The sequence below is a fragment of the Pinus tabuliformis genome, chromosome 9, assembly GCF_031772625.1.
Source record: "Pinus tabuliformis cultivar Carrire ecotype Pingquan chromosome 9, CPIR1, whole genome shotgun sequence".
NCBI lineage: Eukaryota > Viridiplantae > Streptophyta > Pinopsida > Pinales > Pinaceae > Pinus > Pinus tabuliformis.
This window is the reverse complement of record NC_142307.1, coordinates 1,412,993,713-1,413,065,801: the sequence shown is the minus strand read 5'-3', so window position 1 is coordinate 1,413,065,801 and position 72,089 is coordinate 1,412,993,713. Positions and strand designations below refer to the sequence as shown.

Here is a 72,089-nt window from a genome sequence, read left to right as displayed (position 1 = left end):
CCTTGTGACAGATCCAGAGGAATGACATGTTTATCCCAGTATCTTGCAGCCATGACTACACATGGTTGCATGTAGATATCCAACCTTCCCATGTGTAGATGTCATCAGTTGAATTATTTCACACATTGATGAGAAGACCATGACATTGAGAAATACCAATGGACATAAGCTTGCTACCTTTCATGCATAATATTATTAGCGCATATACCACATTCTCGAGACAATGAAGCTCATGGACTCATTTTTATATGCCACCAATAGCTATGTGAATGCAAGAGATATTTTCAAAGGCTAGGTGAAAGAGCCATCGAAGTTTCGACAGACACCCACCCATTCATATAAGACAAAGTCCCTAAGGAAGGCCTACCAACTCTTGGTTATCTTAGCTTGTGGGATCCATGGTCAGTAGAGCACAAAGACCTTTCTTGAAGGGTCGACAGTGTTATTGAACAAGGTTGTGAATGAGGGGAAATCATTCAATTGGTTAGATTTGTTGGCTCGAAAGTTGAGATCCCATGTAGCATAGGCCCGGATTCCTCCCGAGGGTGAACAAGCAAGGTTTTATATGTCTGCATATTTACTGGATGAAATCTGTGCACAACATCAATTTCCTGGCATGAACTGGACATGGACACCACGAGAAAATGCCATGCATATCTATTTCAAGTTGCTTTCAGATTGCAGTCATCGAGGAGCAATGGAACGACTAACTGACCATATCATCATCCTGCTTTACAATCTTATATTTGAATAAGAACTGCCTTGCATGTCATGAGAAACAATGGAGGTAATAGCAAAGACCGCAAATTGGTATGCCTCATCGGGTAACACCTTCCTTAGAGTGTTTAGTGGAGAGAAGCCGCCACATGTTTTACCAAGGTATGCCACCGACAATCTTGTCATGTAAGAAGTGTCATATCATCTTGCCACATGGTTGTCAATAGATTTTCAAAAGAAGAAGAAAGCACCATGGCCCATTCTTCCTTTGCAAATTAGATTATACGAGATAAAGAACTTGAAAGTTGCAGATACCAAGGGAAAGGAGATAGTGAAGTTTTCATTCGTTACTCGAGACTTTAATTCGTATGATCCCCATAGTATTTGCAAATACCATTGTGTGAAAATTCACTTTCAGTGGCTTAACAAGACTTTTAATTGGCCAGAAGAGGATCCATGGAAGAATTTCTACCATGCCTCCAAAATCCGTGAGACGGTCAGTTTAGCAGGGACTTGACAGGCTACTCCATAGAGGGTAGCAACTCTGGAAGAAACAACATCAGAAGGCAGCAATCCCATGCAGGACAAGGGAAAGAGAAAGACTCTTGACAGTCCAGGGGGAGAACAAAGTTGCAATATGCAAGAAAATCTTATTCTTATGAAAGAAGCTTTAGCAGCTGAAGTGAAGAGGAAGCAGAGGATACAGAGAGAAAAGTAGAGGAAGAGAAAATCAGAGGTTGTAGGGAGAAGAACTGAAATTGCAGGAAGAAGAACATAAATTGAAGGAAGAATGGGAGCAGAGGAGGAAAGAACAAGGAGAGAAGTAGAAGAAGGAAGAAGAAGAAAGGCAAGGCACAAATTAAGGAGAAACAACGCCGATACATGTTGAAGAGATTAAATAAAACCAACCAAAAACTTGTGAAAATTTGGTGATCCTGAATCCTTACTGCAACAACTGATTCAATTTATCCTACTTGTTAATTTTTGAATGAAGTTATTTACAGTAAACATCAAAATAAAATCTATTGCAGCCTTCACAACATAAAATACCATAGAAACAAAATACTGGACAAGAGAGAAATAAACACACACATAATTACATCGTTGTTTTTCGGCAAACGTCCCCAGAAAAATCCAACTTGGGAAAATCGGTGCAGCAGTTGAGGGTTTGATTATTATGTAGTAGTAATCTCAATACAAATCATTGGATGCCCAAACTAGCTATCCGATACAGAGAATAAATTGGCAAAGAGGTAGTGAGAAAATATCTCACACTGTCACTAGAGATCCTACACTGATCCAAGCTTTGGATGAGATTCCCTCCACTATCTCTGTGAAGTCTCTGTGTGGGCTCACGCAACCATTGCATCACATCTCAAGTGATTGTGTCACCCTCTCCTTCTGATCTTCTACCTACTGAAAACTGAACTCCCTGGACTTCCAGACTCATGCCCCGATTTCTAGCTTTGGATCTTGAATGCTCCCCAACAAAATTGCGGACTCCCTCAAAAGCAGTGCGCTGAATCTTTGGACCTCTCTATGCCTTCTCTGTCTTTCACTCACGGGGACTGGAAAAATCCCCTCCAGAGTACTATCCCTACCCCTCACTTCAAGAATATCACTCAATCTCTCTCCGACAACTCATCGCTGCTATTCTTGAGAATTCGATCTCTAGATCTCATTATCTCAGTGTGTTCTCCAAGTGCCCATCAACCTCCTTCTTATAATCTCTTGTTGGAGTCAACGACCAAGATTAAAACATAATCAAAGGCTAAGATTAACTAGGAGTTCATCCTCATCTTTATCTAGAAGATTCACACCATATTTAATTAATACCCTTTAATTAATCACATTTCTAAGTTTAGACTTAGGAATACATTAAAAATGATTAGTTATTTTAATTAAACCATCTCTAGGTGGAATTTTCCCAAATGATTTCCGGGTCTTGGATAATACATATGTCTTAGCCTCTCTACAAAACCTCAAGGCTAGAGCACATCCGATGCTACAAAAATCAACACTCCCTCTTAGAGAGGAATGTGCTCTAGTGCTGCAACCCACTAAAGAATCATTCTGTCTCCGCACCATCTCCTATTGGGTTGTTGATGTTTGGATCTGTTGCCCATCAACTACTACGCAACTCTGATTGCTGCATCCGTGCTATTGCTGTCCCTGTTGAACTGCTACCAAAACTGCATCTACATTACAACCTTCTCCAACAACTATTACTGCTACTGCAACAACTGTAAAGGAAAATCATCCAAAATACTGAACCAACTACAGTCAGTATGATGCATTTGTCACCCGAGTCCTGACTGCTGCTAGACTCTGCACTATCACTGAAGCCTCTACGCTAGTACTAACTCTGTTCTACGCTGCTCAGTCTCTGACCACTACTAGCTATTGCATCTGTCACTTTGGCACCTGACTACACCAATTGCCACTGCTCCGTCACACTACTGCATGCTATGGGGTCTTGTGGCAAGGTATTGATTCATGAGATGGACCTCCTCAAGAATCCTGCCCATCCTGTGGCTCTTTGGGGCTACAAATCCAAATCACCCCACCTCACCCCTGGAGGTAACTTTGTGATCATGGAAAACTCTTCTTCCAATCTGGAGGACAACTTGTTGATCTTTGCGGATGCAACCTGGTAATCCTACTTCTCCTCCTTATCCTTCTTTCTGAGAGGACATTGAGTGCTGTAGTGGCCAAGCTCACCACATGTGAAGCATTTCAATTTGGAAATTTCCTTCTTCCTCCTGCGCTGCTCCTACTTCCCCTTAGATGCAAGGGCCACATCTTCCTCTTCCTTTACTTGCTTCGTCCCACTTCTTATGCTAGCACCATTGATGGTGCTCTTCACCAGATCTCGCCTCATGTCCTCCTATTGCAGATCAACCCACATACTATCCCACTCTGGCAGTTTTTATATGCCCAAGATACCCTCGACAAAAAATTGCCATTCTTCGGAAATGCTATTCAGAGCTAATCACACCAACTCTATAGGCTTGGGAACTGACCCTACTAAAGACAGCTCGTCTCGGACATCCTGAAGTCTAGTAAGGATGGGGTTTGTATGTTCCCCTTTATGCATCCTCGTACATCTCAACTTCTCCTCAAGATACATCTTTCACTTCTCAAAATATCCTTCGTACAACGTATCTAGTGCCTCCCACATCTGTTGGGCAATATCTTTGTCAACTATGTAAGATACCACATGATCTCGAATCCCATCGAGAATCAACCTCTCAGCTTTCACCATGTCCTTCTTATACTTCTTAAGTGGATTTGCATTTGCGGGTAAAACTACCATACTATCGATATAAGTCTTGAGACCATGTTCATCTGGAAGGCATGAAATTCTAGCTTTCCAGATCACATAGTTAAAGGCTCCGTCCAACTGATCTTGATCTCTCAACGCTGCTGATGCCATCTCTCTGAAAATGTCGAACTCCTCCTCTTCTCCCATGTGCAGTTGTTTCCTAGATATTCGCACTCCCTTCTGGAGTGAGAAATCTTACACACAGCTACTGCTACTCTACTAGGAAAATTCGAATTTCTTAGCTAGAATTCCCCTGAGGAAATAATTCCCTCAGTGTGTGCTCTTCCTTCCTCTTGATGCTATTTGCACTAGCAAACTACAAAATCCGTGTCCCAGCTAAAGATATACTCTGCAAGGAAACTGCTGCTGCTCCCTCTGCCTCTCATTAGGGTACTTTTGAGGTCTAAAATGGGCCTCCTAAGGAAATTATAAAATAATAGTGGAAATAATAAAATAACATTAGATTACATCATCAAATTTTAGAGGGAAACAAGGAAAAAACTATTTTTTCAACTCATATTTTTAACTTATCTCCTTATGGGTTTACTCAAATTTCAAGCGACAACACTCATTGGATGAAAAATGTGATTCCTTATCTAAGGACTACCCATGTTGCATACTTTCGATGAACCATACTACACGAAAAAATGTAAAATACCTGAAAAATGTGCAATCACCTTTTTTGATGCATTTCTTATTTTTCATGTAGCAGGGTCCATTGAATGTATGCAACATGGGTACCCCTTGGACGAGGAATCAAATTTTGCATCCAACGAGTATTCTCGCCTGAAATTTGAGTAAAACCTTAGGAAGTTAAGTTGAAAATATGAGTTGAAAAAGTATTTTTATTATTTTTAATCTTTTTACTTTTTTACTCCAAAAATGGTGAATCATCCCCCATAGTTTAAATCATCATCTTTAATCCTATTGGTTCTTATAAAGTTTATTTTGGTTGTACATTTTTCTTAGGAGGCCCATTTTAGACCTCAAAATTCCTCAAATGGGTACTCTTTGATCTGGAAAATTTTATTTTGTCGATTTACTCAGAGAAGTAAAATTTCCACGAAAAACTGACCCTCCTAGCCAAGGAAATACGCTACCCCTGGGGTTTCGAATTGTTTCCTACGCAGAAATTCAACCCTCCTCCCTTATTACTTTGAGCTCTCGGGCTTACGAACTGTGCTCTGATACCATGTGAAAATTCGGTGATACCTTTTGGTGATCAAATCATTTTGATATATGAATAGTTGTGTCATGGAAGGGCTTTAGGCATGCACCATTAACCCAACTAGGTAATAAGACTCCATCCAGTATCACGTGCTTGACAACTCTTGATTCCTTTACTTATGAAACAACAAATGGTACTAACCAATGCATTCTAAACTCTCCAGGATGTTTAAAGAACTTACTGTCGTATAATAGAACCTAATTCCCAACTGCAAAGGATTTATGTTTTATGTGTCGGTCATGTCATGATTTCTGCCTCTCCTTCTTGGCAACTTGGTGGAAATTTGCTAATAATTTTTCTCTATCTAACTCCTAGATCTCTTCCAAACGTTTTGTAACTGATTCATCTTCTATCATGTGCGTAGTCCATGCAATGAAAAGGCTGGGGATGATGAACTCGATGGGTACTATGACTTCCCGTCCATAAACAAGTTGAAAGGGAATATACTTATGCAGGCTCTTGACGATAAGCCCATAATGTGGCTGGCACCTATTCATGCCAGTTGTCCTGGTCAGCAAAACATATCTTGGTGAGGCCCCTCTCTAAGATTTTGTTGAAAGATTCCATAATACCATTTGCTTGAGGGTGGTATGGGTTGCTCTTATGGTGTTGGATCATAAAGTTATGCAACAATGAAGTGGGTCCCTTGGTCACTTGCAAGTATTTGGGGGCACCCAAACCAAGTGATGATATTTTCAAAGATGAACTTGGCGGTAGTGTCTATAGTGCAATATTTAACTTGCGCAGCTTCAACCCATCTGGTAAGGTAATATGTGGCAATGATAATGTACCTGGCATGGGAGTGACACACTTGAGGATTAATGGGTCCCACAAAATTGAATACCCACTTCTGAAAGGCATGCAGTTCCTGTATTGACTATAAGGGAAGCTAATCCCGACACGATGGCTTTCCCACGCATTGACAAACAACACATTTCTTAGCATATTCCTTTGCATCTCAGAAAAGTGTAGGCCACCAGAGTCTTGCCTGCAACACTTTCCTTGTGGTGGCCTTCCCACCCATATGTCCACCCATAACTCTCGAATGGAATTCCCAGACATCATGTTTCTCAAGATCAAGAACACGCCTTCGCAATATTTGGTCGAGGCCTAACTTGTAACATTTCCCTGCAATCAAATGGTAATTCGTAGCTCGAACCACCATGTGCCTCCATTGTGTTGTTGTGTACTCCTCCAAGAATTTAATTGTGGCCAAGAATAATGCAATATCCTCCAAGTAGTCTGGCATGGCTTCAAATCGAAACAAGTCAACATCTGGAAATTGGTCATCTACTAACCCCCCTGCTTTGCCTTATTCTAACCGGGAAAGATGATTAGGTCACATGTTCACCCTCCCTTGCTTAACAATTACTTCGAACGTGAACTTTTGAAACAACAAAATCTATCTACAAATACTTCCTTCAAGTATAGGATTATTCACTAAATACTTCAGGGTTGAATGATAAATAAAGAACTTGAATGGTCCTCCCTGAAGATAATTCCAAAATTTTTGTAGTGAGTACACCATCGCAGATGCTTCGCGCTTAGTAATGGTATAATTCCTTTCTTCCGTTGACAATTTTCTTCTTGCAAAGTAGATCGGGTGATTAAGATTTCCATCCTTGGGTTCAACCAAAACAACTCCCAAGGCGGTTCTTGATGTGTCAATATGGACATGAAATTGCTTGTTCCAATTAGGATAGACTAGGATTTGTGCACTTTTCAGTTTTTCCTTCAGCACATTGAAAGAAGCTTCACATTCATTGGACCACCCAAACCTTTCAGATTTCTTTAATAGCTTTTCTAGTGTTGCGGTGATTGAGGCATAGTTGCGGATGAATCTACGGTAATAGACGGTATGGCCGAGGGTGGATCTCAACTGCTTAACACTCATCGTTGGGGCATATTCAAAATTAGTACCACTTTAGTGAGATCAACATAGATTCCCTCTTTACAGACTATATGGCCTAGAAATGTTTCGAAATGGATGAAATATATGCACTTCTTTAGGTTTAAAGAGATTATCAATTGTCTACAATGATAAAAAATCACTCGTAGCAAAATGGAATGTCATTTTAAGAAAATATAGATGGTCCAATCATCAATGTAAACCTCCAGAAACCTATGAATATAATCCCGGAAGGCATCAATCACAATCCTTAAGAACAATGCTGGTGCATTCTTGAGTCCAAAAGGCATGATGTGGTAAGCATAGAATCCCCATTCATTTGTGGATATGGTTTTCTTCTTATCCTCTTCTACAATACAGACTTGGTGGTAACCATAGAATCCATTTGTAAAAGAGTAAGCTTGATTTTCTACCATATTGTCTAGAACCTCATCGCTAAAAGGGGAGGGGAAAGGGTCATGAACACAGGCATTGTTTGGACTTTGGTAGTCCACAAAGACCTAGATTTCTTCAGTGTATTTTTTGTTCTGTATAACAATTGGACTGACCTCCTCGGCCTCATCAACCAGAAATATAAGCTCGGCTACCAACATTTTTTCTATTTGATTCTTCAACTTTTCTTTGACTCTTGGGTTCAGTCTATATGGTCGATGTTTCACTAGATTTGCATAAGGTTTAAGCACAATATTTATCTACCCTAGCTCCGCCTTAATCCCCTTAAGCTCCACAACAGACAAAGGGAACAAATCTTCATATTCCCTTAGGAGATCGAAGATTTTCTTGGTACTTTTATCATCCCAACAATCTCCAATCGAAGCTAATTTTGGCTTCTCCTCAGTACCGATATTGTGCTTCCACAACTTCAGAGGTAGTAGCTACGGACCAATGGTTATAGGACCATTGTTGACACTCCTCTCCCCTTCATATTCCTCAAATGTCAAATGCCTTAGTTCCTCTAAATCATCCCCATCAGGTTCCAGGTCTATCTTTCCACATGCCACAACTTCATGGAATCTTGACTCGTATATGTGATCCAAGGCGTTCTGATCTAGGTATCCCTTAGTCAGTTGTCCTACCGAGAACAAGACCATTTTGAAAGCTTGCAGAGCAATTTTTATCCTTTCATCCTCATCATTCCATGACTCGTATATGTGATCTAAGGCGTTCTGATCTAGGTATCCCTTAGTCAATTGTCCTACCGAGAACAAGACCATTTTGAAAGCTTGTAGAGCAATTTTTATCCTTTCATCCTCATCGGTGAAGGAAAAATCTATGATAAACTGAGCTCCCATACGGTCCCATTCAATAGTCTATCTTCTTATTTCTTCCTTCATGTACCATGCTTGCAGAAATGTCCCTAGAGTATGGAAAAATATATGCACCCACAAGTTTTCCAGAATTCCTTCTCTAATCCATCTGTCCTTACAGTCTTGTAGTGTTGTTGAGGGTTGGTGCTCCCCCGATACTTAACAAATTCCAATGATTAGTCCTTTGAATACCCAAATCTGTCCTAACCTCCTGCCACTCTCTAAGATGGTTGTGATGAGAGCCCCACCACCTCGCTGGCATCACTTGTAAGGTGACATCCAGTAAGGGTACTTTGTGTACTTTGGAGATGGTTGTGTCAACTTTATTAATAAAATCAGTAACAAAACCCATACCATTAAAAATAGGAAATTATCGTACCTCAGTACCAACCTAGTATATATGGTGGATCGTGGCGCAATGCCTACTGTTGATCTCACATCTGCTCCGTTTCCACTCATCTCATGCAACCTCATATCTGACTTCAGAGCTGTGAACACTTCTACAATTGATCAATCCTCCTACTGTGGGGTTAATATAGTCTTCCCTTCTTCCTGTTGTAAGCCTGTATAATTGGTCTAGAAACTCAAGTTCTTCTCTTTGATTTGTTGGATATATGAACCTCGAACCTTGATATGGATTTATGGGTTGGATCACCCTAAGCCCCTCCAACTCAAATTTCATCATCTCCTTCTTCAGATCAATTACTGCATAATTTTCAAAGGCTCAGTCTATTCCTAGCAATGCTGGATAGGGGTTTTTGTCTCCTATAATATATATTAATGTTAGGTCCCTATAATACTATTGTATTACCTTATTTTTATTGTGAGTGTATCCCCCTTATTGTTATTTTTGTTCCCATGTAGTCCCCATATTGTTATTATTGTGCCACATAGAAGCCCACTATTGTTATTGTTGCGCCCTTGCATTATTATTGTTATGTCGACTCTGATTATATTGTGACCCTTAGATTCCTATATATAGAAATGAGGTTTTTCATTTGAATCATCCAATAATTGTTCATTTATGTAATGTAAATGAGGTTTCTCCATCGAAGAGGATAATTTTTAAGTCATTGATCTATCTATTTGTGAGCTGGTTGCATAACATTTGGTATTAGAGCTTTGGATTGTAGGGTTTTTCTTCTTCAAACAGGTCACCTTGGAATTTTCGCTATAACTTATTTTCTACGAGGATTCAAAAGCTTAATTTTTTACCATGTGGAGCCAAAATCATAGATAACTTCATGTAAAAAATTCAGATCTTGGTTCGCTATATTTTCAGAGATATTCTATGAATAAGTTATGGTTTTTGCGGGCTCCAGAATTCTGTCTCAAACAGGTGACCTAGGAAAAAGATTCATAACGTTTCTTCTACGAGGCTTAATAAGCTTAAATTTTTACCACATGGAGTCGAAATATCAGAGAAATGTGTGTAAAAATTTCAGATCTTGGTTCGCTATATTTTCAGAGATATGATTTGAGGAAGTCAGGGTTATTCCGGGCTCCAAAATTCTATCTCAAAGAGGTGACCTAGGGAAAATTGCCATAACTTTCGTTTCAGGTATCAGATTTGAATTATGTAAAAATTTGATGAAAGTGAATGGAATTTAGTTTTAAGTGTAGCAATGTTAGATCTGAAGATTGAAACAGTGACACATGGCATCCTGTACAACTTCGCACTACTGAACTAGTCTATAATCAGGTCATCGTGGGATATTTGACATAACTCTTTATTACAGAATCCAATCTTGATTAGACTTGTTGGGTTGGAAAAAAGAATCAGAGGAATACCACAACACGAAATTTCAGACCTTGAAGATTTAAAATTACGGAGATACAACAAATTCAATGTCGAGCTCCTACAAAGTGAAAAAATAAGTGTGTAGTTTTTTAAATTTTGCATAAGTTTTGTTTGAAAAATTAGTTTGAAGTGATTCAAAGGGAATAATGAAGAATAATTATCATTAATTGATGTCACGAAGAAAGAAAATGGAAACACATAGTAAGAAACCTGGAATATCTAGCATGACACATGAAGAAGAGGAAGAAATGCAACATGCTATATCAAAATTACGAGACCAAGTGCAACAAATTTTGCTCTCACAAAAAAGTAATAGAAGCTAAGATGGATGGTTTGAAGAATGGAATCAAAGATAAGAACAAGGGTTTGAATAATGGCATGGAAGCTAATATTGATGGTATAGAAGAAAAACTAAAAAGAAACATGGAATATTTGAAGAAAGACATGGAATGTTTGAAGGGAGGTTTGACAAAGTTGCTACAAGAATGATTTCCTAATGGCGAAAAGGTAGTAGAGGAAACTCATGATGAGAACAAAAGAAATGTTAATCATGATTTCATAGAATCTAACATTGTATTTAAGACCCACCATATTCCAAAGGTCAATATGAGGAAGTTTTATGGCAAGGATCCCATAACATGGATACTACAGATGAAGCAATATTTTGTTCTCCATAATGTGAAGAATACATGAAAGGTACGTATTGAAACTTTATATTTAGAACCCAATCAGTTTGTATGGTATTGATGGATTTTCTCTCATAAAAAAATTGTCACTTAGTCAATTTTTACGGAGGAAATGATAGCACATTATGAGGATACAAAGAGCAACACCTTCTTTAGCCAATTGATAAATCTCAAGCAAAAGGGTTCAATGGAAAATCACATTAAGGACTTCCAAAAATTGAATATAAGGGTAAATGATATTCCAAAAGAGAATTGTATTGATGTCTTCATAGGGAATTTAAAGGATAATATCCAACATGAGGTTCGCCTTTGGGAACCTGATTCATTGGAGAAGGCATTCAGGTTGGCAAGAAAAATTGAAAGCAAAATTATGGCAACAAGGAAGCCTACCACTCATAACTATAAGGATGGAAGTGTTGTTTCTCCCAACCTTCCACAATCTACAAGGTTGAAACCAAAACATTTGGAAGAAAAAACAGAAAAAGGGCTTTGTTATAGTTGTGATAGAAAATACACTAAAGGTCATAAGTGTGCTAAGAATAAATTAATTTACATAGATCGGGAAGAGGAGGAATTAAGGAACAAGAAACGTCAAAAGAAGAGGATATACACTAGGAACCAACCCTAGAGAAAGAATAAATGAATCCGACCATATATTGTAATGAATTGACATGAATTATCACTCCTAAAACTCTCAAGATAGAAGGACATATCAACAAGAAAAAGGTAATAGTGTTGAATGATTCGGGTAGTAATAATAATTTTATTCATTGTAAGATAGCCAAGGAATTGAATTGCTTCCTATATCTAGCACCAAAGTGTCAAGTGATGGTTGCAAATGGAGGAACCATAAATTTCTCTAAAAGTGCCATAATATCAAGCTATCCATGGGAGAATATGTATTGAATAGTACAATGCTTTCCATTCCAATGGGTGGTGTTGATGTTCTACTAGGAGTCCAATGGTTACAATATTTGGGTACGATAGATTTTAATTTTCAAGAAATTTTCTTGGATCTTTTTTGGGAAGGAAAGGAAGTTGAATTGAGGAGTATCGCAGGGAAACCAAGAAATATAATCAGCTCTAATGGCATGACAATTATTTTAAAGAAAGAAGAATGGGGCGTAATTTCACAATTATGTTCACTAGAGGTTCAAACATCGAAATAATCTATTTCTCCAGATCTTCAAAAAGTCTTGGCTAATCATTCTAAGGTTCAAGCAGTGGAAGATCACATCGAGCATCAACAACAAGTTCTCTAACTCTTAAAGGATAACCTCACTTTGGTGCAAAATAGAGTGAAACAACAAGAAGACCAACATCACGATGAAAGAAGTTTTAATGTAGGTGACTGGGTATTTTTAGGGATACAACCATATAAACAAATGTCCCTCAAGCAAGTGAAGAAGGATAATAAATTATCACTAAAGTATTATGGTCCTTACAAGGTGTTGCAAAATATTGGTACTATGCATACAAATTGGAGTTTCCTGCATCTTCCTGAGTGCACCCATTTTTCCATGTTTCATGCTTAAAGAAGGTTATAGGTGACAAGCTCCTAGCTCAAACAATATTGTTATAACTTAACGAATAAGGAAAAATCATATTGGAACCTAAAGTAGCCACAGAAACAAGAACTAGACAACTATGAAATTGATCAATTTCAGAGTATCTCATCAAGTGGAAGAACTTACTCGCTGATGATTCCACATGGGAGGATGACAATTTTATACAAAAGCATCCAGAACTACTCAAGTATTGAGGAAAACACTTTTTTGAAGGAGAGGGGCATGTTAGGTCCCTATAATACTAGTGTATTACCTTATTGTTATTGTCAGTGTAGCCCACTTATTGTTATTGTTGTTCCCATGTAGTCCCCATATTGTTATTATTGTGCCCCATAGAAGCCCACTATTATTATTGTTGTGCCCTTGCATTATTATTATTATTTCGGCTCTTATTATATTGTGACCCTTAGACTCCTATATGTAGAAATGGGGTTTTGTCATTTGAATCATCCAAGAATTGTTCATTTATGTAATGTAAAGCAGGTTTCCCCCTTGAAGAGGATAACTTTTAAGTAGTTTATATATCTATTTGTGAGATGGTTGCATAACAATTAATTCAAAGTCAACATAAGTTTTTTCCTCTACTATGTCAACCTCTACATCCTCTAGATGTCCCATGGGGAGGATACATTATTGGTTCGCTGTGTGTAACTGGATTGGAGAGAATGCCAACTTAGGCCTCCCTAAGGCTTCCAAAATTTTCCTTGGCATGATATTCATAGTTGAGCCCACGTCTAACATTGTATCTTTAATCTGGAAGCCTGAGATCTCTACATCGAAGGGGAAATCCCTCCCTGTTCTCTTCTTTTTCCCACGCACCCATCTAGAGTGTCTTTCTGGTAGATTGGTGGAAATGAGTCCTTCTCCATTCACCCCATCTTTGACAAAAACTTGAAGATTTTCCCGCAATTTTTCGAGAATTTTCTCGTCATTCACTATCTGCAGAAACATCGTGAACCATTTAGCTATGAGTTCAGAATTATGTCACAGGAGGTTTTGACCCTTGGCTTTTGAAGGCTCTGTTTGTTCTAATTGAAACTCAATAGTTGGAGTCAATTTGTTAAAAATCTTTGCAACCTTTTTGTAATATTGATTCTATTGGTGTTACACAATATTTTGTCACACCTCTCGCACTTCCCTGTGACTTACCCTGAAGTGATAGAAACATGACCATCATGCAGTGTACTCATACAGATATGCAGCTCAGATCCTCCATAAAACACTGATGGAGAAATGCCTTAAGCTTCCCCCAAAGAAAAGGGATCTAAAACACTAATTTGAGGATCATCGCTCCCTTAACACTGAAAACTACGATGGTCGCTAGTTACACTATACTAGACTCGGAATGCCAGTGCGCTTTTGGTTTTGATACCCACGATGATCCCTAAAAGAAAATTTTCCCAAACAGGACAAGAAGCTTCGTGATCTAGAGGCTTCTAGAACAATGAGCTGGAGGTTGTTCGACGTGGATGAGGTCAAGTTCTCTCAACTTGGCCCTTTTGTCTTATCCCTATGAGCTACCTCCTTGAGATGAGGGACTTCTCCTATCTTTGGAGAGATCCTAAATCCCTTTCCCTGCCTATATATTCATCCTCTCCCATTCCAAAATGGTTGGTCTTTGGATTTTTTCACCCTTATGCTGAGATTGTGCCTACATGCTACTCATTTGGCTTGGAGAAGGAGTGCTTGGAGAGCTTGAGCTTGGACATTCACTCAAGGAGAGCTTATTGGCATAGAGGATTGGTTGTATGCTTCCTCATTTATTCTATTAATATATACAACTACTGGTTCATTTTCCATAAATGTGTGTGTTAATGCATTGTTTATCTTAATGCTCCTTGATATCTTAAGTAGGTTACTTTTGATTATGCTATTTGTACTTGTATGCTTTGTTGTGCCCTAATATCTTGTGCAGGCATTCAAATGTTGTGAGCAGTAGGACTGAGCCCGTGGCGCAAGCGATTTGAGGTCTTCAACAAAGGAGGAAGTTATAGCATCAGAATGAGGTAGGCCATATTTCTCTTCTCCTATTTCAATTGTAACTTAGGAAAGTGTATAGTAGATTGTCACGTAGGTTTCTAGTCCCATTCATTGGGTTAGAGGGATCGTCTCTGTCCGTAGAGAGGATTGTCTAGATAACAAAATGGCAACTCCATTGGGGAAGCTATAACCATTTCCATCCCATCCTTCAATCAGATTCTGTGATGAGTTTGGCCAACCATCCGTTTCTTGGCTTGTTTGCTTCTCTGTAGCTACTAGCACTCACTGGTTATTGCTTGAGGACACTTAGTCTGTTCTGGTCTTGAATTTTTTTTATTTTTCCCTATTTTTCTCGCCCATTGCGGGTTTAGCTTTAATATTCACGCTGTCATCGCTGATTTTTTAATTACAGTCGCATTGATTATCGTTGCATCGCCCTTTTACCTATAACAGGTGCGTTGATCTCATAAGATAAAGAAAAAATAGGGTTTCTTCTTGTTTTCAGTGTTTTTGGCCTCTGTCAATCATTTTCCATGTGTCTATAGTGTATTTGTCTTGGTTGTTATTCTTGTATGACTGCAATTGTCTCTTGACTTTGTTAATGTGTGCTTGAAGCTTGATTTATTTTTAGGGTTTCTAAGGCTTCTAGGTCACCCTCCACTCATTGTTTGGTCAGCTTTCCTGAGATTGGTTGCTTCCATTCAGGATTCTTCTTGTAATCAGGACATCCTTTTCAAGTTGCTTTTGGTTCATTGATGTGAAGTTGTTTTTATTAGTGTCGAGCCATGTTGATGCTTTGAAGATTGATTTAGTTCCATTGTCAACCATAGAATACAAATTGTTTGCTTTGGTTGGATTGAAAGAAAGTTATTGCCTTCATTCTTATGTTTTGAAAAGAAAAAGTGAAAGATTTCGTCATTTAAGTATTTTTGAGACATTTCCTGCATTTGAAACCATAAAGTGAAAGAAATTTTCATTGAGTTGAGTTGATTGCATTTTCCTTTGCTCATTGCATTAGCGTGAATTGATTGAATCAAAGTGAGAGAAAAATCATTAGTGCATCTTAGTAAAAGGAAAGTGATTTTTGTTTATATAGGATTGCATCTTGCCATTGCCTTTGTTAGTGAAATGAAAGATTATATTTCGTTTTTACATTTTGCATTGGAAAGAATTATGTTGATGCATTTTGCTTGTTTGATGCATTATTTGGTTGTCTCTCTTCCTTCATTAGTTTAGTCTTCATCGAATGAAAATGTTTCATTTTCATCATTTAGTTGCATTATAGGAACATGTGACATCGTTGAGCCATCAAATTGAAACTTAATCCAAGATAAACTTAAAATTTACCTCAATTAACCTAAGGAGCATTTTTCACTTAACACAAATATTTAGAGGTCTAGGCTAGAGATGTGTTCCGGCGTCTTTAAACATAGTAGTTGTCATTAATTACCTGCAGTGTATCTCGGGGGTGAAATCCCATCCCAGTATGGAAGTATATAGAAGGTTCTCTAGTACTTTCGGGTATATCAGAGGCACTTTAGTATGATAAGTATATAGGGATGCTCTCATCGAATGGTTCTGCATTAGACAATGCTAACATGGACTTGTGCTCCCCATATCGTCGCGTATATATTGGGAGACCCCATTAGGTTGCTATCCTTTAGCCATAAGTAATCGAGTCAGCCGCCTTGTAAACGTGATACACCAAACACAACATTCGGGGAGATCAACTTTCATACGTTAAGTCCTTGGTTTCGGCTAAGGTGTATATAACGGTTCACGGTTACTGGGTAAACCCTTTTGCCTAGTATTACCCATTTTTATTTATTTTTTGTTTCGTGTCATAAAATTAACTACCAACGATAACATGTCGAACCCATGCAGTTTCTTCTTGGCCCCATATTGAGTAATTCCTTGTAAATTTTATTTTTAATCAGACCTCAACGAATCATATCTTCTTCTTCTACTCTTGAGAGAAAGTCACCGTGGTTGAACCATTTAGTTCACCCCACAATTCCCCTTCATTGTATGATATTGAAGGATATTCACAAGGGGTTCATCTGGAACTTCCACAGTCACTTGAAGCTCAAGTATTTGAACTTGGGATTGTCCCAAGCATCCAACCCCTTGCTTCTTGTCCAACACCTTCAAATTATTTGTCACCTCAGGAGACTGATCCAGAAACCCCTGAGAGTCCACAGAGGTTTGTCTTATATCCTCTAAATCTGTTATTTGATCCTTTTGTGATATATCCTCAACATCCTTACAGCCCATACGATCGACCTGGTGTTCCTTTGGTGTTATCTCCTCGTACATCTTGGAGTCCTCCTCACTAGCTGTTTCCACCCATGGATTTAGAAGGTGAGATTCCAACCTCTCCTCGAGGTCCTCTGGAAGTTTCTGCCACTCATACTCCTCATGTTGATGAAGAGAAAGAATATAACTTTCCTCAAGAAGGTTTTCGTTTTATAGAAAGAGTCCCATCTCAAACACTTCCTGAAACCAGTGGGCCTTTGCTTCCATATGGTTATACAAACTTAGCTCAAATAGTTTCAGGAACTACTAGTGCTTCCTATTTGTACCAAAATCCTATTTGGTCATCAAATGCTATGCCTACTTCAGGTCTATATATCCCAAGCTTTTGGTCCATTTATCCCAATCGTGACCTCTCAAATACCTGTACAAACTATTGTTACGTCAGTTGCCATTGAACCAATGATTCCGTCACAACCTTTACAGTTGTTTCAACCTTATATTTCGATACAACCGACTGTTTCAGTTCATGCGTCTGTAAGTTCGTCAGTCCCTCCGTCAAGTGGAAAAAATGTACCACTGCCTTATTCATAGCCTAGGGGGGAAATCCAAACATTCCTCTTGTGTCAAGTGGAACCCATGTGAGTGGATCACAACCTCACATGGTTGGAGTCAATAAACCTTATCCTAGTGGTATTCCTAACCCCGTTGGTTCATTCGGGGTAGGTAAATATCAAACATCAAAGCTTTACATGACCTAGGTACCACTCCAATAATATTATGTGCCATATGGTTCACAAGCGCTGCAAATCTTCCCTATCTTCCGCAAGCAGGACCTCATGTGCAACCTGGTCAATCTGCTATTCCTGGTGCATATGGTCAAATCCCATTTGGAACTTAGCAATACCCACAAGGTATCCCTCAAGGAATTGTCCAACAACCGTTATAGCAGCAAGGGATACCTTCTAAACAACAAGGGCAACCTTTGTAGCAATATCAATAGTCTTTGCAACAACAAATGCAATTTGTTCAACAACCCACTCAACCCTTGCATCTGCAAGGCCAAGCTTTGCAACAACAAGGTCAACCCTTGTAGCAGCAAGCTAAACTTGTATATCAACAAGGTCAAACCTTGCAGACACAAGGTAAACCCCTATAGTAGCAGGGCCAATCACTTCATATCCAGGGTCAACAGGTGCAACAACCTTACAATCCATATGCTACGTATAATGCTTATCAATGGCCTATGGTTGGTCAATATCAACCCCACCTTGGAAAGAATCCACCTTATGATCAAGGTACCCCTCAGTGGGGGTAGAATCAAATCCCCTATGGTCAAAATCCTCCGCTTTGGGGGTAGATCCTTACCAACAAGGTTGGAACCCGTAGGTTGGGCCTCGTCAAAGGCCATACATACCTTTTAATCCGAAATTTCAGTTTTTAGCTACATTGGAACTGCCTGATGTCTGGAGGCTTACTAATGATCCCATTCTTCATTCACGTTACTGGCCTCCAGTTCCTACTAAAATTCCGAGCGATTTCCTCAAGTTAGAAGGAAAACCTAAAGAGGACCCTCAACCCCATATGATGACATATCACTTATGGTGTTCTTCCAATTCCTACATTGACAATTCTATTCATCTCCGGCTCTTTTAGCGAACCTTAACATGTGCTGCCACAAAATGGTATGTCGAGTTGCCTCAGGGTACCTATGTAGACTTTAACTCTTTGGCTATGGTCTTCCTTACCCACTTCCAATTGCTAGTTCATTATGAAAATGGTACTCATTTTATCACATCTCTGAAGAAAAATACCACGACCCATATTTCCGATCATATCCATGAATGGAGAGGTTGGCATCGCCTCATCAATTCAAAATTCCCAATGAGTTCTTAACTTTATGGTTCAACAAATCATTCACAATTTTTTTTTCTAAAGATATAGAAATGGGTGGATTTGTTACCGAAGATCAAGATATTGCCCATGCCCTGTATTTAGACTTAGTTTATTCCTAATCTGGCACGCTATATGAAATGTTTCCTGATGCTCCAAAACCATATTTGGATCCAGCATCTTCAAAGTCTCTTGATATACCACCTGTTGATGGTATTATTGGATCAATGTCTCAGACTTCCACCAAAGCTTCTTCGAAGAAAAAATCTATTTCGGATACTGGTTCTAATCGTTCTTCAAAAAATCCATCAAATCTTGGCAAAACCTCTGAGGTCCATGTCGTCCAGTCTACCGCAGCAGATAAAGCTTCGAAAGGTAAGAAAAAGGGTAAATGAAAAGCAAAATCCGATAACCCAAAACAGGATCCTACGAAGTCATCTGCTGATGATGCCTCCATATGCAAGCCGAAATATCCTTGCCTCATTTGTGAGGAAGATCATTATACCAAGGATTTCCTCGACGTGTTGAAGTTAGTCGTTTATTGAAAGGGACTCTGGCTGTTTTGAAAGAACCATTTCCATCTCAGCAGACTCAGTTGGTAGACCAACAAAAATCCTCTGCCTCATCTGGTTCTCAAGTTTACATGATGATGGGTTCATTGCTTATCTCTGTCGCTACTCAATCAAAAGATTATCAAACCCTTCAAAATCAGATGGTGTAGAAAGAAGCCACTGATATACCTTCTACTTCTACTCCACCCAATTCTGGTCCACTCCATATTGAGCAACCTAATAATGAATATGTTCTACAACCAGCTCGCAAATATTTGCTTCGGAAATCATCCTGTAATCCGAATGCTCGAGCTCGACAAAATTATAGTATTACCGAAGATCTAACTCAAGCGCCTTTCGCGATGTCTGCTTTGGAATTTATCCAAACATGTTCAATGCAACATAAATCATTATTATCTATTATTGGATCCATTGTTCTTGCTGATTCTATTTTGATTACCTTCGATCTCGAAAACCATGTTCCTCGTCTTCCTCATCAGATTGCTTTTCTGATTCAAGTTATCATTAAAGGAAATACGATCCATCGGATTGTCATTGATGAAGGTGCTTCCACCTGCATCATGTCTGTATCATGTTGGAAAGTGATTGGCTCTCCACCCCTTAACCATTCATCGAACACCTTGGAGGCCTTTGATGGCATAGGCTCTCTTCCTTATGGTATTCTCACAAGTTTGCCTATCACTTTAGAAGGGAAGACAATTGAGCTAGAAGTGGAAGTTGTAGATGCAAATCTCAATTACAACCTTCTACTTGGGCGAAATTGGACCCATGCCATATTTTGTGTGGTTTCCTCTTTGTTTCAGGCAGGGAAAATTTTAAGGATGGAAAATTATCTTGAAGTTTAAAAACATTAGCGAATCTCACTAGTCCCTAATATTCAAAATATAAAATATTTGTTGGTGTATTTATACAATTATTAAAGTTTATAATGATTTTATATATACTCTCTATATCATTTTGGCAATTTTAAGGTAAAATGATTTTATATTGTAAAATTTGGGCAAATCATTTTTATAAAAAATGGAAATTGGTGAATCTTTTTCTTGGAAAAAGCATGGAAAATTCCCACTTGTGAATATTAGCCCCTAAAATTTTCCATGGTTTCGGGTGCTCCGTTTTCCTCATGAAGGAAAACTTGTCACCGTCAACCAATTATCATTTTTCTCTTCTAGTGCCTCGAACGACAACGTCCCATATGTGGGAAATACCGAAATTCCATATGAGAGTGTGGGAGTAGGTCTTTTTAAATATTCTGCTTTAATGGGAACTTTTTCTCTCCCACCTCCGCATGCCGCCTCGATCAATATGATATCTATTTCTATAGATCCATGGATTATTCCTTCCCAGATCAGATTGATTCATTTGTTGATTCCATGCCGCTAAGTTTGTTGGAACAAGCTTATCATGAAATTGTCTCGACTTCAACAACCGCTTCAGAAAGTCATGCTGTTTTCAGTATGAACCTGGATACCTATGCGAAATATCCTTGGCTTGATTCTTGGGATTCCACGAATATTTTGAACGAGACGTTCCCCACCGATGAGAGTATTTTTGAGGTTATGTCTCTTGATGAAATTCCTTGGAACGATATTCATCATCGTTCTTCGTTTCTTCCAAGCCTAAGTGAGATTCCTTCGTGTCTTAAAGATTTTATTTCTCATAATCTGACGCATCCTCTTCAAACACCTATGTTGGTGCATGAAGTCTTGTCTGAAGGTAATATGGGAAATATTATTGCAACCTTTCCCTTTGACATTTCAGTCCAACCTGAAATCGTCAAAATCTTTCAACTAGGGGAACCTTTTCCTCATCATGAGATTAAGTTTTTCTTGCCTCCTTTCCTGATATTTTTTCACCGAGTCTCTACCGTTTTCCCATTATCGCAATGGGGTTTTAATCCTGTGACTCATAACCCTCACTTGCACGTGGGGAATGGGGGCATAGCCATTTATGCATGTTATTCCATTATTTGGCTGAGTCGATGCTTATATGTCATGTCAACGATGAAACTTCAGTTTTATTCTCTGTTGGTCGATTACCCAAGTCCGAAAAGGGACTCCATATGAAATTTTTACGCGTGGTCATCTGCGTAAATATTACTTTTGTACATTAGTGTGTGGTTTTGATTCTTTGGTGTGATTGTTTTATTTGTAGACATGTTTTTTCTGCTTACCTTGTGTTCCACTTGGTTTATAGATGTCGTCAAACCATTATGTTGGTTTTTCTGATGGTACTTGTCTTCCGCAGCTTGGGCACTCTTTTCCCTTGATGGTGAGTTGGTCGATTTACAAGGTATTTTCCTGGGACAGACAACTAATAATATTGCCAAATACAGTGCAATCATTGAACTATTGTCAGAAGCAGTTTCTCTTGGCATTAGAAATTTAGTTGTTAAATTAGATTCACAACTCATTGTGTTAAAATTGAATAATCATTACTCAGTAAGAAATCCACAAATCTTGCGTATGTATCTACATGTTCGATTACTGGAAAGAAATTTTGATTTTATCACATATCAACACATTCCACGTAACTTGAATACATTAACATATGCATTAGCAAATTATGTTCTTGATAGACATTTGCGTAATTTGTAAAACTGATCATATCATCATGATACATGAACACATAAGTAGAAAATAAAACATGCATATGTGTGTGTGTGTGTGTATGTATATATATATATATATATATATAGCGTCTGTCAGAGCTTTTTCATCAAAATCTCAAAAAATAAAGTGTTCCGAGACACATGGATTTCAAAGCCTACAATAGTGAAAAAAAACAACTAGAAAGGCTATTCACCCACATGATGCTCACGATAACACGAGAACACTCTAATCACTAGGCCTAATAACTGACACAGTCTCGCAGAGACTTTGATTGTATGCCTCTGGTATCGCAGTGGCACATAATCTATAGTTGCGTATTCTTGAATCCCTTGGGTGATCACTTCCACATTGCGTTCCATTTCCACCATGGGATCTGCTCCTTCCTCATATGGATCATCCTCTATCTGATGTGCTACTGGCCATGCTATTGGCGACATGCTAGGAGGCATTTTTGGTCCAACATCTGCACATTTATCACAAGTTAAATCTCAGATACACTTTAATAAAAAAAACTCATAAAACTTGAAAAATCCAAAAACAAGTTTTACCTGCATCAGTCCACTGTTCACCCAGTGGCAGAGGTAGATCTAGATCCCATATGAAATCTGTGCCTGCATAGGCATAGTCATCCACAATGATCAGTTGGTGATGCAACCAACTTAAAAACTACGGAGGGAAATGCATCTTCTTGACCCTCCTCCTTGAGGCATGAGTTCGCTCCATATGACTAGCCTCAGATCTTGTGGAGCAGGATCCTGTACCTCTATCCACTGATACCAAAATAGGGGCACTCACTCCAGAAAAAAAGTGATCAAGATTGAACCGAAGCCGAATTGCTTTAGGTTTTCCCACTTACCTTTGGTCAATTGCCTCTTCATATTGGACAACAACCCATCACACAAATTGAATATTGTTGGAGTAAGGCAGTCTACCGCATACTGGAATTGAGATTTTGAAATCTCGTGTAAATCCTGTGACCCAACTATACGAGCCATGGTGTGTAGGATCATCCTCAAGAGAAGATTGTTGACAGTCATTAACTTCACCTTCTCGCTCATTGTTGTTTTTACACCCGAGGAATATCTCCTGATTAGGTCACTGGTGCTCTCACCTCCAGGACGAGATCTGAAGAGTTGAACCCTTCCCCTATTTTAGACAATCTAGTAATGAAGTAGATGTTTGCTACTTCCAGCTCTAGTTCTTGGTCTCCAATAATGAAGATTTCCCAATCAATATCCCATAAACTGATCAGGTATTGTAGCAACTCGTTTTGGGCTCCGAATCTTGTGGTTCAGAAGAATTTCAGTAGCCCATAGTTCCTCAAAGAATTCACGCATTCTGAATCTTAGGCAACCTGGTGATCTTATGCCTCATGGCCTTTTTCCTTCCATTCGGTGACCATTTTGTCAAAATATCCTGCAAAAAAGACCATTAAACATCAATCAAATGCTTTTCCATGGATAAAAACTCAGAAATTTTTCCTTAAGAGGAGGATTTTCTTCAAAAATTCTGCCTTGTTAGAGCTCGAATCTGCCTTAGGCTGAAGGAAAGTAGGATTCAAGGTAACATCAAACCAAGCTCAGCCTCGTAGCTAGCCCTACGAGGATAGGAGAGGGCTCTCTCCGGGTCTATCTCGGCAAAAGATACCCAATAGAGCCTAAGATGATCCAAATGCAAACTGATAATGATTTTAGGTTAGTAAACAGATATGAAAGAGTTAATTCAATAAATGACTGAGTTTCTGGGCTGGCTGGGACAAGGACAGCAAGAGCAGAGATTTAACCAAAGGCACAGGATATTTCATAAGGCGAGATAGGCATGAGGTTTTAGCAATCAAATTGAATTTAAATGGGGTGAAAAGACTGTTTAAGAAAGTTGGAAAGGGCATTAATGTATGAATCCTTTCCAGGAAGAAGAAAACACATAAAGTCTAAACACTTCCTCAAGGCAGAGCAATGACTGAATTCTACCTTTCTCACTTAAAAGTATTCAGCTGGAAACGATCATGAATGAATGACGAAACATAACAAAGACATATGAAACATAAAGGAAGAAACACATGCTAAATTCATACCGCAAGAATCTCATAAATTAGAGCTGCATCATTTAATTAATCCTCTGTCAAAACTGTACAGTGATAGTGCTGGGCTTTTTCCTCCCACACTTTTCCTCAGAACTCTCCGAACCTTTACAAGTGATTTTTCATACAATAAATAAACTCTGCTATGAGCAAACAGATCGACCAAAAAAAGGGACCGTTTAATCATCCTTAACAAACAAGAAATGAAAAGCCAGCCATCTGTTCTGAAAATAAGCAACGTTACATCTTGTTTTTCTCGGGTGACCAATTAAAAATAAAAAAAAATGTAACATGGATCCCATGAAATCATGATTGAGGACAAAAATGGGCGAGCATTCCTATCTCTCTGATGCGGTAGATGTTCTACGTTCTAATTTTGGCTTTCGGTCCTTTCACCTTCCCGTTACCGTTTGAAAAAAACTGATTTTTTAATAAAAATAGCCAATTTCGCCTTTGTTGACGGGAAATATGAACAATCCCAGCTGAAATTTCTCCCTTTAAACATACACAACACTAATATGCGGTCAAGAAAACTGATTCCATGGAGAGTTTTGGGTGCCATCGTCTTTTACGAGATATTCTGATCATTAGATTGCCAAGAATTACTGCAAATAGAGTTAAGACTGTCGCAAAGGAAATAATGGACAGTGCCAATGACAGTGCTATAGTTGTAGTGCACTTCCCTTCCTCTGTATATTTGATGGTTGCTACGGATGCTGGGAAGAAAGTAAGTTGCTGGAGCGAAAGAAAATCCTCCAAAGAACCAAAGTAGACTCCCAAAGAAAGGAAATGATATGTCAACGAAGCAAGTTAGGGCGACATAGGTTGAGCGAGAAACCAAACGAAGTGGAACCCCTGGAGTAAAGTGAAGTTTCTTGACCAGCACTGTTTCCATCATATCAAATACTGGCATAGCATGAATCTGATAGCTTCCAATCACATGGACTACAACCATCATATTGGCCGTTGCAATAAGCCACGTGGGCCTTCCAACTATATCAAGAATATCATCAGAAACAGAATTTCCGAAGGCCCAATAGCCTACTAATGCGACAGGAAAATAACAGAGAGCAACTATGATATATGCAAAGGTAATTCCTCGACACATAGGGATCTTGGATGGCTTCCCTGGCTTCGAAGGAATAGTAACTTGGATCTCTAAGAAGACAACATCCTTAGTTGATTTGTTTGGAATACCATAGTCCACATTTGGCAATTGTCCTTCATGAGTAGAGGATGCCCAAGCAATTGTAGAGTAGCTTAGAGACATGACCGCTGCAGCCAGCGAAATTCCAACCACTGAATTGAAATTAGGCAGCTGTGATAACACAAAATGGACTGAACCAAAAATAGCAATGAAGTAAGACTGTTTTATACTTTTACAACAGTGAGACTGTTTTATACTTGTACAACTTAGACAAACAAGATAATGAAACCGCTTCAATGATTTCCCCCTAGTAACCATGTAGACTATATCAAAACCAATTTCAACTATCAATTGTTGTGGGACAACAATCCATAAACCAAGTTTTTCACCGAAAGCTTGTTGCCCCAACTCATGATACCGATCAAAACGTTTTCTTGGAATCATCTCATGCATCTCAATCATCTGCCAAAGTGTATATAGGGTAATTACCCATGATAGGACAAGCACTACAACACCCAGGCCCCATCCTAAGCTTGCCATCGCAGAGCGCAAACCGAGTACTCCAGCGCCCACCATGGCAGTGACATTGCGGAATGCTGAGTACCACCACTTGGCATGACGAGACGCTGTAATTGGCAGCTAGTCATCGTTAGATATTCCAATTTTTTTTTTACTCCCTTTGGTGCCATTTTCATGATCCTGTTCGGCAAAAGAACTGTCGTCCACTGCGTTTTTGGACATCATGGCCGATCTTAAAAGAAATCTTCGTCTGCAAGGGGATTTCAAATTTCTACCAAAACTTATACAACAGCAGACTTCTGCTTTGAGCTCTGCTCAATCCTAACTCGATTCGTGCTTTATCCAAACTGAGAGAAATTTAAAGCTTTGACCTATGGCAGTTCGAAGCTGTCAAAGGGAGCTTCCAAGAATGTTATTCCGCGCAGCATAGACCCGGGCTTTATAGGAATCTAATCCACCGCAGTTTTGCTGACAGGGTTTGCCACGCTATCCATTAATGCTTCCAGCCATTTAGATGGACCAAGATTATGCCACAGGGACTGTGGTTTCCCTATACATCACACCTGAGTTGATCCATGTGATTTCGAGCGTTTTGAGGTAAGTTTTAGCAGTTTCGGGCTCTCTAGCTGTATGCGTCGCGCGCAAGCCCGGTGCATCGCACCCCGTGGATGCGCCGTGCCCCGTGGATGCGCTGCGCGCAAGCCCGGTGCATCGCACCCCGTGGATGCGCCGCGCCTGAGTAATTTTGCACTGCGCGACCCATGTGCACCGCGCGGCCCATGTGCACCGCGCGGCCCATGTGCACCGTGCCTTCCTCCAATGCGCCGTGCACCTCTCTTTCAACACAATTTCGACCTCCAACATTGAATTTTCTTTCTCCATGTTTTCCCTTCAGTTATCTAATGTTATTTGGCGTGCAAATGAGATGTTAGAACACAGAAATGTCTCTTATGACAGGGATTTGACTTTCGATTTGTGCACACCCATTGAACTTCGACACTTTTCAATTTTAATACAAACTCTGTTCTGCAAGTTTTCCTTCTTGATTTTATGAAATTGAATGATAGCCTCCTGGTTGATTTGTGCAAGGATGATGGCCTTTGGACTTCGGCAAAGGATCAGGACAGGTTGCATGTGAGGTACTCCATGATAAAATTACAAATTTATTACAAACATTAAAAATTGATGATTTCTTCTTCAAAATAGAGTTTTGAAGAAGAAATATATTTTAGCATTATTGACGATGACAATCTTGAAATGAAAACTTATTAAAGACATCCTCATGGCCTGCGGGCATTATTCAACATTTTGGAGACCAAACCCTAGACCTAGACTCATTTTTTGACCAAAATAACATCTATGACTATAAATGATCTTTGATGAACTTTGACTAACCCAACAGGTACAAACATGAGGAAAACAAATGAAGAGACCCTTCCGTTAGTTTATGGCATGCCCCTAGCGGAACGCAGTTGAGCGAAGCGAGCGGGACACCTAAAAATGAAATGAAAAAAGGGTTTTGATCTCTGACGGAGGGATGACCAGACTGAATCTAAAATGCCTCACGGCCATCGCATTTGTTTTTATTAATCCCGCGATGTCATCATGAGGGCCTTTCAGCTCAAGGGCGACCATCGCGAGTTTGATGAGCAAACTCGCGATGATCGCCCCCGCTATAAAAAATTGAAATCCTCCCCTCTTGGAAGCAAAAACTCGATGAAAAAACCTAAAAACACAATGAAATGCAAGAGAAAAAGTAGAGCTCTTACCTGTAGCTAACGGCTCGTGAAATGATGCCCTGGATCTCCCACACTGCTTGCCTGAAAAATATAAGAAAATGGGGTAAAAATGCGCTCTAAATTTTACTCCAAGTGAAATGGTAAGAATGTTTTTACTTTTAGTCTATTATTAAGTTTTAAACTCACTTTTTCCAATATTTTATTATTTTCCTCAATATCAGTGATGTGTGGTTATCTTTGTGCAGTTATAGGTAGTTTTTGGTTGATACAGTGATCATTCTTGACTGATTCAACGAGTTTTATTTTATCTCCTTTTCAGACTCGTTAAAAATAAACGAAAAAGGAAACCCCTTGGAGTCATCTTTAAGCTCTTTTCTGACTCTCGAAACATGAAAATATTTCCGAGTACTTGTCTTTCAAAACCTGTTAAATTAAATGAATTGACGTCGGCTCAATATAGTTTACCCCTTTTTGGGGCTGAGATTTACTATTTACGAAAAAGGTACACCTTGGTCAACATGGTCAAGAGGTTCTCTCAAATATTGTTTTCTACCTTTCCGGGTTCAAGGGACAAATTACAAAAAGGGATATGATGGAGTTTTATTTTTCGTCTCTTTTTCAAACTCTCTAAATATGAAAAATATACCAAGTTATTCTTCTGTCAGGCTCGTTAAAAATTTTACGATGAAATACTCATCACCATGATGAGATTGAGTTTCTCCTTCTTAGGACTCTTGAAACTGACTAGGATGGATTCATTCGAAGAATGAACTTATATGAAAAGCATATCCTATCCCCTTCAAGCTTGTGATAAAAAATAATTGGGGTAATTGCTAGAAATAATTGGGAAAATGAAAGTGAAACATCCTTTGTATATGCAACATGTCGCTCTTGAACATGACACCGTTCTGCTTCTCTTGTCGGGTTTGGGATATCTTCACTCAACCACTTGTCCTCCCGGGTTTGTGTGATTCATTTTGCCTCTCATCTAAAAATTCCATTCCATCATCATGACCCTTGGTCTTATGTTGAGTCAAATTCTTCCACACTCCAGAGTCATGTCGCTGATGTTCAAAAGAAGTCCCATCTGCAGTCTATTACCTATACATTGTCTAACCCTTTGCTACAGTCTTGGATCCTATTCATTCCATTCCACTTTATTCCTCTTTTCATGTCGATGATGGGGGAATCATCATCACCCTCCTTCGATGGGTCAATTCCTGTTGACTTCAGCTTATTATCCAGGAAGATGAGTTAGAGACTCCCTTTCAGTACCTTAGAGATTTCATGCCCTAATGCCAATTTCTTCACATCTGACGACAAGTTTTCATCATTGGACTTTGATTGGATGATTCCATGAGTGTTCGAAATCAACTTCATTTTCACATTCATGGATTGTACTTGTGTACCTTGAGATCCATTGTCATTACTAGTGGTTTCTCTCATGCCTATTAATGGTCCACGTCATTAACTGGTAATCAGGTGGTTTTCTAGCATGTTCGACTTTGAAACATTCATTCGCATGTTAAAATTTGTACTTTGATCGAGTTGGATGGAGCACAAGACCCTGAGTTTTGTCTGATATGACTTAGGCTGCGTGGAGTTTTGTATTGTTCATGATTGTACACATGTTTATTCTATACAGATGGCTGTGACCATACCATGGGACTTTACATTTATGATGATCCTTTTATATCGGGTGGTTATGTCCATATCTTGGATCTTAGATTTACAGATGATCCTTCTCATTCGGATGGCTGCACCCATACTGTTGATCTTTTTCATAGTCCTTACTATCAAGATGGCGGCGTCCATACCATGGATTCATGTTTTGATATCAAACATGTAACTGTGTATGCATCCTTGATTTTTCGATCTCCTGACAATTTTTTTTCTCGCCCTTTCAAAAGACCGTAAAACATATCAGCCATCACTCCCTGTTCTAACTTCATGCTTAAGGGGGCAATTATTACACAATATTTTGTCACACCTCCCGCATTTCCCTGTGACATACGTGCCTGAAACATGACCATGATGCAATGTACTCATCCAGATATGCAGCTCAGATCCTCCCTAAAACAATGATGGAGAAATGCCTTAAGCTTCCCTTGAAGAAAAGGGCTCTAAAACCCTAATTTGAGGATCATCGCTCCCCTGACACTGAAAAATGTGATGGTCACTAGTTGCTATACTAGACTCGCGATGCCAGTGTGATTTTGGCTTTGATACTTGCGATGATCCCTAAAAGGAAATTTTCCCAAAGAGGACAAGAAGCTTCGTGATCTAGAGGCTTCCAAAATGACGAGCTGGAGGTTGTTCGGTGCAGATGAGGTCGAGTTCTCTCAACTTGGACCTTTGGTCTTATCCCTATGAGCTACCTCCTTGAGATGAGGGCCTTCTCCAATATATGCATCCTCTCCCATTCCCAAATAGTTGGTCTTTGGCTATTTGGACCCTTATGCTGAGACTGTGCCTACATGCTACTCATTTGGCTTAGAGAAGGAGTGCTTGGAGAGCTTGAGCTTGGAATTGGACATTCACTCAAGGAGAGATTATTGACATCAAAGCTTGGTTTTATGCTTCCTCCTTTATTATATTAATATATACAATTGCTGCTTCATTTTCCATAAATGTGTGTTTTATTGCATCATTTATCTTAGTGCTCCTTGACTTGTTAAGTAGGTTACTTTCGATTATGCTATTTTTACTTGTATGCTTTTTTGTGTCTTGATATCTTGTGTAGGCATTCAAATGTTGTGAGCAGTAGGACCGAGCCCATGGCGCAAGTGATTTGAGGTCTTCAAAAAATGAGGAAGTTATAGCATCAGAATGAAGTAGGCCATCTTCCTCTTCTCCTATTTCGATTGTAATTTAGGAAAGTGTATAGTAGATTTTCACGTAGGTTTCTAGTCCCAGTCATTGTGCTAGAGGGATTGTCTCTATCCACAGAGAGGATTTACTAGACAACAGTTGGTTGTAGTTGTACGAACATTTTGGTGAGGTCGACTTTATAATTCTTGGTTGTTCTTCGTCTCCCAAGTCAGCTCTGGTATTCTTCTCTCCTCAAGTGACTATATTAATGTTTGAAAGGAGAGTTGTCTCATTTTCCCTTGGTTCAAAATTAGTTATATTTTCTCCCCTTTGGTGGCTATGTTCTTCCCATATGGATACAAGCTCTCGTCAGTCTTCAGTGGCATGTGTGTTGGCCTTGCACTGGGAGCACCAGGTTCTTCTGAGTAGTGGAAAATATCTTGAAACATGCCCTTATTGATCATAATTGTAACAACGATTCATACCTTTTCCTCCCGTTCTTCAACCCAACACCCCCCGCCCTTGTTCCTCCACCTCCTCGCCCTTGAGGAGCTTCATTGAACTCGTAAGAATAACAATCCATCTGGTCAGCTAAGGCATCCAATGCCCTACACTGATCAGTGTGGTGAGTAGGTGAGCCACAAAACTCGCAAAAAACATTGTTTGGGACATTTGAATACTTTTGTAAAAGTGAACAGAGACGAGGGAGATTCCCATAGGTCTTGAAAAAATCACATTATTCAGTTGGGGCTGCACCCTGCTGATTAGGAAAGGCGTGGAACTACGTACGACCTGCATATAACCCTTTCCTACCAACTTGCGCAACTCTGGTCGCAGGTAAAGATGTGGAGGGCCCCGCTAGTATGGAGGGAGTGCTCGGGCCTCTCAATCATGGGAATTCCATGGCATGACGCCCCTTGACATGGCAGTTGGTATACCATAAGTGCGGTTGCGACGGTCACACTAGATGCATGTCCCTTAAATTTTTTGTCAAATCAACGATATGATTTTGTAGTCCTATGAGAGTAGGATGGTGGGATACCATTCCTCCTCGATGTTCATGTGGGTAACCTGTAGTGGCCTCGATTCATGTCGCTGGTTCTAGGGCATCTTGTAGAATATAAATCTTTTGTTGAGTCAGCAGTGTGCGGTTGAGTGACAATATTGCCTTGATAAACCAATCTCGCTAATGATTTGGGTCAATAGGGTAGTTGATCTTACCAATTTCATCCTTAAATATTTACATCATCTCCTAGGAAGTTTCACTCTCCCACTACTTAATTTCACATAGTTCTAATAGTCCTTGCTAGTTAGTCCGAGGGAGTTTAAACTATAGGAAAAACTCCCGTCGAACCTCATCTATCGTCGGATTCTGTTGTAGTGCAGACCACTTGATGAACCATCTCAAGGCTTTGTCTCGAAGAGTGGTCTAGAATTGAATAAACTTCATGGAATTTGAATTCTTTTGAGCTCTCTCGATGGCCTCGCACATATACCAATGTTGTTTGACATATTCATTCCCTTTGATAGAGAATTCAAGATATCTAGTAAAGGATCCCGCCATGTTACTAGCCATACACGGTTGAATTGATGGAACGAATACAAATCCTTGGGAACCTGGTTGTGATGATCCTTGGGGATCCAAACTGCAATTACTATTTCTACCAATAGAGGGACCAACCTTGTAGGTAGTGTGTACACTATGGACCTTAATAACTTTAACTAGCTTAGCCAAAAAATGACCAGGGTTGCTATAAAGACCAAGGGAAGGATGGGGGAAGTACTACGTGAGATACTGGGAAATGAATCACTATTCACGGGAGATACATCATTCTTGTAAAATAATGTTCTCATATTAAAATGCATATCATCATCTGGGCTTACCTCAGATCTTATAGGGTCTGATCCAATTGGAATTCCCCTCTCTATTGGAGAGGTGAAATCTCTACTGCCTTTTTGAAACTTTGTCATTGTGGTTATCTCAACCTCTCCTATTGGACCATGTTTCATTCTATGGTCAAACCCATCATTTCATGACTTCAACCGACTTCCTTATCTTTCCACACCGCTCAACACCGCTCTTGCTTGGTTTAGCTCCTTTTGTCATCTATAAATCTCCTGCAAATATTTTTTCCACTATTCTTCAATTATGTACTCTCTCCCTTGGGCTCTTAGATCTCTAGCCTTCCAAAATCCATCCCCATCCATTTCTCCAATATTTTCATAGTTCCCATCCAAGTATCATTCCTCCCCTTAGGCCCTTCCCCCAGTATTGGGGTTTTCAACTGCCATAGGTAGCTTCTGGAACAACAACAAGTTCTCTTCTACCATTAGAAATTTAATCCACAACGGGATTTCCTTCAACAATCTCCCTCACAACCCTGACTTAAATGCAACCTAAACATTAGAAAAGGATTGATGACCATTCGTAACAAACTTAATAATATACCCCTATAGAGTGGTATGCACCTAAAAGTCGACAACTCACGTCAGATTTGTGTCGAGTCAATGTAATTCAACAAGATCAACATGAGTACTGGTATGAGGAGATTGACTTTGGCCACCAGTCTTTTATTTTATCTACAACCTCCGCAACCAATTGTAGAGATCCTCTAGGAACTTGCACCAAAATATCTCATATTGATCACTTACAGGTTCCACATACATAATCTCTTCCTTCAGCCTCTTCGCACTTTGGTGATGGAGCTGAGCTTGTTGAGAAGAAAACTGCTCTACTTGTTCATGTCACAAATCTTGCATATCCTTCTTAAAGATCCTCAACACCATATTCCAGACCCCTTTAGAATTTTTCAGGTCCCAACAATAGAACCATTTGATGGCAGAAAAATGAGGAACAAGTTGAGACCCTGGGTTCAGGTATAGGGGCCAACAAAGGCTCCATCATAGTCTAGCGTAACATCGACATTTTCACCTTACTAAAAAAGAATAAGGCACCTCACCTTACTTTGTTAATGGGCTGGAACCAAGCATCATGAGAAATCACATGGAACTATTAATACTCATTAAACCCAGAACCAAGACATCAGAGATACAATCATAACAACTTAAGCATTCAAAAGGAACATGTACTATGCATATGCATTCATAACAAATTTTTTAAAAGGGGCACATAAAGTCACACAAGAAGACTCTCATATATCCCTGCAACTTCCTATTTCATTAGTTTCAGCAACACTACATCAATACATTTAGCTCAAAGGCCAATCAACAAAACAAAGACTAGGAATACAAGATAATACATGACAAGGACAATACCGAATAGTGCAGGCGCAATAGGATCTGTGACAACATTTCGGTACACTTCTCCCTTGTTCTCTTCATTTGGATTTTCCTTCAGCCTTTTTAAACACCTCTTGCTTGTACTACTTCTTCTCCCTCAGATGCTTTGCCCTTTCCTTTTTGGCTGCCTCTGTTTCTCGGCTACTTCTACTTCCTGGACTGTCAACAAACATTCCAACTCAACTGTGACTGCATGTGCCCTTATTTCCTTGGTTGATCTCTTGCAACTGCCAGACTTCCCCAAAGTCTTTCTCCTTCCTCGATTGCCTTCTTTGCGACTTCCAACAAATCAAGTTTGGTAAAAATGTGGTCAAATTTCAAAAATTGGAAAAACTCAGTTTCCAAGATGAAGGACCCAGCAAGTTACATGAAGAAAAATAGCTTACAAAATTCTAAATGTGAAATTGAAAGTTAAAGTGAATTAAAAATACTGATTCACCCCCCTCCCCTCTCAATATTTTTCCTAAAAAAGAATGTGTTAAAGAAAGAGAAAAATTATTTGGTTTGATCTATTAATGAAAGGGTAGAAGATTCACCATGTTTTAAGGCTAAGTAAACCAAAATTTACCCAATTACAAAGTTCAAGTACCTATATACATTTGTGATTAAAATGCTGTCTAGGATTTATGGAGAATTTGATATAGAAATTTTTTAAATTGAATGGGTTCCTTTGGTCCACGACATTATCAATAATTCTAAAAATTTGAAATGGGTACATTTTTTGTCTCATAACCTAGTTAATATCATCATACTATCATAATCGGTTCAGGTTTCTACATGCCAACCTATATAATGGATATAGTAATAGTTGCAGTACCCTTCCCAATGATGGATTGGAATTATTCATTTAACAAACAACCTATTCAACAATTTCGTTGCATATTGTGAATCACTTCTATGACATTTGTTATAAAATCATGTTCTATTTCCATCAATTTCTTTTGGGAAATCTCCACCAAGAATAAAAAAAGGATTCAATGAGGGTTACGAGATATTGTAGATTGGTTTGTAGAGTATATATATATATATATATATATATATTAATTTTTAATTTTTATTATTTCATTTAATTTAATTTAATTTAATTAATTTATTTTTATTTTTATTTTTTCAAAATTTATGGTTGTGAGGTTGGTCCTCATGCCCTTCTAAGATTCATCCCTGCAATACTTGCAATTAGAGAGATAGCCTATCAAACAACAATCAATAGAATTACAAGTTTTTACACAAGAATCCAAACAAGCTTTGGCCCAATTTTCCTATTAAAATTGGTCAAATGATCCTTAAAGATAGAGGACATGTAGTTGTTGAGGAAAATGGCGTACAAGAAGTTTGGTTACATTCCCTTCCCTTTTACACATATGATATTATTGACATTGTTAATGTTCACCTAAAAGCTGTAATGTATTGAAAGAGTTATATTCATCAAGACCCACTGTTTGAATATTTTTTTAGATAGGTTTACTATTTTGATGAAGTTTTTGCACAATGTTTTTTCAAATGAATCAGGGAAAAAAAATCTTTCAAGAATTCATACAAAATACTTCTGTATTATTTCCAACAAAGGAGAAAAAATTCTAGTATTTCTTTAGACAAGTTGCAGACAAAATGTATGATTATGTCTTTTGTAGATAACAACATTGGACCTGTAGTAATCCAGGTTTTTAAAACTTAGCAGTCTATTCAAGAAGAAGATATGCAAAAAATAGATTAGTCAGAGCCTAACAAGGTGAAACAATAGTCAGATAAGGAGAAACAACAAGCATAAAATGAACCAGAAAAGCTAGAGCTTATAGACAAAACAAAAACACAAGTTGCATCTTCCTCTCAAAAGGGAGAGTTATAAGCACCAAGCATCATTTTAAAATAGGAAGTAATAGTAGACATTGAATAATCATTTGATCAAATGAAAAATCTTGCAGATCAAAATACTTTTGATGGAATTTAGAAAGAGCAAGAAAAAGAAGATCAACCATAAATTCCTTAAAATGAGTCTGCTGAAGAAATTTTATAAAGTCCAATTCACTCTATACAACTGAGATAATATCTTTGGGAGTGGTGATGACTCCTTTGGCATAATACATTCTAGATTTTTCATCTCCATTAAAAAATGTAAGTGAAGTAGAACTAGGGGCCAAGAGACAATCGTGTCTCTTAGGGATTATTTTTATAATTCTCAATCTAAGTTTGTTGTGAAAAGATAAATGAAGAGGAAGCTTGATTCATCAATAATTGAGACTTCATCAACTATGATTTAGCAAACCACAACTGACCCAAAAGAAAGAGAAATTGAAACAACATTATCCATTAGGGCCTTTGCTTCAATGAATCAACGTACAATGTAAGATTTATTTGATGAAGTGGATAAAAGCCAAAGCAAGATCAAGAAACTGCAATATGAATTGGAAAATGACAAACTTGTTAATGAGAGAGAGAGGTAATCCCATGTCATTATAGTAACAGAAGACTTTTCTATGGCCACAACACATATTGAGGAAAAACCTCTGAAAGAGAAATCTAAGGTGGAAGAGCAGCTCAAGAAAGGAATATCTGAGTGGAAAATAAACATGCTCAATAGATAGAAGACTTAAGACAAACACAAGCTCAATAAATTGATATTTTGAAGGAATAATTTGAGATAGATACACAAACAATTTCTACAACGTTGAAGCACACATTTCCCCTCTTGAGGAATAGATAATTTAGTTGAAAAATAACATGTGGAAATCAAAGTTTTCAAAAATCGAGTTATTGTTGTAAATGAATAGCTTAAGCAAGTTGTGCTAAAATTCTTCAAATAGTTGAACAAAATCTATAATTTTCATCATGACTTGATTTCTTTTATATATCAAGTTGATATACTAATGGAAGATGACAATGAATTTCTTAATCAATTTTATATAATTGTAATGCGGGAGAAAGGTAAAATCCTGAAGCTTTGGGGAAATTTTCCAAGAAAATAAATTAATGCATATTTCTCTAGATCAAAGGAACTCTAATTGCAGTATCATTAAGGAATGGATCAAAGAAGCTTTTATTGTTGCAATTCTATTTGGGACAGTGCATTGGATATCATTGAAGAATTTAACATGCCTCATCTAGGTGGAATCAGAGAAGCATTACCTTCAACCATGTGCATACCGAAGATCAATGATAACAAAGAGACCAATAATGATAAAATTCAAGAAATTAATAACTAGAGCACTAATGATATTCAAAATATATTTCAATTTTCCTGCAAATGTATGAAATTGATTGCCAAGTTCTCCCCCAAGTACAAGTGCAAGAAAAGTTATAGTGAGAAGTGTATTGGTCAATGTAAGTGTTGTGGCCACAACAACTACCCTATTAAAATTTTTCCTGGTAGCAATTTTGAATGGGTCCCCTAGAAGTTTGATATTTCACCTCCCCGAATGATTTGTTTTATCCCAAGGATTTTAGCTCTCTGCCATATGATTCATCCATAACCCTCTTTAGCCCTTCATCCATTTCCTTCATTGGGACTTTTCAATCCCCATAAACCTTCATGGTGCTCTATGCCCAAGCACATAAACAACCCACCACTCTCTATCATGGTTGTATTTGAATTCAACCCATGAAACCTTCCATCGATTCCTTATTCCCATTATAAACCTTTACAATGGAATGCTTTGTGAATATGCATAACTTACCCCTTTTTCCATTTATTGCAATCAACATTGCCACACAACGAGCACCATGAGGCACCAGACCCGACAGCATTATCAGCCACCTTATACACATATTTCAGGTCTGAGCCCCCATCGCATATTGCAGTTGGTGGTGTTCCGGGGCTTATATATAAGGCACACCATTATCTACTAGACCCGACGATGATTATAGAGGGAGGGGTATAATATTTGAAGTCTGGCCCTATGGCTTGGCCACAGGGTTTTCTTGTGTTTTCCCATGTTTTTTGATAATATGCTGGGGTCTAGGTTTTTCAAAGGGAAGTCATACATTGCGGACCCGCCAGGACTATTAAGTGCAACATGTATACATTTCAAGTCCGGAGCCCCATCGCATATCGCAAACGGGCTCCAATGAAACCCAAGGCCCATTCACCCACTATTGAAACATTTCCATGCGATATGGCGGACCCGCCGACAGTATTAACACACACACACAGACACACAGACACACACACACACACACACACACACACACACACACACACACACACACACACATATATATATATATATTTCATGTCTGTTTTCCCCAATCGCTTATCGCAATCGGCGGAGCCCGGGGGTTATGCAATATGCAAAGGAGCGATATGGCAGACTCGGCGATAATTATATGCCCGTTTCCATAAGTTTTCAAGTCCGGCCTTATGGTTGGCCGCGGGTTTTCCCATGTATTCCCTTGTATTTTCTATAAAAATTTGTGGCCCTGATTTTTAAAGGAGAGTCTTATACGGCAGACCCGAAAGGATTATCAACCGCGTTTCATATGTATTTCAGGTCTGCCTCCCCAATCGTTTATCACAATTGGCAGAGTTCATTGTTTATACATTAAGTGATTTCTGATAAGGCGGACTCGCCGATAATTTTAGGCTCGAGTATATAAGGTTTGAAGTCCGGCCTTATGGCTCAACCGCGGGTTTTCCCATGTTTTCCTGTGTATTCAATAAAATGTTGTGGTCCTTGTTATCACCCAGGTTGTTCCCTATGACTCCCAAGGGAATACGGCCAGGGTAACCACTAACCAATCTTTGGATCACAGTTTCTAGCCAAACTGTAATCAGAGAGGGCTCTCTCTTTATGATTTGTCTCTGTTATGATGTTGTTTTAGGCTAGGTATTATGCTCAGGTTTTGGTTTATGTTTTGGTTGAAGGACTTCTTTCAGGTCTTACAGTGTAGTGTTTGAGGAGTGAAATGCCATTGGGCGATGGAGTCCGGAATTGTGAAACGATTTGATATGCAGGATTGGTGGTGTTCAAACTGCAGGGCCTATTTTGTATTTTAGACAAACAAACATAGTTTAAATGGTGATGTATGTCAACCAATAGAAAGCAATTAAGAATTTTCTATTAAGCTGGTGAGGTGAAAGTGTAACACGCTGCACAGGAGCAAACTTGAATTCCTGTGACAAAGGCTACTGTGGAAGATGTATTCTGAAAGTGCAGCAATTAAGAATTACACTTATCAAGATTGCATCTGAAGAAAACATTTATTAACAACGCAGATTGAACTCAGGGTATTCATTGAATAAATCCTGAAAGTTATTCTTTTTCCTTGTTGCTAGATATTTAAAGTGAGAAAACATATGGATTTTAACAAACAAATACATAACAGAGAGAGTTACAGAGACTTATTGTATGGCGAAATACACAGGAATCCAGCAGTTTCCAACAGACACCAGTACGCGTTCAACATTTCAGAAATCCGAGAAATTCCATCACTTTCTTTATTAACTTCTGAAAGGATTACAGCATAAGAACTTCTTCAGGAGAAATCAACAACAACCCTTGCAAGCTCATGCGAAGGGGACTTTATAGGGATATCTATACAAAATATCTCAGGCATTGAGTCATCTGAGAGAGAAAATATCTTCATAAATGCGTATAGAAAGTAGGAAAAGAAGTTATTGCAACTTTGAATGCAACATAAATGCTCTTTATGTCTGTCAGAGGATAATTTGACCTTTGGAGGTCATTGAGTCGGTTGAGCCGCTTTGCTTTAATGCTGAATAACGCATCTTTATTTCTTGCTGCGCTGTATTTTCTCGGCCCTGCCACCTGTAGTCTTCTATTTCTGCTTTGTTGGCCGATCCATCTGCTGAGTTGGCTCAGCTTTAATCCGCCGTGCACGCTGATTTTGTTAAACTTTGCTTTGCATGACAACTGATATTTTTAAGAAACAAAATTGTTAAGTGACTCCCTGTTTACAAAATCTTCTGTATTGCGTTTGTCCACCATTCTTGCGTAGGGAGTTGATGCCTGAGAATAGCATCCATTGTCTCCTCTGCCTCTGTGTACTTGAAGAAATTGGGAGCCACCCCAAACAGGTGATTGATCTCATTCATTATAAAAAACAGATTCTCGACTCTATTGTAAAGAGATTGTCCTGTGGCTGGCCCTGTTTCCTCTGAGGTGCTGGGCTTATCATTGATCTGGCTAGTGGCAAATGTATTGACCCTTTTAGCATACTGGTCATGTGTGAACAATCTCCCTGCGCTGTTCAGTAAGCCAGGGAGTCCTCTGCTTTCTAACACTTGAAACTTTTCTAAAAACTTGTTCACCTCAGTCTGCATATCCTGGGTTCTTCTCTCCAAGGTCTGCACAAAGTTTCTCAGTGTGAGAACCCTTTTGACCATTTGGATAGTGTCAGTTATGTTTGTAATTCCCATGGAAGCTAACTGAGAACTTGTTCTGTGGTTAAGTACATTGATCATTCTAGTGGCCACTTCAGGCATATTGCTCAATTGAGCTCTTGATCTGTGAATCTCCCTCTGTGCCTTTGGGATGAGCTCTAGTTGCTCATGGATAGTTTCAATATATGGCCACTGCTCATTGATAGATTGACCAATGTTAGCCCATAGCACTATTTTCAGTTCGGCCACCACTTTATCTAACTTGAGCTCACTCTCTAGCTCTTTTATTTTGTTTTTGAGGGCTTTCACCTCCCTGTCCTTCTCTGCCACAATTTGTTTGGATTTATCATATCTATCATTGATTTTAGCCAAAGATTCTTTGGCTGAATTGAGCTCCAGCATTTGAGCTTCCAGGACTTGGATTTCGTTCTTCAGCTTTTGCATATCTAGGCTTTGGGCCTGCTCTGTAGTTGTTGGCGCTGCTGAAGTAGATGTTGCTGTTTGTTCGGTCTGTTGAGGAGGAGGGGCAGTGATAGGAGCAGTTTCCTCAAGATTGATGATCTGAGGAGGAGGCTGAGAAGTCTGCCCTTCTTCTTTTTGTTTCAGAGATGCCTGTAATGCTGCCTTTGCAGCTTCTGACTCTCCCAACTTCTCTTGTGCTTGAACCAGCTGTTTATAAATGGAGATCAACAAATCTGTGGTGTCCTTCTCATGCCTTTGTTGGGCTACCTCATCTGTCTGAGGGTGAATGGTAGCTGGGATCTTGATTTTCTTTCTCATGGCAGCCATGTCAGCATCCCTCAATTTCAAGATTTCCTGTATCCCTGAAATATCTTTGGGTCATGCCCAATTTCAATGATTATGTCTTCCAGGGACCTTATTCTGTTGTCCTTTGCCTGGGATGATGCCTTCTCCAATTCCAGTTGAGAGGCTGTGGCATTGAGGCTGCTCTTTAGCTTATAATTTTCCAATGTTTCATCTGCTAAGGAGGCATACACCATCTCACCAGTTTGTTTGTGCAGTTCAATTTTGTCCATTGGGTGTATGTCTTTGGCCATGACCTCCAGGTTGGTCCTGAGGTAATCTGAGGCAGATTGGGGCTGCAGTGCTGTGGGTAAAAAATGGCTCATAATCATTTTGCCTTCACCTACATCAAAGGCAGACATAAGTCTCTGCTGATTAGTAGGAGCCATGTTTAGCAGATGATTGTACAACTGTATTTTGATAGGCTCATTCCTCCTTTTGATGTCTATGAATTGCTGTTTGATGCTTACTTGTCCTTCTTTTTGCTGGCTGGAGGAGCTGACCTCCCCTCCCATAGTCCTGTCCTGTTCCTGCTGGAAGGAACTTGCTGAAGCTTCTCTGCTGGGTGGGCCCATGCCCAATGCCTGTCTTATTGCTATGTCCTCCTCTGAAAAATCATTTAATCTTTGTCTCTTTTCTCCCTGGTCGATAGATGAAGTGAGGGGAGTTTCTCTATCCCTTTTTCTGCTTAAGTCCTCTTTTTGAGGAGTTTGGAGGACCGAGGCATCGGTGGTGACTTCTGGCCTAGGAGGCACTATGTTCTGAGCCTGTTGCTCAGTGGAAGTTGGAGTATCAATTACTCTCTCCTGCTGTAAGGGCTGCTGTTTGTCATGTTGCCCTTCTTCTTGCTGCAGATCTTGTTGCTGTTGTTGCTCTGCCTGCTGCTGCTCTTCTTTATCTGTCTGCTCTGTCTCCATTTCCTTTTCTTTGCCTCTGCTGGATATATTCTCAGTGGCCTTGGTAGTTTTCTGCTTGGCAGTTGAGGAGGATTCAGCTGCTCCCGTTTGTGTGCTTGGAAGTGTGAATACCTGTGAACAAAGCTCAAGGTCAGCCAACTTCTTTAGATTCCTTAGTGCCCTCTTGTTCAGCTCTTCTTGTGACAAGGGCTCTTCTAAGGTCCCTCTCCTCCATTTGTCTTGGTTTGCATATTTTTCAATGTGAGGGATGCTATGGTGATCATAGGCAGATAACTTATATTTGAGCCTCCTCATGGATATGAAATGATTAGGGTCATAGGGTACCCATATGAAACTGGTTTGCAGGCCAAGGGCCTCAAGCATTCTCTCTGCTTCCCTCCATCCTTGCTCCCTCTCATTATAGATAAAATGGCCAAGTTGGCTTTTGACCTTCAACTGTGCCTTTTTGCCTTTTCCTGAAAAATGAAGCACATCAACTCTGCCAAATTGCCTAAAGTACTCTAGGGAAAATAGCCTCATAGGCACATACTTGGGTAATTTGAAAGGAGGTAGATCACACCCATATATCCTGATGACAGTGTGGTTTTGGTAGAAGTACCAATCCCCAATGCTATAAGCTTTAGACAGATGAAGAATTCTCTGCATGTCATCAGTGAGTCTCGGAGGAGGTGAGCTCATCAGCATTGCCATAGTTGGATGGATGAACAGATCCATGAATTCACAGTAAGTGTATGGAGACTCAGGTCTAATGTGGAAGACAGATGACCAGTAGACCACTGATCTGGGATTGCCTTGGGCATCCATTCTTTTGATTGAAAAGTGAAACTTCTCATGTTGATGGTACAAGATCAAATGGTAAATGTAGGAGGTGTATCTGAACATCCTATCTCTCCTTAAATTCATCAATTGCTCATGAATCTTGTCTGATATGTAGGTGGCATAGTCGTAGCAGATTGGTGACTTGCCAGGAGCAAACATAAGCATCATTACCAGCACAGTTGTATCAATATGCTCAATTGAACTATATCCCAAGATGGGAGAAATCATATCTGCAAGGTCTCTGCCCAGCTCATTGAGGTATACATGAAGAATTGGAGGGCCCATCACAATGTTAGTTTTGATGTATAATTGATTAAATTTGACAATTTGAGTATCTGTGAGTTTATCTCCTTGTTTAATCAGTTTTACCAGTGATAAAGGAACCAACTTCTTCTGAGGGTTGAAGCAAAGCATGTCTCTTATAGCTTGAGGGGTAACATAGAAGAGTACTGAACCAGATGGGTCAACAACAGCTCTCTGAGAAACATCTTATTGTTCAGCACAGAGGTGGATTAGTTCAGGGAACTGGTTGACCTGAGGGAGCTTAAAAATAGGGAGGAAAGAGTCCCATAGGCCCAATATATCTGTCCCATTTTCATGCTTGGCTTTCAACTCCTTCAACAGCTGAATGTGGAATTTGCTGCTCATAAGCTTCTCTTCTGTAATTTGGTAATCCATATCTGCCAAGGTTTGCCATTTCAAGTCCTTTTGAGGGGCATTCAAAGGTTGAACATTTAGTACTACAGGTGTCTCCATTGCACGGGAGGATTTTGAATCAAGTGCAAAGTGATTTTGATTGAGCAGGACAGTACAGAGGAATGCCTCTGTACCAGGGAGGTGAGATTATCAGGAACAGAGAGTGGTTCTAGGAAATAGCAGTTGAAATACTATTTATAGTGCAACTAGGACCAATGTTTGGCCTTTCCTTGTCTCTCTCAGTGGTTAAATTTGGTTTGAATGAGTCTGCCGCGATTGCGTAGACAGAACTTAGTTTTTCAATAAAATGTAGGTAAAAAAAGGCTTGGCTAGTAGTTTTCGAGGTGGTAGTTGAAACTTAGAGGCTCTGTAGAGGGATTCACCGGTGAATTTATAAGTTTTATCGTCTTTTAAGCTTTTTGAGTGATTTACAGAGAATTCCAGACGTACGGAGGATAAATGATGAAAAATACCTGGTAAAACAGCGAGCAGAGGTTGTGTGAGCAGGCAGGATTGGTGCTCTGGAGGTCTCCTGGTTGATTTAGCAGGTTGGCGGTAAGTCGGACGTGAACAACATGCAGCAGAAAAAATGAGCGAAAAGAACGTAAAAACATGTTTTTCGGTCATAATATAGACTTTTTGACAATTTGGCGCCTTTTCTGTGATGACGTCAGCATGACGTCATTGGTGGGGTCAGGGCCAGCTGACGTCATAGGTGAGGTGGCGGGCTCTGATTGGTCCACGGGGATGGTGAAGTGGCATGCCAGGTCGGCAGGTGGCAGGGCGCAAGGGTTGAAGTGTCGGCATGGTGGCAGTGACGTGGGATGATGCGGAGGTGACGTAGCACAGGCGGAAAAAGCTGAAACCGGAAACAACCAGCGGTTTCATATCGCACCGCTTATGATACGGGGGGGAATCTGTCAGACGTACCTCCGACGAGCTGTGGTGAGGACGCGTGGCAGCCGAGTGACGTAACCATTTTACGGATATCGGACGATATCCGTCGGACGTGAGACCCGCTCCGATATCGATGCTGACCGTCGGATCTGGAGGGCTCGATCCAACGGCCATCGGGGAAATGACGTGACCAGTATATACGGCGGGTAAACGGCGGACGTCGGAGCCGCTCCGATGTGATAAGAGCCGTTGGATGCTCTGGATCAGATCGAGTGGCTGTCGGGGCGATGACGTGATAGGTGGATAAGGCAGTGGGCGGAGGCATAAATACATATTTTTAATGTTTTTTCAATATATTTCGAAAATCGAATATATGCGCAAACTTTGGTTAGGCAACAAAAAGTGGGTTTTTTCGGGATTTTTGGTAGTTTCAAAGGGTTTTCATGGGTAAAGGGGTTTTATAAGGTTTTTCTTGGCAAATAGCAGTTTAGTGAGTGGAATGACTTGAGGAAAGGGAGGGTGGATGAGGTGTAGGTTCATCCAAGTGGCCAGATGTCACTTTGATCCCTGATAGAGAACTTATTGGCTATAATGCCAAAAGGAGGGATATTTATACAAATTTTGGGGTTTATACACCATGGTGTTTAATACTAGTAGGGGAAAGGTAATATAGGGGATTTACATAATAAAGTTAGAGTTAATATGGGGGGAAATGAGTGAAGGGAGAAAACACTAAGTTTGTTTGAGACTAACTTAGTTTAGGGAGTAGATCAAAATGAAAAGAATTTTTAGACAATAAATGTGGCTTCTAAAAGATTAAAAACCACCATAACACTTCAGATTTTTCATAAATCTCCATGGATGAAGGGATGTTAGTAATAGGAGTGGAAGGGGATTTGGGGAATTAGACATGCTTCCTGCTTGCTGCAACTTGATGAAGAAGAACACCTTCTCAATTGTTTTGATTTTGCTTTAGTAACCAAAGTTAACATACCTGCAATGGTAAGGATAACCTTTTCTGCAACCCCAACTACTTACCCAGCTACTTTGCCTAGCATTTTTTGTTTCTTCTCGGAGGGTGCACTTGGACTTGCAGACCCTTACTTGCCTTTTCTTTTCTTTGGCTTTTTCTTTTGTTTTTCTATCTACTTCTACCCTTATTTCTTCCAAGGTCCCAGATTAAGCAGTTGGGCACCTTAATTTCTCTACCTAAGCTACTTGTCTGCCAAGATTAAACAGTTTGGACAAACTTCTTTCTCTATTCTACAACTGGAAATTTAAACCATGGAATGATCCAGATTAGACTGTTGGACCATCCATAAAAATTGGGACACATTAAGCTATTTACACACCTTGTACTCCTTTGGAAATATGGGATCTTTGCATGATCAAAGCAGAGCATATTTGGAACTTCTATAGCCAATCATGAAATATGAAACCTATTGGTATAGGTAGCTAACAGTGGCTCCACATGGGGATGGTTTTTCATTTGAAAGACCAAGAACAGCAGGTCAGATTGCCTTGCTTCTTGACTGCTCTTGCCAATCTTTGAAGTTTGCTGCTTTGAGATGTCAAAACTGTGTGCTTCTCTTCTTGGTAGACCTCTGATTCTATTTGCCTTCTGCTGACAGTCAATAAACTTGGAAAACTACATTTTTACAATCTTAACAGAAAATAATATATACATCTGCCTATATACAAGGCAACCTCAGGCTGCACTCATGGGAAATAGTCAAAATAGTGCTTGAGCATCCTGCCATTCACAGGACCTTCATCCAAGTCTGTTTCATTGAGACTCTTAAGGAAGTAAGTGTTGTTTCCTTGTACTGCTTGGACAACAAATGGTCCTCTCCAAAGGGAATCAAATTTTCCATGTTTTCCCTTCTCCTCTCTTCTTGCATCCCACTTGAGGACTTTATCATCAACATTAAAGTCTTCTGCTTTGGTTCTTCTGTCAAAGGCTTTCTTTAGTTTTTCTTGTAATACCTGAACTCTGCTGAAAACTTGATCTCTGGTTTGCTGCAGACATATGATTTGATTTATCCTTCTTTGCATATCGTTTGGTTCTGCTTGGCTTTCTTGAAGAAGCTTCATAACAGGCACTCCTAGTGAAGAGGGAAATTTGGCTTCTAGTCCATAAACCAACTCATATGGGCTGGTCCCAATCGATCTTTTTGTTGTTAGTCTATCTGCCCATAAGGCATTGACTAGTTTCTTGTGCCAGTTCTTTTTGTTCTCTTCAAGTACCTTCTTTATAATGTTTACAAGGCTTTTGTTTGATGATTCAGCAAGGCCATTTCCTTGGGGATAATATGCAGTAGAATGGCCTAAAGTAATATGAAATTTATGACAGAAATTCACCATTTTCTTGGATCTGAAAGCAGCAGCATTGTCTGTAATAATTTTGTCAGGACAGCCAAATCTAGCCAGTATGTTGTTCTCCAAGAACTGAATGATTACTGAATCATTTGCTTGTCTGCATGGGGCAGCTTCAATCCACTTAGTGAAGTAGTCTGTGGCTGTTAAGATCCATCTATTTTGGCCTGAAGATGAGGGATGAATTTCCCCAATGAAGTCCAATCCCCATTGTTGAAAAGGTCTCTCTGTTGCAATAGGCCTTAAAGGAAGTGGCAGCAGTTGTCTCTTTCCCTCAAACACTTGGCATTTATGACATGATGTGATAAATTTCTTGACATCAGAGAACATGGTGGGCCAGTAGTATCCAGCCCTTAGTATTTTATCCACAGTGGACTTCCAGTACAAGTGTCCACCACAGTCTCCTGCATGAAACTCTTGCATGATATTGTTAGTTTCACTTTCAATTAAACAGTGCAGCAATATCCCTTCATGGTTTTTCCAAAGTAAATTGCCATCCATCACACAAAATCTTGATGTTTTCATTTTCAGGAACCTACACTTAGTTTTGGACAGTCCTGGGGGAGCACACAGGTTTTGTAACACATAACAGATATCAGAGTACCAGGGGGATTGTTCAAAGGCTACATTGATCTTTGGAGTCGCCAGCTCTGTTTCACTGTCTAGCTGATTGATGTCTAAGGCTTGAAAATTTGTTTCTGTCATTAATTTGGCCAAGCCTTGCCCTTTTATTAGTTTTGTAGGTTTTATCTCAATGTCAAATTCCAAGACGCTGACAATCCATTTTCCTCTTCTGCCTTCTAAATTTTCTTGGGTGAGAATGTCTTTGACAATAGGAATTGGCACATATGCTTTGACATGGGAATAAAGGATATAAATCCTAAAGTCTTTGATTGCTTTGACTAAAGCATAAGCTTGTTTTTCCATGATTTGATACTTCAAAGGTGCATCTCTGAGAGCTTTGCTAAAGAAAGCAATTGGCTTCTCATTTCCTTGGTCATCCTTTTGTAATAAAACAGCAGCAATAGTATGTTGGGAAGCAAAAGAGAAAATGATAAATTCTCTGTCAAACTGAGGATTGGTCAAGACTGGGGTCTGGGTAAGGGCCAATTTTATACCTTCAAATGCTTGATTGGCTTCAACAGTCCACTTCACTTTTGAATCCTTTTTCAGCATGTTATTTAATAATCTGGTTAGCTCTGCTAGGTTTGGGATAAACCTTCTCAAGAAATTGATTTTTCCCAAGAATCCTTGTAATTCTTTGACATTCCTTGGGTGAGGCATTTGCAGGATAGCTTGTATCCTATCTGGGTCAATTCTAATGCCATATTTTGAGATGATGTGTCCTAAGAGCTTGCCTTCTTCTAAACCAAAGAGGGATTTCTTAGGGTTCAAGGAGATTCCATATTTTCTGCATTTTAGGAAGATCTGTCTTAGATGCTTGAGATGCTCTTGGTCTGATTTTGAGAAAGGTGTTAGATCATCTAGATAAATGACTAAAAAGTCATGAATTTCCTTGGCAAAGGCAATATCCATTACTCTCTGAAATGTTGCCCCTGCATTCTTCAATCCAAAAGGCATCTTTACATATTTGAAAGTTCCCCATGGGGTTGTAAATGTTGTTTTGTCCTGATCATCAGGGTGAACTAAGATCTGGTTAAAACCTGAAAGTCCATCCAGTAATGAGATCCTTGAGGCCCCACCACCCTTTGAAGAATGTGATCCATCTTGGGTAAGGGGTAGTTGTCCTTTAAGGATACTTGGTTTAGATTCCTTAAGTCCACACACAGCCTGATCTCACCAGTCTTCTTTCTTGTAGGGACTAAGTTGGAAATCCATTCAGAGAATCTAATTGGTGCTATGATGCCTGCTTTGAACATTTTATGTACCTCTTGTTCCATTGCTGGGAGAAGCATAGGATTGATTCTCCTCATTTTTTGTTTAAAGGGCTTTTGATCAGGTTTGAGAGGGATGGTGTGTTGGATTACAGAGGTGTCATAGGACTTTAGGTCCTCATAGCTCCATGCAAAAACATCCTGGAACTCTTTGAAGAGGTCAATGTATTTTGGCTTTTGGTCAGGAGGTAAGGAAGCAGATAATTTAATTATCTTGGGTTTGTCAATTGTACCTATGTTGCACTCTTCAATGGCTGCATTCAGGGGCTACATTTTTGGTTTTCTGGGAATATCATTTGAATCAAAAATGTCTTCTAGTGGGGTTAGGCCTGTTGGTAAAAAATTGTCTTTTAGCTCAATGATTTCAGTTTCAGCATTGGACACTCCCTCTTCCCAGTCAACTTGTTGAATTTGCTGGATGTTTTCTATATTGAAAATAGTTGGATTCAGCATTTGCTTTGCAGTCCTAGGTGATACTGGCTGAGCAGTCTGTTGAAACTGTATTTGTGATGGACTTGCTCCATTAAGTATTTGTGATTGACTTGCTGTCTCAAGTATTTGTGATTGACTTGCTCGGTCATCGTCAATATTTAGTCCTGAAAATTCTTGCTGCAAAGTCAAAAAATTGTTTATTTGTATATCATCCTCAAATACTTGCCAATCTTTAACATTGTTTGGGATGGAGGGTCTGTGTTTTATCTCAGCTGTGAAACAATGATGGGGCTCAAAAGGCAGCTTGCAGGTACTTACAAAGGTGGCTAAACTATGAGCATGTAAATTGTGGGTCCTAGAAATCTTGGTGATTTGGAATTCAAAGAAGGAGTTTAGTACCTCAGCAACAACAGATCTATAAGTCCTTAGTCTTTTGTCATTGGTGACAAAGTTTCCTTTCACTTGTTGAATAACTAAATCTGAATCACCCGTGATTGAAACCCTGGCAGCTTTTAGGAACTTTACTAACTTGAGGCCTAGTAAAAGAGCTTCATATTCTGTCATGTTATTAGTACATCTGAAATTCAATCTATAGGCTCTGCCTTCTGCATAGCTTTTTTCTTTATTGTGTACCCAAACTCTAGCCCCTGCTCCTAATTTGTTAACTGCACCATCAAATTCAAGGAACCATAGAATGTCCTGTTGGGAAGGAGATTTGATGATATGTTCATGAGCTGGTAATGTGAGTAGCAATTGTGGTTTTTTCTCTAGCTTGTCTTCTAGGACAGTCTCATCATTTGATTGGATGTTCTTGACAATTAAGGCAGCAGCACTATCAAATGTTTGATTGACTGTTGTTTCATGAGTGATACTACTCTCATTTTCATCTTCCTCCTGTATGAATATCTTGGTTTCAACTTCACCTTTTGAGGGAGTGGTTGTATCATTGAAGAGAATGTATGAGTCTATGTCTGAATGGACAACATATATAGGAAAATTTTGAGGTTTTTCTTCGCTGCTGACCATGTACTTCATTAGTGTTTCTCTATACAGTCTTTTTGGTTGCCCAAACACAGATGGTGGCATATGACATGTCTAATTGTAGGGAACCTTGGAGTTTGGCTCCCCATGATCTTGATAACAACATTCCATACTTAGGTGGGATATCAGCAACTACCACATCCATTAGGATTGTCTTGTTTGGGTATTGAACTAGAGAGACACATAAGTCTTTTATGAGACCTAGACACTTGACTTGGCTGGAGTCAAAGGAAAACAGGTCCTTGTATGGTCTTGTTATGTCCAATTTCAGTCTTTCCATGACTGCTTTTGGCATGAGGTTGTGAGAGGCACCTGAGTCAAACATTGCATTATGTAGTATTTTGTCATGAATATGTAAACTGACATAAAAAGGCAGTACCCCTGTGACTACTGTTTTTCCATCCACTTCTGGACCAAACAGGAGTTCTGGGGTGTCATCCATCACATTGACATCATCTTTGTTACTAGTGAGTTGAAGGGACCTTTTGATCTGTAGTTTATAGCTGTCATGCTTGGCTAATTCCACGAGAGGAATAGCTATCTTTATTTTGCCAATTTCAGTTTCTAGATCAAAGGATTTTTCAGATTGGGTTCTGGGGTTATAGGTGACAGTCCTCTCCTTATTCATTACATCTTCTTCTTGATTTTTGTCTTGATTTTGGGACTTATCCTTTTTACTCATCTCTTGACGAGAAATAGTTGAATAAGGATGAGAAGGGGGAGTGACCGTAGGCTGTTGTTTTATAGACAGTGGTTCGGTGATCTCTTCAACAATCACTTCTTGTGCATGTGAATTTATTTTGTCATTAGGTTCTGTGCCTGTGACTCCTTTGGGCTGCTGATTATCCTTTTTCTTTTCAGGCTGGTTAACATTCACAGTTCTGCTCCTCAGCTTGTATTGTTTATGGACTTCATAAACAGCAGTGTCATAGCCTTGTTTGAAGTCAAAGGATTCACCTGATTTAGTTTGGAATAGTTTGATTTCATCATCCTCATGATCCTCTTGTGTTAAGAAAACTTGACTTTCACCATCTAGACCCATTAAATTAATCTCAGGATCTTCATTGGGCTCAGCTGATGTGGAAGTTTCTGCATAATTTTCTTGGAAAGGGGGTCTTATATCTGGATCAGGGTTGGCCCTGCCAACATTCGGGTTTGGATTTCTCCTAAAATTTGGATTCCTAGGAGGATTGTTTTGTGGTGCTTCCCATGATGCTTTTCTTTCAACTGATTCCACCCTGTCACCCAATCTTTTCATGCTGTTGAGTATGGCATCAAGCTTTTGATCAAAGGCTGTGGGTTCTTCTTTGTATATGCTTCTCTTTTCCAACCTTGCCCTATTTCTTTTGGCAATCAGGTTTGCTTCCACTATGACGGTAGCCTTTTGAGCGTCCTCAAGGGTTTCAGGTTCTCTTTCCTTCAGCTGATATGCCATGTCAGGATCAAATCCATCAGGGAATTTGTACAAGGCCAAATCAGGAGGAGGTCTTAGGTTTTGTGGTATTGCATTGTACACATTATTGAATCTGGCACAATACTCCAGAACGGTCTCTTGAGGACCTCTCTTGATTGTTTCATATTCACCAAGTATGTGCAGAGGATCCTTCTTCTTTTCCCATCTAGTAGTAAAGGCTTGATACAGTTCATCAGGAGTTGCAATGGAGTTTGCATTCAGGGATCTAAACCAAGTTCTTACATCCCCGGTTAGGCTTTGAACAAACATCCTCATTCTGACACTGTCATCATCTATTTCATAGGTCTCAAAATGGTCTTGCATTTTCTTCGCATGCTGGACAGCTGTTAGAGAGCCATTGGAGTCAAAATATGAGATTTTGCTTTGGTAATCTTGAGGTAAAGCTACAGCATTAGCTGGTATCTGCAAGGGTGCATATCTGTTAGCCATATTTACAGGATTTAGAGGATTAACAGGGGCAGCTGGGATAATAGGAACAGCGGGTACGATAGGGGTGACAAGTGAGGATGAACCTAGAATGTTGGTCAAGGGGGTATGAGCAGTGGATGAGGATGTGAGAGGAGGAGTTTGAGAGGTGGACGGTGAGCTAGGGGAACTAGGGGTGGACCGGAAAAGGACCTTGCATGGAGTAGGGATGAGGCTGGGATGATCTGACTCTGAGGTCAAATCAGCAGGTTGCTCCTGCCTTTGCTGCCTCCTAATATTTCTAGGGATGGTATTTGGATTATCAACAATGATGGGTGGATTAGGGTCAGGATTTGCCCTAGTGTGCCGTGGATTTTTCTTAGGAGCCAGCTTCCAACCTGTTTTTGGGATTTTGTAGGAAATTTTTATATTTGCAAGGACTGAATGGAGATTTTTAGAATGGCTATATATTCTCAGAGCTAAGATGAAGATTCCCTACACAAGCTCCTCCTTAAAATGGTTAATGTAATACAGAAACAGATTAAAGGCCTCTTGGCTGATTTCAGGCTTGATAGTAGCTATGAAAATATATGGTAATTGAAAAAACTCAAGCAATCCCCAGCGGAGTCGCCAATTATGTTATCACCCAGGTTGTTCCCTATGACTCCCAAGGGAATACGGCCGGGGTAACCACTAACCAATCTTTGGATCACAGTTTCTAGCCAAACTGTAATCAGAGAGGGCTCTCTCTTTATGATTTGTCTCTGTTATGATGTTGTTTTAGGCTAGGTATTATGCTCAGGTTTTGGTTTATGTTTTGGTTGAAGGACTTCTTTCAGGTCTTACAGTGTAGTGTTTGAGGAGTGAAATACCATTGGGTGATGGAGTCCAGAATTGTGAAACGATTTGATATGTAGGATTGGTGGCGTTCAAACTGCAGGGCCTATTTTGTATTTTAGACAAACAAACATAGTTTAAATGGTGATGTATGTCAACCAATAGAAAGCAATTAAGAATTTTCTATTAAGCTGGTGAGGTGAAAGTGTAACACGCTGCACAGGAGCAAACTTGAATTCCTGTGACAAAGGCTACTGTGGAAGATGTATTCTGAAAGTGCAGCAATTAAGAATTACACTTATCAAGATTGCATCTGAAGAAAACATTTATTCACAACGCAGATTGAACTCAGGGTATTCATTGAATAAATCCTGAAAGTTATTCTTTTTCCTTGTTGCTAGATATTTAAAGTGAGAAAACATATGGATTTTAACAAACAAAATACATAACAGAGAGAGTTACAGAGACTTATTGTATGGCGAAATACACAGGAATCCAGCAGTTTCCAACAGACACTAGTACGCGTTCAACATTTCAGAAATCCGAGAAATTCCATCACTTTCTTTATTAAATTCTGAAAGGATTACAGCATAAGAACTTCTTCAGGAGAAATCAACAACAACCCTTGCAAGCTCATGCGAAGGGGACTTTATAGGGATATCTATACAAAATATCTCAGGCATTGAGTCATCTGAGAGAGAAAATATCTTCATAAATGCGTACAGAAAGTAGGAAAAGAAGTTATTGCAACTTTGAATGCAGCATAAATGCTCTTTATGTCTGTCAGAGGATAATTTGACCTTTGGAGGTCATTGAGTCGGTTGAGCCGCTTTGCTTTAATGCTGAATAACGCATCTTTATTTCTTGCTGCGCTGTATTTTCTCGGCCCTGCCACCTGTAGTCTTCTATTTCTGCTTTGTTGGCCGATCCATCTGCTGAGTTGGCTCAGCTTTAATCCGCCGTGCACGTTGATTTTGTTAAACTTTGCTTTGCATGACAACTGATATTTTTAAGAAACAAAATTGTTAAGTGACTCCCTGTTTACAAAATCTTCTGTATTGCGTTTGTCCACCATTCTTGCGTAGGGAGTTGATGCCTGAGAATAGCATCCATTGTCTCCTCTGCCTCTGTGTACTTGAAGAAATTGGGAGCCACCCCAAACAAGTGATTGATCTCATTCATTATAAAAAACAGATTCTCGACTCTATTGTAAAGAGATTGTCCTGTGGCTGGCCCTGTTTCCTCTGAGGTGCTGGGCTTATCATTGATCTGGCTAGTGGCAAATGTATTGACCCTTTTAGCATACTGGTCATGTGTGAACAATCTCCCTGCGCTGTTCAGTAAGCCAGGGAGTCCTCTGCTTTCTAACACTTGAAACTTTTCTAAAAACTTGTTCACCTCAGTCTGCATATCCTGGGTTCTTCTCTCCAAGGTCTGCACAAAGTTTCTCAGTGTGAGAACCCTTTTGACCATTTGGATAGTGTCAGTTCTGTTTGTAATTCCCATGGCAGCTAACTGAGAACTTGTTCTGTGGTTAAGTACATTGATCATTCTAGTGGCCACTTCAGGCATATTGCTCAATTGAGCTCTTGATCTGTGAATCTCCCTCTGTGCCTTTGGGATGAGCTCTAGTTGCTCATCGATAGTTTCAATATATGGCCACTGCTCATTGATAGATTGACCAATGTTAGCCCATAGCACTATTTTCAGTTCGGCCACCACTTTATCTAACTTGAGCTCACTCTCTAGCTCTTTTATTTTGTTTTTGAGGGCTTTCACCTCCCTGTCCTTCTCTGCCACAATTTGTTTGGATTTATCATATCTATCATTGATTTTAGCCAAAGATTCTTTGGCTGAATTGAGCTCCAGCATTTGAGCTTCCAGGACTTGGATTTCGTTCTTCAGCTTTTGCATATCTAGGCTTTGGGCCTGCTCTGTAGTTGTTGGCGCTGCTGAAGTAGATGTTGCTGTTTGTTCGGTCTGTTGAGGAGGAGGGGCAGTGATAGGAGCAGTTTCCTCAAGATTGATGATCTGAGGAGGAGGCCGAGAAGTCTGCCCTTCTTCTTTTTGTTTCAGAGATGCCTGTAATGCTGCCTTTGCAGCTTCTGACTCTCCCAACTTCTCTTGTGCTTGAACCAGCTGTTTATAAATGGAGATCAACAAATCTGTGGTGTCCTTCTCATGCCTTTGTTGGGCTACCTCATCTGTCTGAGGGTGAATGGTAGCTGGGATCTTGATTTTCTTTCTCATGGCAGCCATGTCAGCATCCCTCAATTTCAAGATTTCCTGTATCCCTGAAATATCTTTGGGTCATGCCCAATTTCAATGATTATGTCTTCCAGGGACCTTATTCTGTTGTCCTTTGCCTGGGATGATGCCTTCTCCAATTCCAGTTGAGAGGCTGTGGCATTGAGGCTGCTCTTTAGCTTATAATTTTCCAATGTTTCATCTGCTAAGGAGGCATACACCATCTCACCAGTTTGTTTGTGCAGTTCAATTTTTTCCATTGGGTGTATGTCTTTGGCCATGACCTCCAGGTTGGTCCTGAGGTAATCTGAGGCAGATTGGGGCTGCAGTGCTGTGGGTAAAAAATGGCTCATAATCATTTTGCCTTCACCTACATCAAAGGCAGACATAAGTCTCTGCTGATTAGTAGGAGCCATGTTTAGCAGATGATTGTACAGCTGTATTTTGATAGGCTCATTCCTCCTTTTGATGTCTATGAATTGCTGTTTGATGCTTACTTGTCCTTCTTTTTGCTGGCTGGAGGAGCTGACCTCCCCTCCCATAGTCCTGTCCTGTTCCTGCTGGAAGGAACTTGCTGAAGCTTCTCTGCTGGGTGGGCCCATGCCCAATGCCTGTCTTATTGCTATGTCCTCCTCTGAAAAATCATTTAATCTTTGTCTCTTTTCTCCCTGGTCGATAGATGAAGTGAGGGGAGTTTCTCTATCCCTTTTTCTGCTTAAGTCCTCTTTTTGAGGAGTTTGGAGGACCGAGGCATCGGTGGTGACTTCTAGCCTAGGAGGCACTATGTTCTGAGCCTGTTGCTCAGTGGAAGTTGGAGTATCAATTACTCTCTCCTGCTGTAAGGGCTGTTGTCTGTCATGTTGCCCTTCTTCTTGCTGCAGATCTTGTTGCTGTTGTTGCTCTGCCTGCTGCTGCTCTTCTTTATCTGTCTGCTCTATCTCCATTTCCTTTTCTTTGCCTCTGCTGGATATATTCTCAGTGGCCTTGGTAGTTTTCTGCTTGGCAGTTGAGGAGGATTCAACTGCTCCCGTTTGTGTGCTTGGAAGTGTGAATACCTGTGAACAAAGCTCAAGGTCAGCCAACTTCTTTAGATTCCTTAGTGCCCTCTTGTTCAGCTCTTCTTGTGACAAGGGCTCTTCTAAGGTCCCTCTCCTCCATTTGTCTTGGTTTGCATATTTTTCAATGTGAGGGATGCTACGGTGATCATAGGCAGATAACTTATATTTGAGCCTCCTCATGGATATGAAATGATTAGGGTCATAGGGTACCCATATGAAACTGGTTTGCAGGCCAAGGCCCTCAAGCATTCTCTCTGCTTCCCTCCATCCTTGCTCCCTCTCATTATAGATAAAATGGCGAAGTTGGCTTTTGACCTTCAACTGTGCCTTTTTGCCTTTTCCTGAAAAATGAAGCACATCAACTCTGCCAAATTGCCTAAAGTACTCTAGGGCAAATAGCCTCATAGGCACATACTTGGGTAATTTGAAAGGAGGTAGATCACACCCATATATCCTGATGACAGTGTGGTTTTGGTAGAAGTACCAATCCCTAATGCTATAAGCTTTAGACAGCTGAAAAATTCTCTGCATGTCATCAGTGAGTCTCGGAGGAGGTGAGCTCATCAGCATTGCCATAGTTGGATGGATGAACAGATCCATGAATTCACAGTAAGTGTATGGAGACTCAGGTCTAATGTGGAAGACAGATGACCCGTAGACCACTGATCTGGGATTGCCTTGGGCATCCATTCTTTTGATTGAAAAGTGAAACTTCTCATGTTGATGGTACAAGATTAAATGGTAAATGTAGGAGGTGTATCTGAACATCCTATCTCTCCTTAAATTCATCAATTGCTCATGAATCTTGTCTGATATGTAGGTGGCATAGTCGTAGCAGATTGGTGACTTGCCAGGAGCAAACATAAGCATCATTACCAGCACAATTGTATCAATATGCTCAATTGAACTATATCCCAAGATGGGAGAAATCATATCTGCAAGGTCTCTGCCCAGCTCATTGAGGTATACATGAAGAATTGGAGGGCCCATCACAATGTTAGTTTTGATGTATAATTGATTAAATTTGACAATTTGAGTATCTGTGAGTTTATCCCCTTGTTTAGTCAGGTTTACCAGTGATAAAGGAACCAACTTCTTCGGAGGGTTGAAGCAAATCATGTCTCTGATAGCTTGAGGGGTAACATAGAAGAGTACTGAACCAGATGGGTCAACAACAGCTCTCTGAGAAACATCATATTGTTCAGCATAGAGGTGGATTAGTTCGGGGAACTGGTTGACCTGAGGGAGCTTAAAAATAGGGAGGAAAGAGTCCCATAGGCCCAATATATCTGTCCCATTTTCATGCTTGGCTTTCAACTCCTTCAACAGCTGAATGTGGAATTTGCTGCTCATAAGCTTCTCTTCTGTAATTTGGTAATCCATATCTGCCAAGGTTTGCCATTTCAAGTCCTTTTGAGGGGCATTCAAAGGTTGAACATTTAGTACTACAGGTGTCTCCATTGCATGGGAGGATTTTGAATCAAGTGCAAAGTGATTTTGATTGAGCAGGACAGTACAGAGGAATGCCTCTGTACCAGGGAGGTGAGATTATCAGGAACAGAGAGTGGTTCTAGGAAATAGCAGTTGAAATACTATTTATAGTGCAACTAGGACCAATGTTTGGCCTTTCCTTGTCTCTCTCAGTGGTTAAATTTGGTTTGAATGAGTCTGCCGCGATTGCGCAGACAGAACTTAGTTTTTCAATAAAATGTAGGTAAAACAAGGCTCGGCTAGTAGTTTTCGAGGTGGTAGTTGAAACTTAGAGGCTCTGTAGAGGGATTCACCGGTGAATTTATAAGTTTTATCGTCTTTTAAGCTTTTTGAGTGATTTACAGAGAATTCCAGATGTACGGAGGATAAATGATGAAAAATACCTGGTAAAACAGCGAGCAGAGGTTGTGTGAGCAGGCAGGATTGGTGCTCTGGAGGTCTCCTGGTTGATTTAGCAGGTTGGCGGTAAGTCGGACGTGAACAGCATGCAGCAGAAAAAATGAGCGAAAAGAACGTAAAAACATGTTTTTCGGTCATAATATAGACTTTTTGACAATTTGGCGCCTTTTCTGTGATGACGCCAGCATGACGTCATTGGTGGGGTCAGGGCCGACTGACGTCATAGGTGAGGTGGCGGGCTCTGATTGGTCCACGGGGATGGTGAAGTGGCATGCCAAGTCGGCAGGTGGCAGGGCGCAAGGGTTGAAGTGTCGGCATGGTGGCAGTGACGTGGGATGATGCGGAGGTGACGTAGCATAGGCGGAAAAAGCTGAAACCGGAAACAACCAGCGGTTTCATATCGCACCGCTTATGGTACGGGGGGGAATCTGTCAGACGTACCTCCGACGAGCTGTGGCAAGGACGCGTGGCAGCTGAGTGACATAACCATTTTACAGATATCGGACGATATCCGTCGGACGTGAGACCCGCTCCGATATCGATGCTGACCGTCGGATCTGGAGGGCTCGATCCAACGGCCATCGGGGAAATGACGTGACCAGTATATACGGCGGGTAAACGGCGGACGTCGGAGCCGCTCCGATGTTATAAGAGCCGTTGGATTCTCTGGATCAGATCGGGCGGCTGTCGGGGCGATGACGTGATAGGTGGATAAGGCAGCGGGCGAAGGCATAAATACATATTTTTAATGTTTTTTCAATATATTTCGAAAATCGAATATATGCGCAAACTTTGGTTAGGCAACAGAAAGTGGGTTTTTTCGGGATTTTTGGTAGTTTCAAAGGGTTTTCATGGGTAAAGGGGTTTTATAAGGTTTTTCTTGGCAAATAGCAGTTTAGTGAGTGGAATGACTTGAGGAAAGGGAGGGTGGATGAGGTGTAGGTTCATCCAAGTGGCCAGATGTCACTTTGATCCCTGATAGAGAACTTATTGGCTATAATGCCAAAAGGAGGGATATTTATACAAATTTTGGGGTTTATACACCATGGTGTTTAATACTAGTAGGGGAAAGGTAATATAGGGGATTTACATAATAAAGTTAGAGTTAATATGGGGGGAAATGAGTGAAGGGAGAAAACACTAAGTTTGTTTGAGACTAACTTAGTTTAGGGAGTAGATCAAAATGAAAAGAATTTTTAGACAAGAAATGTGGCTTCTAAAAGATTAAAAACCACCATAACACTTCAGATTTTTCATAAATCTTCATGGATGAAGGGATGTTAGTAATAGGAGTGGAAGGGGATTTGGGGAATTAGACATGCTTCCTGCTTGCTGCAACTTGATGAAGAAGAACACCTTCTCAATTGTTTTGATTTTGCTTTAGTAACCAAAGTTAACATACCTGCAATGGTAAGGATAACCTTTTCTGCAACCCCAACTACTTACCCAGCTACTTTGCCTAGCATTTTTTGTTTCTTCTCGGAGGGTGCACTTGGACTTGCAGACCCTTACTTGCCTTTTCTTTTCTTTGGCTTTTTCTTTTGTTTTTCTATCTATTTCTACCCTTATTTCTTCCAAGGTCCCAGATTAAGCAGTTGGGCACCTTAATTTCTCTACCTAAGCTACTTGTCTGCCAAGATTAAACAGTTTGGACAAACTTCTTTCTCTATTCTACAACTGGAAATTTAAACCATGGAATGATCCAGATCAGACTGTTGGACCATCCATAAAAATTGGGACACATTAAGCTATTTACACACCTTGTACTCCTTTGGAAATATGGGATCTTTGCATGATCAAAGCAGAGCATATTTGGAACTTCTATAGCCAATCATGAAATATGAAACCTATTGGTATAGGTAGCTAACAGTCCTGATTTTAAAATAAAATCAGGTAAAGTGAATGGTCTGCCTATTGAAGCGTTGTCAAGGGATTCTTGAATAATAATGAATATTATGGGCAATGGGAATAGAGGTTATAATAGGTTCAATGGCTTAATAATCATGATTGCTTTGCATTGTGAGATTAATAGAAATGGTGGCTGAATGCAAGGTTTGTTTAGAAGCATGTTTGGCATATTTCTCATAATCATAGCTAATATGAATTATCTCTATAGGCAAGGAGTAAAAGACACATAAGCGGATCCGGAGAATTCATATATGCAGGTGTGTTCTGTTTAAAGAGCCAAACTTTGGCGTTCTTAGTCGGTTTCCATGCGTTGCTTGTATATTCCAAAAGAGAAGTTGTCTCGGGTTTCATCATGAAGAGATGACACACAGTTATCCTCTTTTAATCAACATCTATTCATTCCCCTAGGAAACAAAGCACTCTAGCAGAAATGCCTACTATGTGGCAGCGGTTACACCGACTGTTCTACATCTGTATATTCTGATTTGTGTATTGGAAAGAAGAGGGGGAGATGAAATGTTAGGGGAAGACCGAAAGTCATTACCGGCTACATAAGTATTACCTCCAGAGATGAGATGAGGGCTTTTTGTTTGGAGAGAACAAACTTTGATTTATTGTGAATAAAGAAGTCTGTTTGGTTCAAGAAGGAGCCTGTTTTTTCAGATTTATTTTCCTTTTCTCTCATATGTTTAGAAACAGTGTGTTGTTTCTGGCATAAAGATAAATGTGATTTTCTTTGTGCATATTGATAACAAACAATTCATGGTTATTCCTGGTTATTTGAATATACTTCAATAGCATTGTTAATTCATGAAAGGTTGCTGATTTGAGACTTTGTTAAACATCAGTTGCAAGTGTTATTTGTAAGGAAAGGAATGTATATTCCTGTATAAATAATTGGATTGCAATTAGGATTTAGTACAACCTTGTTCTCATTGAACCAGTAATTGATTCATTTGGACTTGGAATCTATATATGATGTTTAACCTCTTTTTGTTACGCTCCTACAGGGTAGATTAGGATGGTTAGGACTAACTTAAGTAGTGAGAAGTAGTGTAGATAGGATTTGATACATATAGGTTAGCTGTTTCTTTTGTTGATTCAATTGAAGTCTTCCTCAAGGAAGTAATATCTCAACACCTTTTACAGTTTACGAGATCCTTTAAAACCCATTGGAGCTAACCATCCCAAACGAAAGCAGATCTAATTGGGGTTTGTGATTGGGTTAGTTCCCCTTGTTTCTATAGCGAAAATTCGCCATGTCAACAAACGGTGCTAGAAGGAGGGCCTGAACCGCTGTCCACAACTTTTTATGATTTCATCTATAAATGTCACACATGGACTCAAAAATATTAATGCATGGATCGTGAAGGTCGAAAAGACCCTTCCCCCTATTAGAGCCTAGATTGAGCTCAGGATGAAGGAAGGCAATCCTAGGATAACAAAAAACCAAGCTTAACCTGGTAGCTAGCCCTACCAGGTCAGAAGAGGGCTCTCTCCTTTATAGATCTCAGTCAAAGTGACTGGATCAGATGGGATTTTAGGCTAGTTATAGTAGCTCAGGGGATTTTGATTGAATTTGTTGGTTTTTGTGCTGGATCAGATGGAGCTAGGAAATTTGGGTCTGGGAAATTAGGTCAGAGTATAGGGTGTTCTATGGGGAAAGGTAGGTATAGGATTTTACACTTGAAATTGAGTGAGGTGAGAGGTCTAATATTGGTGAGGAGCTGAGGAGGGCATGTAAAAATAATGTATCCTTCTCAAATAGTAGAAAACATAGAATACTGAATGGCTTCCCAAGGTAGAGCACTGTAAACAATGTATTCTACCTATCTATCTTGATATCATTCAGTTAGAAGAAATTAAATAGATGATGGCACACATAAACATGTAAGAAAACTGATAAAAAAAGGAAAAAATATGCAAAAACACAATACCACAGGTATCCCATAAAAATAGCTGCAACTCCTATTAATTTCCTTGCCAAACTGCTTACTATTATGTACAATAATGTTTAGAGCTTCCAAGTGTATCCAACCCTTGCAAATGAGAAAGAAAATACATCATATAGACAAAAAAACCACTCATCTTGACCATCAGGGGTTGAATCCATGAGAAGAGGGGCTGTTACAACCATTTCCAAACATGGACCAGGAATATAGATAGTCGAACTACTTGCCCCTATAAGCATGGAAACTGATTCATTAGCCTCAAAACCACCTCTAACTAATGAATCTACCCTCTAACACTATTTTACCATCATAATTACATACCATGTAATCAATTACATCATAGAAACAACCATGAGGAGAGAGAAAGTTAATCCATAGTGAAAACATACGAAATTTTGAATTTCTGGACAAATTGGTCAAAAGCGTGCGCCATTGGTCAAAAGTGCAACGCCGTTTTCCACCTGCTTTTGGGGAACTTCCCCTTAACCAAATTGAGCCCAAGATAGCTCATTGGAAAGGTCTTCAAGTCTAGTTTCTTGAACAACTTTCATTTTTTGAATTTGGTGGTAATTTTCCCCCTCAAAAGTTGAATCTCCCAAGACTGCTTCTGTCGTCCAAAATAAGGCAGAGAAGTCATTTTTTAGTAGGTTTTGGACCTTTTGGTTACCCAAATTTGCTTCAAAACTTCTGAAAATTTCCAGGGTGCATGTTATTATCCTCCTAAATCCAAATATTCAAGCCTTTTGTTCATATGATGCTCTAGGGAAAAGCGCAGCTTTGGTGGTGCTGCGCTTCTAGGCCAGTTTCCTGTGTTGAAAATATCAAAATTTGAAAAAAACAAAAAATCTTCAAAACTTGCCCAGATTTGGCATGGTACACCACCATCAACTGCTTTGATGGGCTAGAGGCTTCAGCTAATATTTTCAACTTATCTTGCTCCTTTTTTCTCTTTAAAGCCTTCCTCAACCTAGCTTTAAGCTTCCTGATCCTCATGTTACAAATTTTGTTGCGGATCATGTAATGGTAGGCCATGTGGCGGAGCATCTTCTTATCCTTTTTGGCCTTCTAAACCAGCCCTTCTATATGTATGTTGACCCTCTCAAGCCATGTTTCCCTATCATTCTCAATCTCTTGCTCAATAGGAGTAAACTTGACACGAGCTTTTTTAGCCCTTTGCCTGTTTTCTTTGATCATTTGTAGCTCCATGAGGACTTGCTTGTCACTCAATTGTTTGTTTTCCTGCTCTAAATATCTGATGATGAACTTGTCTCTTTCTAATTTATCAACCAGGGATTGTATTTGAGTTTCCCTCTCTTGAATGATGATGTCCTTGACAGTTTCTTCATCCTGAGCTTCCAAGTCAATGATGTCAACTCCATGATGAGTAAAGTGTTGCTGAGGCTCTTTATGCTCAACAAGATCAAAATCTCTTTCCTGCTCATCACCAAGATCTTCCTCCTGCACTTTTTCCTTGCCTTTGCTCAACTGCTCAATCTGTACCTGTTTTTTCGATGACGAAGGCAAATCCCCTTCCACACCTTGTGGAGCAAACATTTTCCTATGGATTGATGACGAAGGCAAGGCCCCTTCCATAGCTTGTGGAGCAAGCACTTCCCTAATAGCTACAAAAATTCTCCTTGTGCCTCTCTGATATGTTACATACACTGGCACCTCAACAGTTTTGGTTTCCTTTGCCTCTTCCCTTGTTTCTCCATGGCTAGAAGGCCCACCTTCTTCTTGATGCATTGGTGAAGGGATCTGTGGACCTTTGAACATATCATGAGAAATGAAAGTCTCCCATGGAATGTTAAGAAGGCTAAGCTAGTGTAGAACAATGATTTTAATAAAAGAGTAATGATATATGTTGTTCAACTGCTAGGGGTATGATTTTTTCTGTATAATATGTGCCATTTTCTCAAAGTTTATAAACATGAAATAAGGGAGATTCAACATCTTTACTCTAGTGAAATGCATGAGGAGTCTAACATGATAGGCATACAACCGGGAGAACCTACCTTCACAAGTGAAGTACTTGATAATAATCCTCATCAAAGGCACATACTTGTTTTCCCAAAAAATTAAAGGGGAATAACTTCTTCACTTGATTTCTGTCTTTAGCCTTGATATAGGGCTCATAGTAATCCTCATCAATATCATGACTCTTGTACCATTTTTCACCCACATTAGGAATTATAGTGGCCCCTGAAATGACAGCTGATGATATTGTCAAGGTTATTCCTGCAAGTGTCACCTTATTCTTATGCAAATGAGTCACAAATAGTCTGGCCAACTCATGGTGAAACTGTACTCTTTCCACCAATTCAAAATTCAAAAAATGCCAAGTGTCTAAAACAAGAAACTTCAAGTGAACAAGCCTGTAACTCTATCAAACTAGTGGGCTCCTCTCTGATGATTTATCCTCCTTTATGAGGCTTCCTTTGTTGTGTGTTTCTCTCCCTGGAGCTGTCACTAAATGTCTCTTCCTCATACTCATAATCACTCTCTCTTTCCATTGTTTTCCTTTGGTTTTGAACAATGTGGTTGTATATGGATAATTGTGGATAATAGTGTGGAAATCGGGTGGAGCAATGGAATGGGCAGAGTGTATGGAGGGGGGAGTGTGAAAATGTGTGTGTGAATAGGTTTTAGGGATGTGAGTAGGGTTTAGGGATGTGAGTAGGGGAGAGAGTGTAAGGTTTGGGAATTTGTATGTGGGAATGGGATTTAGGGAAAAATATATGTGGGAATGGGGTTTAGGGAACAATATATGTGGGAATGGGGTTTAGGAAAGAACGAAAAATGGTTAAGATAGGAAAACACTAGTGGAGTGAGGAAAACTAGGGTTTTGAATTTTGGAGTGAAAAACACCAAAACTTGACAAGTAACCCTAAACCACAAGAGATGACTGATATACTTATTTGCAAGAGAGGAAAATTGGATGATTTGAGGTGAATTTGGTGATTTTGAGTGAGTTGAGGCTTTGCTGGGAAAAATGCAGCGCCACCTACAGGAGTGCAGCGCTAGCCTGTAAGGATAGCGCCTTTGTAAATTTGCACTGGGAAATGCTACTAGAAGCACAATGCCACCTTGAAAGCACAATGCCTTCCTCATAAGCACAACGCCAGCCAAAATCTTGAAAAAACGCAACAACTTCACTGTATTTGCTCAATGACACTTGAAACTCGACCTTTGATCTCCTTATGGCACTTTGATCTTCAACAATAACACAATGGGATGAAAAATCGGACGATGGATTTATATAGCTTCACCTTTTTTATTTTTTGTTTATGAAAACCCACTTTTATAATGTCTAATTGTCTTTTACAGTGCTCTGTTTTTCATGTTTGTTTCTTTTAACATGCAAGTGGATTGATGCTTAGAATCACTTGATTTTTGCAGTGGCATGTACTTGGCAGCATCACAATTTTTTAGGAGGAGATTGGGAACAAATATTACATATAGAAACAACAAAATTACATTGTGATGAAAGATAAAAAACGTAATACTCTGCTTTCACCTCAAAACAAGTTTTGAGGTGAGAAATATATTCAACTTCTCAACTGATAAATTATGATTTTAACAATGATTATTGACCTCCTCATGTGCTTGCTGACCCTTATTAAAATATAATCACTGAATTTGAGCATGGAGGAAACCCTAAGTCCTAATGAGACCAAACCCTATGTTTTGATGAAATTGACTACAAAATGAACATGAATCATGTCTGAAAAGTATGAAAGAAGATTAGCAAGTACATATCATGAGGGAAAAATTGAAGTAAACCCTACCATCAATAGATCCATGACCTAATGGAATGAATTAGCAGTATGGGATGTTGGCATTATGATTCAGGTTTGGTGCTATGGCACAGGTGTTGTACTTGATGGCAACTCACTCAAGTGGAAAAACTTTGTTCAGGCTCTCAAAATGATGGAAAATAAGGGGTTCACAGGTACACTGTTCAAAAGGTGCGGGCCCGTAGGCATGCCGTTCAAAAGGTGCGGTCATGTCCGCAGGTTATCCGAACAGAAGGTGCGGACCCCAGTTCACTCACTCCAATGCAGAGAAGCATGCACACGTGGGGTTTCTTATGTTTGGCCCTTGGTATTTAGCTCGTCGTTCATGATCCTATGGTTTTGGTCCGTGGCATAGGATCTAATTTATTGAACCCCGGTTTGGATCCCTTGTATTGGTTTTCGATGGTTTTGTCCCATGGTTTGAATAAGGGCTTGCCTATAAAAAGGAAAGGAGATCACTTGGCTAGACACTAGTGAAATTTGAATATCTTAAGATCTGAAATTTTGGGTAATCGGTTTAAAAAGATAGATCTAAATCAAGGTGAAATCTGTAAAGTGTAAGGTGGATCTGTTGATAGGTCGTGATCTCTTGGGCACATGATCAGATCTGTGGATCTGACAGTCGGTGGTACATTGGAGGACTATTAATTTGGCTCTATTTGGATGTCTGCAGGCGATCCACAGCTCAGGTGGAGGTACGCAGGGCAGCAGAAGGCACAGTGCGGAGGTACACAGTGCAGCCGAAGGTGCAGGTGTGGAGGTATGCAGCACGACAGAAGGAGTAGGTGCGTGGGTACGCAGAGAAACAGAAGGATCAGGTGCAGAGGTACGCTGTCAGGGAAACAGTGTAGGTGCGGATCTGGACAGAGGTACGCAGTTCAGCAGAAGGGCTAAGTGCGGAGGTACGCAGAGCACAAGAAGGATAAGGTGCGGATCTGCACAGGCTAGACAAAGAAGAACTGCGGATATTCGCAGGCTTCTATTGGTGAAGTTGCGGACCCCTTTTGAAATAATTATTGGCTGCCTTTTATCTATTGTTGCAGAGTTCTGGGTTTAGATTACTGGTATAGCTTTTCTGTTTACAACATTCTGAGAAGTTGGGTGATTCATTGGTTGATTGTATAAGGAGATTGGTTGATTCACATGTACTTGATGATTATTTGATGGATCCAGTCTGAAAATTAATGAAACGTGGTCCTTAAAGAAGTAGAAGAGCTAAGGGGGTTGTAGCTCCCTTCCAGGAGAGAATGGAAAACGAGAGAGGGTTGTAGCTCTCTGCAGGTTGCAGCTTGCGTACTGGTAAAGGACTGCACTAGTACAAAATCATTGTAAAAGAAGTTTCTAATTGAAAGAAGATAGAGACATATTGCAGCAGGTGGTTTTCACCCACATTGGGTTTCCACCTTATATCTAGTGTTCTTTGGTGTGATTATCTGTTTTTCCTGTTCTTGCTCATTATTATATGGTACTGACATACAAACTAATGATCAATATCTGAAGAATAAATTAAAGTATAAATCTGGAAGATATATTGAAAAGAATTTGATAATACTAATTCACCCCCCCTCTCAGTATTATTTCCAACAATTGGTATCAGAGCAGGTCCTTCTGAAGAAGCTTGATCGCTTGGAGGAAGATCCATCATCATGAGCAACTAAGAGAGGGAAGCATCAATCAGGCCACCGATTTTTGATGGGACAAACTTCGTATATTGGAAGGTAAGAGTTACTGCCTATCTTCAATCACTTGGTACAGAAGTCTGGGATATCATAGATACAGGGTACACTTTTCCTTCAGCAACTCCTACAGATCCGGCTGAGAAGAAGAAATATGAAACAAATGCAAAAGCAGTCAATACCCTATTAGGATGCCTATCTCAATAAGAATTTGTCAAGGTAATGCAGTGTAAATCCGTAAAAGAAATATGGGACAAGATTGTTCTGAGATATGAAGGAGATGAACAAGTAAAACGAGCAAAACTTCAAACCCTCAGGATTCAGTATGAAAATATTAGAGTGCACAATGATGAAAGTGTGGCTAACTATTTCCTTCGTGTAGATGAGATTGTTAATTGTATGAAAAATTTGGGTGAAGAAATAAAAGAGGCTGTTGTGGTTGAAAAAGTTCTAAGATCTTTGTCCCCTAGGTTTGAATCTAAAGTTTCTGCAATAGAAGAAAAGGAGAATCTTCGAAACCTTACCATGTCACAGCTACATGGGATTCTAACTGCTTATGAAATGAGGAAAGGAGGACCATCAGACAGGAGAGAAGCAACTTTCAAGGCTTCAGGAAAAGGAGACTACTATGAGTTAGGACATGCGTCAGAAGAGGAAGAAGAATCAAATTTTGTCAAAAACTTTCAACGGGGTACTAGAAGATTCAGAGGTAAGTTACCTTTCAAATGTTTTGCTTGTGGGAGAGTTGGTCACTATGCTGCCAAATGTCCTCATAAGGATAAAACTGACAATGGGAAGGAACCTGTTAGATGGAACAAGAAACAGAATGTAACTAAGAAAAGTTGCTACACTCATGAATATAGTGATGGTCTTTCAAATATTGATGAAGATGAACGAGGTAATAACTATAAAATTTTAATGGGTTTTGAAGATGACGATTACATGGATGCTATAGATGTGGATGGCTTTTATGAAGAGATTTCTAGACTCAAAACATGTTTAGAATAAAAGAATGTTATCATTGATACTCTGCAATTCCAACTTGATGAAAAAGAAAAATGTCTTGAGAAGTTAGAATGTGAAATTGTTGGCCTTAGAAAAGAAATTGAGAAAACAAAGGCTCTCAATATTAAATTTGTTAAAGGATCTGAAACTCTGGATGAGATTATGAATGTACAGCGTTCTCCACTAATCAAGACAGGTCAAGGGTATAATGGAGAAGCCTCTCAAGCATCCACCTCAAAGAGTTATCTCAATGCAGCAAGGAGGAATGAGCAAAAGCCCAATGGAGATCACCAGGTAAAACAGGGACGAATTACATCAAGAATAAACAAAGACTACCAGGTAAATCAGGGGCAATCCACCTTAAGGATGAACAAAAGCTACAACCAGCCATAGGTAAAATCTTCTCAATTTGCCTCAAGAATGGATGACAATAGAAACTACAATCATTTGGCAGGTAGAATTGATAATCGCAGAAGTTTCTTCAATGGCCAATGTTTCTCTTGCCATAACTTTGGCCACAAAGCAGCTCAATGTGTTGGCTATAAAACAATCATGACTAGAGAAGCTCAAAAACAAAGGAGTATGACTAGGATCATGAAAAGGAACTATAACAACTTTTCGGCCCTTGAAAATGAAATTGAATGTTCTATTTGTAATAACTTTGGTCATGAATATTCTGAATGCAGGAGCAGGTTTTGGCAGACAAAGGAACAAGCCTCAAGTACCAGAACATGGAGAATAAAGGAACCACAACCAGAAAGATGTGGGATAGCTTTTTATGTAGAAGGACAGGAAAATCAATGGTACATCGATAGCGGATGTTCGAAGCATATGACAGGTGATAAAGAAAAACTTGAATCATATAGTGCTTTAGAAAAGGGAAAGAAAGTTTCTTTTGGAAATGATACCCCTGCAGTCATAAAAGGAAGAGGCACTGCTCAGTTGAAAGAAAAGGTCAAAGCTGGAAATATTTTGTATGTTGATGGCTTGAAGCATAATCTACTGAGTGTCAGTCAGATGTGCGATCAAGAAACCGAGGTAATATTTCGATCAAATTGATGTAGTGTTCGTGATCTTGATACAGGAAAAACAATGATCAAAGGCAGAAGAACTCCAAATAATTTATACATATTTGAAGAAGGACAACAACAATGCTATTTGAGCAAGGATGATGAACACTAGTTATGGCACCGTTGGGGCATCTAAGCTTTTCACAAATAAGGAAAGCATGCAAATACCAGGCAGTTCGTGGTCTTCCAGATATCAAAATCCCAGACAACACCATATGCACATCATGTCAGTTTGGTAAGCAAACCAGAACTAATTTCCCTGAGAAGGAAGGATCAGCCAGCAGGCCACTTGAACTAATCCATATAGATGTATGTGGTCCATTTAGGACAAGTTCACCTCGAGGAGAAGAATACTTTATATTATTCATTAACGACTTCTCCAAGATGGTTTGGTTAGGACTTATGAAACACAAAGATGAAGCATTTGAAAAATTCAAATCTTTCAAAGCCTTGGCTGAAAACGAATCAGAACACAAAATTAAGTACCTCAGGTCTGACAGAGGTGGGGAGTTTACCGCAAACGAATTTTTCGATTTCTGTGAAGAACATGGAATAAGAAAGCAGTTCTCTACAACTAGGACTCCTCAGCAAAATGGAGTAGTGGAAAGGATGAACAGAACGGTTCAACAAATGGCTCGTGCTATGCTTGATGATTTTGGAACTCCTGCAACCTTTTGGGGTGAAGCTGCATTTGCTGCAGTTGTTATTCTCAACAAAACAAATGTCCGAGTGAACAACACTCAAACTCCTCATGAGCTCTGGTATGGTGAGACTCTTTCAGTAAAGCACTTCAAAATTTTTGGAAGCAAATGCTATATTAAGAATAATGATGAATAGCTTGGCAAACTTGAACCTAGAGCAGATCAGGAATTCTCCTTAGTTATTCTCCCCACAAAAAAGCATATAAGTGTTACAATAAAATACTTGGAAGAATTGTTGACAACATTGATGTGGTGGTTGATGAAAAAGGAAACATTCCTAGGCAAGTAAATTATGAAAATATCGAAGAGGATGAAGACTACCCTCCAAATCAAACCGAGGATGAAGAAGAACCTCAAGAGGCACCAGAGGAATAGACAAGGATAGAAGAGAAGACTCCATCCAGGTATGTTCAAAAGAATCATCCAGAATCTCAAATCTTGGGGCAAAAGGATGCAGGCGTAAAAACAAGGAGAACAATTGCAGAAGCTTCAAGCTATTTGGCATTACTCTCCTCCACTGAACCAAAAAATGTAAGAGAGGCATGCAAAGATGAATGCTGGGTCAAGGCAATGGATGAAGAACTTCAGCAGATCGAAAAGAACAACACTTGGGAGTTGGTTCGTAGACCAAAAGATAAGAATGTCATAGGGACAAAATGGATCTTCAAAAATAAGTTGAATGAAAATGGGGAAGTAATTAGAAACAAGGCCAAACTTGTTTGTAAAGGGTATGCTCAACAAGAAGGAATAGAATTTGAAGAAACTTTTGCTCCTGTTGCAAGACTTGAGGCCATCCGAATGTTCCTTGCTCTCTCAAGCTTTCAGAAGTTCAAAGTATTTCATATGGACGTGAAATCAGCCTTTCTGAATGGAGACTTAGAAGAAGAAGTATACATTGAGCAACCAGATGGTTTCATTCTTGGGAATGATCCAAATCTTGTATGCAGACTGAAAAAGGCTCTCTATGGTCTTAAATAGGCTCCAAGGGCTTGGTACTACCGTTTGGACAAATATCTTCATCAAAAAGGTTTTTCAAAAGGATCAGCAGATAGCAATCTTTATATAAAAATTGAAAATGACAAATTGCTAATACTTGTTGTGTATGTAGATGATATTATCTTTGGCAGCAATGAAGAAGCCATGAGTCAAAGCTTTAACTTGGTGATGCAGAAAGAATTCGAAATGTCTTTGCTTGGAGAACTGACATATTTTCTTGGTTTGCAAATCCAACAAAATGAAGACAGTATCTTTTTGTCTCAAACCAAGTATCTAAAGCAGATCTTGAAGAAATATGGCATGGAAGATGCAAAACCAGTATTTACCCCCATGGTTATAGGATGCAGCCTCAGTGCAAATGATGAATCAGCAGCAGTGCATCAGCCAACCTATAGATATGTGATTGGAAGTCTACTTTATTTGACAGATACCCGACCAGACATCATGCATGCAATAGGAATAGTTGGAAGGTTTCAGGAAAACCCAAAGGAAACTAATCTTCAGGCAGTGAAGAGAATTTTCAAGTACCTTCAAAGAAATCAAAACTATGGCTTATGGTATCCTAGAAATACAGATCTCAGTCTTCATGCTTATACAAATGCAGATTAGTCTGGAAGCGTGGATGACAGAAAGAGCACAAGTGGTGGTGCATTCTTTATGGGTTCCATATTAGTATCTTGGTTCAACAAGAAACATAGTTCAATTGCTTTATCTACAGCTGAAGCGGAATATGTGGCTGCTGCATCTTGCTGCACTCAACTTATTTGGATGATGTAGACCTTGCAGGATTTTCAAATCACTTGTACACCACCTATCTCCATCTTTTGTGATAATACAAGTGCAATCAACATTTTGAAGAACCCAGTCATGCATTCAAAAACCAAGCACATACCGATCAAGTATCACTTTCTCCGGGAACAAGTGTTGGAACAAAAGGTCAAATTGGAGTATGTTCCTTCTAAGGAACAAGTTGCTGATATTCTCACCAAACCACTGCCCAGGGAAATGTTTGAATACCTCAGGAAAAAGCTGGGGGTAGTTGATGCATCACCTTGTTGTTGAATCTCATCTATTTCAGAGATTGTTGGTTGTACGCGAGTTTCATATGGGGTATACGCGTAAATTTTCTAGGTTATGGATTGGTCAAAGATCGAATGGCACAGGTTCAGGGGGAGCATATATTCTTCTAATAATGCATTGTTGGCATTATGGTAGAAGATCTTGGAGGAGAAAGTACAGAAGGAGAACATGGATGCTGATATGAATATTGCTGCTAATATGTCTCTATCTCTTTTGTCAAGGTCATGTATGGTGTATGGTAGATTATGGTTCTTCTTGAAGAATTTTTCTTTTGCAGATCTGGTCTATAGTCAGGGGGAGCTCATTCAAAAATTTCAGCAGGCACTCAGGGG

At 39.6% G+C, this 72,089-nt stretch overlaps 1 pseudogene; it reads right to left on the bottom strand.

The window, feature by feature from the left end:
* Positions 1 to 24,499: 24,499 nt before the first annotated feature.
* Positions 24,500 to 25,722, bottom strand: LOC149153839 (lysine histidine transporter 1 pseudogene; annotated as a pseudogene).
* Between the last annotated feature and the right edge of the window lie 46,367 nt (positions 25,723 to 72,089).